Genomic DNA, 72,089 nt, shown 5'->3' on the forward strand with positions numbered 1-72,089 from the left:
AAAAGATTTTATTTATTGATCTGAAAGAGAGAGACACAGCGAGAGAGGGAACACAAGCAGAGGGAGGGAGAGAGGAAGAAGCAAGCTTCCCCCGAGCAGGGAGCCCAGTGAGGGGCTCGATCCCAGGACCCTGGGATCATGATCTGAGCCAAAGGCAGTTGTTTAATGACTCAGGTACCCAGGTGCCTCAATAATAATACTTTTAATATAAGCATATACATAATCACATGAAAAACTATCTTGAAAGATATTACAGCCATATAATTTTAGTGCCTGTATTTTCATTTGTATTTATGATCATTATGAAACTTTTAATGAGTCAATTTAGTATCCCTTGCTAGTAAGAAAAAACTAAAGAGGTAGGTCTAATAATATTTAATGATTCACTTAATGAATTCCATATGAAAAGGGATTTTCAATAAATAACATGGGAAATATTTTTAAAAATCAGTTATTGAATGATGCAACATAGAATAGACAGATCAAACCTGAATGATTCTGTACAAATTCCTATTCAATACAATATTCACATTGTAAATGGTAATGTAGATACAATGAACTATTATTCGTAACATTAAATTATTGTTCTTTGATTTTTGTTGGTTTTGTAGCTCTGTTGTTAATTTATAAATTTGTTTTAAGTTTAAAGTTGCATAAGAATTAAGAACATAAGCTTAGTTTTATGTCTGTATATATTTAACAAATTTATACCAACAATAGAAGTCTACTATATTTTTTCCCTTAGGAAGAGGTGTCTATATACTCAAATGAGAAATATTGCTTTATATATGTGTGTATACATACATACACACACATATATATAACATATTATATATATATATATAATGTATTTTTCTCATCCTTAGTTCAAAACATCTTGTTTTCCATTTTTATTCATGTATCTTCTTAAGATATCTCCTAAATTGCATTTTCATACATTTAATCTGTAGGCTATAGAGACTTATTTGCAGATAAAGCAAAAAGAAAAGTAATAATTTATTGAATTCTACATCCAAGGATTCAGAATTGTGATGTGAAATCAATATATCATGAAGCTGTGGGATTTTTTCTACATCCAGTCAAACTTTCACGTGTTCCAACAACCCGTAATATAGTGGACTATTCAAGAAGCCAAAAAGCATTTTCTCGAGTCCAGCTACTGTGGGATCAGAAACATCTCAATTACCACCAAATTTGTGATTGTTTACAAAGTACAGTGGAAAGGTAATTCTTTAGAGATGAGGTTTACTGTCCTCTATTCAAAAAAAAATATCAGGAGAATATTATATTTCAATGAAAGGTGAAGGAAAGGCAAACAGTGCTTAAAATGATGTCTTTAATAGAACTTGTTATTCTCATGCCTACATTAGTCATTATACAATGTAGCTTCCGAATTCTTTATTAGAGCTTAAAGGAATGATGTTATTATGTATTTGTTTTCCATTCTTATTTGTAATTCTGTTCTTAACCTCTCTGCGGACCCCCAAAGGTCCGGTTTTAAATAAGAGGAACAATTGAGGAAGGTTCTTCTTGAATCCTAATCAAGACTTAAATGTGGCTCTGATGCAGACCTAATCCTAACGGCAAGGATTCTGCAAATGTGTCCTTTACAAGATATTTACCTTTATTGAGACCAGCTGGGAGGGGAGGGAAAGCCTAATTTTGACCAATTCAGATAGAATAATTGCAGGATTATATCCTTATAGCTTGCTCATCAAACACTGGCCCACTGAATGTTAGACTGACAGGAAGCAATATATGCTCTCTTTAAAAAATACTTTTGAGTGGTTGCCATAACTGAGTTGAAAATGGAATTCCTAAAAACAACAGCAAAGAAATCATCTCAAAGGAGCACATCGGAGCTGTCACTCCAGCTCTCAAAAGCTTGATTCTCTGTTGACAACATTAACTCAGGCCATCTGTAACTTGTTCCTATCTCTTCCCAGTTTCATCTGGCCACTTAATATGTCTTGGGTCTGATGCTCCGAGAGTCTTCGGTGTGCATAAAAAAATTGATACATCTTGATTCAGCTGATGGAGCATAAGATTGCTCTTACAGATATATTGCAAGTTTTCAAAAAAAAAATTTATGGGACTTCAACAGAACGGAAGACACTATAAATTTTACACAATGAATGAAACATGTTTTCTCGGCTCTTTTCATTTGGTAGAAAATTATGTATCACCCATTTCAGATGGTGCCCACACTTCACTCATCTATTTGATAGCTGGTTTCATTTAGCTAGTGGGGAAGGGAGAAAGGAAAGCAGAAACTCCACTCATTTGTTCATCTTTCAGAAGAAAATTTGAGACACTTACAAAAAGCAATTTAATACCTTTTTTTTCTTTATATGAGGTTTTGACTTATGACTTCAAATAAGAACCCCGTCAGAACCCAGCAATTCACAGAGACTTATCCTTGGGCACTTTCTGATTGCCATCTACTTAGAGTAAATAAGTGGACACTTCCAGGAAATCTATTTCCTTTCAGTGCTATAAGATTCGCACCATATTACGAGATAAAGAGGAATATTGTGGGAAATATAAACTACAGTGACAAAGAGGAATTGTTCAATTTAGTAGAGAAGAAAGATTCTTCTTCAAAAATGCAAAAGTAGACAATGTTTTGTTCCAGGGTGGTTTCAATTTCATTTACATGCAGCTTTCAAATGGAATTATTCAAACAGAATTAAAGTAGGAGGTTATTCTCTCATATCTTGAATGAGCTGGTTCTGAATTCTTTTCCTGCAAGGAATTTTTCTTATTTAATCCTAACTGACATGCCTCACTTTTATGCTCATGATACCAATCAAGATATGATCATTGGCTCTTGTTGGGTCCCTGCTGAGTGAATTCCTTGCATTCCAAGGATTTTGGCTTAATTTCCTCCACTAGATTGGCAGCTCTTTGAAGATCAGTCTGCTGTTTTCTGATTGTTACTAATCTGTTTAGCCCCTCTCTGCGTGCAGAAGAATTCAGATACTGTTAGGGCATGATCACCTGGGTTGTCTTTACAGGTAGCTTTTGTCCTGTTGTACATATTCACTGCTGCTTAAAAGCAGCTACTGGTCACTAGTCGGTCACTGTCTTTCACCTCAATTTCTGCTCGTGATGGTAGAGCATGTCCCCTTGGTTACAGGCAATAGTGCATGGCCGATTGGCATTTTCTGAAACTAATGCCTTTGTATTATCAAGTGAGGAAATTTGGTCCTTGTGAAATGTCAAGAGCACCTTAGGATCATGGTACATGAATTTCACTAGCACCCATCAGGTAATGCTGTGAAGCATTGGATGGGAAAAATGGAACAACTTGTATTTGTTCTGGGTGGGTTCCTGAAGAATAAAAAGAAAACCACCTGAAAAGTAGCTTCCAGAAGGTGTATTCTGGACTTGATACCAACTTCTTTCTTATTTAGATAAGACATTTTGGTTTGAGGGAATTTAATAGGGAAATTATCAGTTGCTACACTTTCAGGGAAATGTCTTGGGGATTGGTGTGGGAATTTTGATTTGGGTGTGGGAATTTGAAATGCTCAGGAGGAAAGCAAAGCTCTTATAGAACAGTAACTACTTAATTAGGTGGCATGAGGATCTGGAAATGAGATGGGTTACAAATGGCTGAAGGTATTTGCCCTATCTCTTCCCCTTTTTCTCATTGGATTTACTTATCAGGATTCTTAATTTTTTTTTTAAGATTTTTATTTATTTATCAGAGAGAGAGAGGGAGAGAGTGAGCACAGGCAGACAGAATGGCAGGCAGAGGCAAAGGCAGAGGGAGAAGCAGGCTCCCTGCCGAGCAAGGAGCCCGATGTGGGACTCCATCCCAGGACGCTGGGATCATGACCTGAGCCAAAGGCAGCTGCTTAACCAACTGAGCCACCGAGGCGTCCCGGGATTCTTAATTTTATATGTCAAACTGACTGGAACACAGGGTACCCACATGATTGGCTAACTGTTATTTCTGCGTGTGTCCTAGAGGCTGTTTCCAGGTGCAAATAGCATTTGACTCAGTAGACTGAATAATGCCAATTGCCTTCTCCAGGGTGGGTGGCCATCATCTAATCCCCTGAGAGTGTGAATGGAAAATAAAGGCAAAACAAGGCAGTAACCCAGTGCCTTCAGCTCAGGTCATGATCTCAGGGTCCTGGGATCGAGTCCTGCATCAGGCTCTCTGCTCAGCAGGGAGCCTGCTTCTCCCTCTCTCTGCCTGCCTCTCTGCCTACTTGTGATCTCTGTCTGTCAAATAAATAAATAAATAAATAAATAAATCTTTAAAAAAAATGTACCACCTGCTCTTCTGGGTCTCTATTTTGTAGAAAACAGAGTGTGGAATTTGAAAAACTCCATAATCACATGAGCCGAATCGGTATGTGTGTGTGTGTGTGTGTGTGTGTGTGTGTGTGTGTGTGTCTGTGTTCTATCAGTTGTGTTATACTCCAACAAGTACCCTTATGAGGCAAATATAAGACAATGTTTATCTTCTGTCAAAATTTGGAAAGCAAGAACATTTTAAAAATTTTCAATTCTTGTGATATAAATATAAAATATGCTTAAACCAGAGAGAATATATGGGAGCAAAATCATTCTCAAGGACATAAGGAATGAATACTTGACTGAGAATTGGGAGAAACTATGATATACTCCTGACTCTGTTTCTAACTAGATGTGTAAATGTGGTGATGTCTCCTCCTCTTTCTGGGTTTTAGATAGCTTATCTTCAGACGAGGAGGCTGGACTATATCAGTCATTCTCAACTTGGGGCAGTTTTGCTCTCAGGAGACTGTTGGCAATGTCTCCAGCCACTTTGGTTGTCACAAATAAGAGTGATGGTGGTGTTACCAGATGATCTATCATAGTTGCTAACTCAGGAAACAAACAGGTGAGCCCTGGGGCTTTTTGGCCAACTGCTCCATCCTGGAGAATCCTGAGAGGGCTGAACAAATCCAGAGCACGGCTTCTGGGTAGGTTGGCAACCACTGTTGCCAAACAAACTTGGATAGACTCATTGCAAGAGAAGCCAGTAACTCAAGAGATGAGGGTTTGGAAAAGAGAAAGGGAGAAATATATTTTGGGTGTTGGCAGCTGGGGAGGTGGCAGGCTCAAGCCATAACAACCACTCTCTCGCCTATAAGATGGAAAACTAGAATTGTATATAGATAGATTGAAGAGAGGAGGCATGGAATACATGATCATGGGTGTGGGTACTGATGTATGTTCAGCCCAAGATCATGGACAGGGTAGGGGATGTAGGTATTCCATTCCTATCAGAGATCTCCTGGTCTGGCAGTTGGAATGTTCCAGTCATTATCAATACCTCAAGAAAGTGCAATAAGAAGTAATTATTGGTGTCTATCATTGAGCAAGAGGGCTTGCTAGCATCTCCTGGGTAAAGCCTAGAGATGCTGCTAAACATCGATCAGTGCACAAGACATCTTCCCACAATACAGAATTATCCAGCTCCAAATGTCCATAGAGTTAAGGTTGAAAACCCCTGGTTTAGATTCTTCCTCTTGTCCTGATCTTTATGAATCGATCACTCACTCTCATTGTATCAGTTAAAGTATTTGAACTCTGAAGGTGCTTTTCTGTTTTTGTTGTTGTTTGTTTATTTGTTTTTTTTAATAAAAAGTGCAAGTCAGAGGCACCTGGGTGGCTCAGTTGTTAAGCATCTGCCTTTGGCTCAGGTCCTGATCCCAGGCTCCTGGATCGAACAGGGAGCCTGCTTCTACCTCTCCCACTCCCCCTGCTTGTGTTCCCTCTCACTGCATCTCTCTCTGTCAAATAAATAAAAACCTTTAAAAAAAAAAAAAAGGCAACTCATGGTACATAATTAATATGAAAGAAAATTTTACTAGTAAGAAATAGAGTCTCATTTGTGAAATATTCCCCTAGATTTATTAATTTAAAGGGTAGTTTCAATACCAGCTACCTTCTCACAAGAAATACCTTTATTCATGGATCTTGATATATACAACTGTGTAGTAAAACTATGTTAAAGAGGGGACTGAATTCTCTTTGTCTTACAAAACTATTTTTGTATTTGTTACAGGTAACAAACACTATCAGGGAAAAGTTGAAGAGGAGTAGAGAGGCTCAAAATGACAATAAGTCTGAAAATCTCCTTGCTTGAAAATCTTTTCCACACTCCCTCTAATTGAGATATCCAGTTTGATTAGCAAACTCTTCCTTGAAAATACAGATGACCCCTGAGAATGAACGAATGCCACTCTTTGTTAGTATGGATCTCTTTAATCAGAATGATGCCTATGGACTCAGTTTTTTTTTTGTTTGTTTGTTTGGTTTTTTTTAGAAAAAATAACCTATTACTTTTATTGCCAAAAAACTTAATTTATAAATTTAAAGAGGAAAATATAAGGGGTAAAACAAAAACATAACATTTTGGTAATTTTTGTGAAATATGGATTAAAGGAAAAAGAGATAAGAGACAGAGAGGCCCATTGCTTCCTAAGTTTTGTTTGGAAATAAGGAAATTTGGAGATGGTGCCTGCATGGGTGAGGCTGTTTGAGAATGTGACACTCTGGTGCAGGAAAGAGAAGGTGTTGGAATAGAGGGTGATGGGAGAAGGGAGAGTAGAAGAACACCTGGTCTTTGTGTTTCTGCTTTTGGCAATTGCTCACTAGGGTGTGAGAGCATTAGGAAAGATAAAGAGGAAGAAACCCACGTATTCTCAGTGTGGACAACCCTTCTTCACAGCAATTTTCTCTAATTCTGTCCACCAAATACTCCAGACAAGAAAAGGGGAAAGAAATGTACCGTGAATTCTTCATTTCTTTCCTTTGCTTTTTTTTGTTTTTATCAGTAGTAGAATTTTCATTTTCAGAGGGCCTTTGGAAAGGTTATCCAGGAATGAAGGATGTTTATATTTATAAATTTGTGTAACAATCAAATGACTTACTTGTCCTTTGGTCGGATTAGTGAGTCACTTCCTTGAGTTTATGGTCATTATCTTCAGCTCATGGGAATACAACAGTACTGTTTCTATCTCCAGGATTCACCTGTGAATATGTATTTTTCTTAAAATATAATATTAATGTTAATGATTTTAAATATTATATATAATTTATTTATAACTATTAATAACTGTTATAATTATATTATAATTATATATATACATATATATATAATTATAGACATGTACGTACATTAACAGGTAAAATTCTGATCAGAACACGGTCAGGTGGGTGTTGCTTTGGCTGCCTGGAGCAGATCTACTGGTGCCCAGCTGGTAGGATGAGCTGGCCTCCCATTCCAGCAGTTTCTAGTTTCTGTCTTCCACAGAGGCACATCCTCTATTCTCTCAGGCGGTGGATAGATTTCTGAACTCCTCTCCTTTTTGAAACTTACAGTAAAGTGTCAGTGACCTATGAGCTTTCAGTTTCCTTTCTATGGCATCTAAAGTCTATTTAATAGCAGACGAAATTTAAAGAAATTTGGCCATGAGTTAAAATTGTTGAATTTCAGATATTAAGAATGGATAGTTGAGATATAAGGGGTTTTTCAAGGCTTCCACTGATGACTTTTTTTCCTAAATTTAGCTAACTAGGAAGTCTTTCTTTTCCCTTTCTGTTCCAGAGACTTCTAGCTCTGTATCCCAAAGAAAATACAGATCTACTATACAATCTGAAACCTCAGAGCCTGATGTTTTTAGAATTCCATTCTTTGGGGGCATCTGGGTGGCTCAGTGGGTTAAAGCCTCTACCTTCAGCTCAGGTCATGATCTCAGGGTCCTGGGATCGAGCCCTGCATTGGGCTCTCTGCTCAGTGGGGAGCCTGCTTCCTCCTCTCTCTCTGTCTGACTCTCTGCCTACTTGTGATCTCTGTCTAATAAATACATAAAATCTTAAAAAAAAAAGAATTCATTTTTTTGAAAGATAATACCATGATTAGGAGGAACACAGAGGATTCTGAGGGCAGTGAAGCTACTCTGTATGATATGTTCACGGTGGATACCTGTTACTATATGTTTGTCCAAACAAATAGAACGTACAACACCAGGAGCGAACCCTAATGAAACTATGGACTTTGGGCAATGAAGAAGTGTCAATGTAAGTTCATTGACTGTATTAAATGTACCACTCTGATGCTAGATGTTGATAATAGGAGAGGCTACATTTGTGAGGGGACAGGGAATATATGGAAAATCTCTACCTTCTCAATTTTGCCATGAACCTAAAACTACTCTAGAAAATAAAGTTTATTGTTTAAAAAAGTAATACAATATATAAGCCATATATATTATAAAACCACTAATAGAGTCTGAAGCAATACCCAGTAATCAAAGTAATATCTTTACAGTGAAAATTATGCTCATTTATGCTAAGTGGGATAAACATAGTATCTAAAGCATATATAAATAGCCTCATGTCAGTGTAGGTCAGATTTTGCCTCCAAGTGAGTTTGCATTAAACTTGTAAAAAAAATTGTTTTTCTGAGATCTTTGGATTTTGAAATTATGGATAAGAGCATTCTCCACCCACTCCTCCATTTATATTGTCCTCATATAATCAGCCAATTCTTAATAGCAGCTGGCCCAGGCTTCCTTATTTAGTGACAAGACTCACAATTGCCATCTTGGGAAAATCATCCCTCATACCAGCTTCCCTATGTCAAGGTTCCCCATAGCCCTGTACCCTGGGGTATGCAGAGTTGCAGAAAGTGCCAGGTGGCAGTAGTTGTAACAGGACAGGATGATCTTTTCCTGTCCAGACCCTATCTGTTATAAATCATCATTAAGCTGCCACTAGATTTTGGAGACAGGAGTTCACTGCTACTATTCCTCTGTCTCTGCTCTCAGAAAAGGGCAACTTTACCCACACATTTCTGGGTAAATAAATGTGCTTTGCTCTTGGGCAATCCTGAACTTATCAAAAAGATCAAAATCACAGTTGAGTTTTTGCTGATCCAAAATAACCCAGAAAGTAAAACACCAACTTCCCGTGTTTTTATACTCTTACTTAAAGCCCTGATCTATTTCTTGTGAAAGTGAAGGCCTACAAGGGTCCCTTCTTTCATGAATTAGTTAGCTTATTCCACTAAAAATAAGTTTTTAAAATGTAAACATATCTGAGAAGTATCCTACTCATGTAAATCCCTCAATGATTTTTTTTATTTTTAATAATGGGTCTCAATTTAACATTTATGTTCATTGTAGAGGAAAAATTTTGGACTGAAAATCCAGAGGCAGGTTTGATTTCTAGTCCAATTTCTGCTAGTAATTATCCATTTCACCTTGGACAGGTGCCTCTGATTCCTCATGCATAAAATGAGGATGTGCAGGGTCATCTCTAAAGTTTGTGTCCATAGGCTGGGTCCTTATTCAGATGGGCTTCAGGGGTCTGAGAAACCATTGTTAAGTAAAAGTGTGTGTGTATGTGTGTGTGTGTGTGTGTGTGTGTGTGTGCTCATGCATATGAGCCTTGGGTGAAAGCAGCAGAGCTTTCATGAAATTCTAAAATGGATGCATTCATTTTGCCTTAAAACTTTTATGATTTGACAAGTATAAATTTTCCTTTATCAGATTTGCTTAAAACAAGTTATACTTGGAAATATATGGCAGCCTTGGGTGGACGTTTATTAAGTCAGTAGGGCCCCAGGAAGAAATAGGTGGCATACTCAAAGAAGTCTGAGGAATGTTTAACAAAGAAGTATTTACAAATGTACAGATAGAGTTGAGGAAAGCAAGATGAATAATGCCAATACCCAGGGAGTAGTAGAGGGACAGGAGGAGTCGTTACCACCTTTAAGCCTGAAGGGGCAAGGGGAGAAAGCCATTACTACAATCCCAAGAAGAAAGTCATGACCTTGAAAGAAGTGACTTTTGGTCTGGGTTTGCTGCTATTCTTATGTACCCCTAGAAAGAGAACTGGGAAAATAAATGCTTCAACCATCATTTTCTCCATCCCTTGGATTTCTCTCCATTGTTCTGCAGTAGCCAAATTCAAATGTAAAACAGGTAAAGGAATCTATTGATGTAGGTGAGCAACCCCAGACAGAGGAGAATGGATCTAGACAGGCAGATAGAGGCTACCCAGCCAGGCAATGCAGAGAAGATAAGATGGAAGCAGCTAAAGCCTGAAGATAGAATGAGTCTTGTCCCTGCACTGTGACCCAGACCTTCCATGTGGTTCTGTTTCTTCATCTGTCATCTAAGGTGATGACATGAATGTACCTTGGAGAGTTGTTTTCAGAAATGACCAATAAAAATGAATATAAAACATTGTACAGATATAAAGTGCCATATGGATGTTCACAGCTTGTGGCTATAGGTTTTAAATTCCATAGAAGGCATGCCAAAAGGAGGCGTGGCATGTGCCCTGGTCAGAATGACCCTGCGGCTCCATCTGGGACTGAACCAGCTGTGGAGAAGGACACGTTGGCAAATGCATGGACATTTCTGCAAGGTAAAATATGTCCTTTATATAGCTCAGTCAATACATACTATATACTAGAACAACTAATGGACTCAATGACAATATCAATAAAAGACTGGTCAAATCAGATATTTGCTTCTCCCAATTTAAAAAAATGATATTTTTAACTAGTTGATGGTATGTGGTACTAGTGATTGCCAAACCTGAAGACAGATTTCCCGTCCCCAGCCCTGAAGATTCTGACTTTGCTTGTGAGGCATAGACCTTGGTAACCCTACAATGAGTTTGCCCAAGTGATTCTTATCAGTGGGCTGGTTCAGGGACACACGATGCAGACAAACTTGGGAGGCCTTACTGTGTCCATTCCTTTGTCACAAAAGGGAATGATCAGGAAAGAAGAAGGAAGAAGAAGGGAGTTAATTTATTCTGTGTTAAGGTAGCTTGCCTTCCTAATCCAGACTACTGGCAGAGTCAGGAGATGCTGGGTATTATCTGAAGGTGCTAAACGGCTGCTCAAAAATGCTTCTCTCACTTCTCTTCCCCCTAATCTCACATGACTCATTCTTCTGCATGAGGCCATGAAAGCCTCATGTTTAAACTCAATCATCACCTATGAGCCAACATGGCGGATTGGAAAGGTCATTGGACTGGGAGTCAGAAAACCTGGTTCTGTGATTTATTGTATTTCTCACTGTCATTAGAGACAGATATGTCTCTAAGACTCCTGGAGCCTCCGGTTGCTTCTTTATAAAAAGGAAACACATGAGATTATAGATTTTCTAGGATATTTATTTGTTCATGGAACTTTTTTGTCAAGTTAAAGCTTGCAAAAAGTTGAGTCATTTTAATGAGAAAGAGGGCAGAGGACTTAGGAAAAAGCCTGTTCTCCTTTTTCTCTTGGCCCCTTCATTGTCTCCATTGTGATGCTTCCCCAGGACCCTAGGATTCTACCACCTACATTTAGAAAATCACTGCAAAAAATGAAATCTAGACTCTCTTCATATCTAAAATACTTTATTCCGTTTGGATACATATTAAACTATTAATAACAATTATATTTTGAGCCATTAATTCAAAGTACTTTCCCAGAAAACTTAACTATCTAAAAATATCCAGAGAAAGTAGAACATTTAATAAGTATATTTTGATGAGGCACAGAAATTAGGAAAGGAGAGCCAGGCTCTAAAGAGAAGGACCTGAGCAGGGAGCTGGATCGAAGAGACTTGAAACATTCCCAGATGGGTGAAGTATGAAGACAGTGCACCCTTCGTCAGGAGGAAGGAATTATAAGGGGGAATGGGAATAAATAATATAATAATAACACCATCAATTATATAATTTTATGGATTCCTAAAATATTCACATCCTTTTCCCTTCTATCTTCTAGTAAATCCTCAATACAAGCAGGGCTGGTTGAACCTCTCCATCCTCCATATCAGGGTTTCTCAGTCTTAGTACAATAGAAATGTTGGGCTAGATAATTCTTTGTTGTAGAGACTGTCCAGTTCATTGTAGGATGTTCAGCAATATCCCTAGTCTCTATCCTCTAGATGTCAGCAGTAATTTATCTCCAGTGTTGTGAAAACCAAGAATGTCTCCAAAAATTGCCAGTGTCCTAGTGAGGCCGAACTATTCCCAAATGAAAATGAAAAAATGCTCTACATAAAATAACTGAGATGCAGAGAAACCATGAAACAGGACTCCAGGGGCACAGCTGTTGAGCTAGGACATTTGTTCCCAACCAGGTTCTTTACCTTTGTAGTATTGCTTGAAAAGGATCATTTCTTTTCTTTCTATTTGGCTTAATTTATATCTGATCCTGGCAACAATTCTATCTTTCATCCTTCCATACCTCTTCTAGAAAATACACTTCTTAAGACCTGTTTTTTTGTTTTTCTAAACAGAGAAATTACTGACTGTGAGGGCAAATTTAGGGCAAGGATAGAATCAGGCATGTACAAATTGAGCACTCCTAGCTTGAAAGAATATTTGCTTTAGAATTGAGCCCAGGGCTTTTGGGGGATGCTGGTTTTGACAGCTGATATGTTTATAAAAGACATCTTTTGGTCCATTATTAATTTAGTTGTCTATAAGACTTGGTGCCTCCTGTGTGTTCCCTCTTTAATATTTTCTGTTGAATCTTTAACAGCCATTTAGAGAAATTAGCCTTGAGTTTCAAAAAGCTCATCATGGTAATGAATTTCTATACCCAGAAACTGATATCATGGTCTATAATTTTGAACCTTGATTGGACTGGTATTAGAAAAGGAATTTATTGTTTGAAGAGTTATAGGATCAATACACTTGGAATAATGGGTTGAGTAACCATGCCAACAGAACTTACATACAAGGCTGGAGGGCAAAGTGGTTTTAAAATAATTGACAGAAAGATAATTAAGTCTAGTTGTGACAAGACATAAGATAAATGATGATTCACTTGAAGCCCTCTGGTATTCCTTTAGCTGAAGCTGGATAGCAAACATTAAATCTAATAAATGATTCTCTAAAGATTTCCCAGAGTATTTCCCTAAAAGGTGAATTTTCCCTTATTTTATGTTTCCTCTTTCATATTTGGGTTTATTTCATTTAATCTCTTCTCAAGGACTTCAAGAAACTCATTTGTTTCCTGCTTAAGAGTACAAAATGGAGGGGTGCCTGGGTGGCTCAGTTGGTTAAGTGACTGGCTTCAGCTTGGGTCATGATCCTAGGGTCCTGGGGTTGCATCCCACACTGGGCTTCCTGCTCAGCAAGGGAGTCTGCTTCTCCCTCTCCCCCACTCTCTGCCTGTGCTCTCTCTCTCTTGCGCTCTCTCTCAAGTAAATAAATAACATCTTTGGTAAACATGCAGGGAAGTTGTGGCAATTGGGGTCAAATGTGGTAAAATTATGGTATTGTTGACTTCTTCATTGGTGGACCTTCCTCCTCTTCAGCACCACTCTCCTTACTTGATCTTTCTGTATTTAACATACTCTTCAATTGATATTAACCACACATAGCAAAAAACCTCCAGAATGCTTTCCTACATTGGACCCTCCGCCAACAGTTCAAGCTGAGGTGCTCTTATCTCTGAGAGTGCATGAAAACTCCCTTAGAGGTCCCCTGACATGAATAATATTAAGTGAATCAAGTTCCAGAATTTCAGTTTCCATATGATTTTCCCAGAATATCTATAATTGGGGTATAAATTTCTCTTCATATTCCATCTTATTTTTCCCCCTTTCATCTTACTCATCCAGATTCTTACTATGGTCCATTGCCCAAAGATACATTAAAAAAAAAAAAAAAAAGGCACCAGGGGAACATGGGTGGCTCACTTGGTTAAGTGGCTGCCTTCCCCTCAGGTCATGATCCCAGGACCCTGGGATGGAGTCCTGTGTTGGCCAACCTGCTCAGCAGCGAGCCTCCTTCTCTCTCTCCCTCTTCCACTGCCTCTCTCCATCCCATGCTTGCACAAACACACACTCTCTGTCTCAAATAAATAAATAAAAGTCTAAAAAGCACCAAATAAAAGGATGATTTAAAATCCCTTCTAATCAAGAGACCATAATTTCCCCTTCCACCCTTATCATTAAGAAAAACATTTTCAATTTTATTTTTAGGTTAAAAAGTATTTTGCATTTATTTGTTTTGAATAATTGTATAATAATAATAATTATAATAAAACTCAATCCAAATGAATTTTTTGTAACACCATAGAGCCTTAGGATCACAGGAAAAAAGTACATATGATATTATAGGTGCCCATTAACACTTTCAAATATAAACATTAGAGTGGCATTTTGTGGAAGAAGTAAATTGGAAATATGACTGAAGTACACAAATAAAACATAAAATTGTTCATGAATTTATTTAAAATTGTTGTTGGTGAGTGTCAAATTACTATGCTATTTATATCCTATTGAATACATTTAAAGAAGTCATACAATTACTTCAAAGCATTAATACTTACAATACACAGGAAGTTTTATCTTCAAGATGATGTATATGAGCAAAATGTTTCAAGCTTATTATTGCATGCCATGGACCACTTCTTTCAAAGCCTGCCAGTTTTGTGACCTCATACTACATAAGATAGACACAACTGTTTTCTTAATTAATGTCAACTAATACATTAATTATAGGTGAAATATGACATACATTTGCCTTGTAATAGTGCTTTAACCTGAACCTTTGAAATCTTATGACACTTCTTCATTGGTAGGAAGGGTGGGCATTTTCTTACTCTTCACATCATGTATAATTAGCTCACTACACTGCCAATCCTTGGAATTTTCTGACTCTTCAGAAAATGTGTCTACCCCCTTTTCCTTACACCATGCATAAAAATAGACTCAAAATGGATGAAAGACCTCAATGTGAAACAGGAATCCATCAAAATCCTTGAGGAGAACACAGGCAGAAACCTCTTTGATCTCAGCCACAGCAACTTCTTCCTAGAAACATCACCAAGGTCAAGGGAAGCAAGGATAAAAATGAACTATTGGGACTTCATCAAGATCAAAAGCTTTTGCACAGCAAAGGAAACAGTCAACAAAATCAAAAGACAACTTACAGAATGGGAGAAGATATTTGCAAATGACATATTAGATAATGGGCTAGTATCCAAAATCTATAAAGAACTTATCAAACTCAACACCCAAAGAACAAATAATCCAATCAAGAAATGGGCAAAAGACATGACCAGACATTTTTGCAAAGAAGACATCCAAATGGCCAACAGACACATGAAAAAGTGCTCCACATTCCTCTTCGTCAGGGAAATACAAATCAAAACCACAGTAAGATATCACCTCACACCAGTCAGAATGGCTAAAATTAACAAGCCAGGAAGCGACAGATGTTGGTGAGGATGTGGAGAAAGGGGAACCCTCTTACACTGTTGGTGGGAAAGCAAACTGGTGCAACCACTCTGGAAAACAATATGGAGGTTCCTCAAAATGTTGAAAATAGAGCTACCAAATGCCGCAGCAAACACACTACTGCGTATTTAGCCTAAAGATAAAAATGAGTGATCTAAAGGGGCATGTGCACCCAAATGATTATAGCAGTGATGTCCACAATAGCCAAACTATGGAAAGAGTCTAGATGTCCATTGACAGGTGAATGGATAAAGAAGATACATGGTACACACACACACACACACACACACACACACACACACAGAGAGAGAGAGAGAGAGAGAGAGGGGAATGTTATGCAACCATCAAAAAACCCCCAAAATCTTATCATTTGAAACATCATGGATGGAACTAGAGGGTATTATGCTAAGTGAAATAAGTCAATCAGAGAAGGACAATTATCATATGATCTCACTGATTTGAGGATTTGAGAAACAAGACAGAAGATCATAGGGGGAGGAAGGGAAAAATGAAACAAGATGAAACTAATGAGGGAGACAAACCATAAGAGACTCTTAATCTCAGGAAACAAACTGAGGGTTGCTGGAGTGGGGTGGGGGTAGGATGGGGTGGCTGGGTGATGGACACTGGGGAGGGTATGTGTTATGGTGAGTGCTGTGAATTGTGTAAGACTGATGAATCACAGACCTGTACCCCTGAAACAAATAATACATTATATGTTAATTTTTAAAAAGCTATTTAAAAAAAGAAAGAAAGAAAGAAAGAAAATGTGTCCCCCCTAATTTTTTACTTTTAATTTTAGGTGATAATTTTTTTTTATGATTTTATTTATTTATTTGACAGACAGAGATCACAAGTAGGCAGAGAGGCAGGCAGAGAGAGAGGAAGGGAAGCAGGCTCCCCGCCGAACAGAGAGCCCAATGCAGGGCTCGATTCCAGGACCCTGGGATCATGACCTGAGCGGAAGGCAGAGACTTTAACCCACTGAGCCACCCAGGTGCCCCTAGGTGTTAATTTTTAAACTTTAAAATATTACATTTGTTTTAATTTTTAGAATTTCCAGTATCTGTAGACTGCATTACTTGATTAAAGTAAGATAAAAAGAAATCCTCCAATACTGTGTTTTCTGTTTCTTTGATTCTTGAAGGAACTCTAGAATTAATAGGACTTCTAAAGTAAAGTAAAGCCAGTGGGAGATTATGAATTAAAATGTTTTTGGGAAATGTATATCGAATTTCAGTGGTCTGATATATGTCTAGGTAACATGGAAGACACTGATCCTATTCAAACATAACTAGTGATTCTAAGTCATTTCTTAAGTAGATCCAGGGCTTTATTTATTTAATGACATATTCAAGTAGCTCATATAATGAAGATGGCAATAAACTTTTTTTCTGGGGTGCTTGGGTGGCTTAGTTGGTGAAGCATCTGCCTTCAGCTCAAGTCATGATCCAAGGGTCCTGGGATCGAGTCCTGCCTTGGGCTCCATGCTCAGTGGGGAGCCTGCTTCTCCCTCTGCCTGTGGCTCCCCTGCTTGTGCTCATGTTCTCTCTTTCCCACAAATAAATAAAAACTTAAAAAATACATTTTTCTCTCTTCAAGATGTTTCACCTCTGTATAGGAAGGAATAGAAGACAGGAATGTCTTTAATTTTTTGCACAGCAGTACGTTTTCCCTCTTCTCTTTAATCCTTGTCATTGAACAATCAAGATGGCTACTGTCTTTAAATCACATGCTTCTATGACTTCTCTAAATATTTACTCTTGGGGATGGTCAAATGGTCGACTGTTAGTCAGATGCTCCCTGACTTACGATGGTTCAATTTATGATTTTTCAACTTCACTATGGTGCAAAAGTGTTGTATATTCAGTAGGAACCATGTTTTGAATTTGGGATGTGGCTCTTTTCCTGGGCTAGTGATGTGAAGTGGGATTCTCTCCTGTGATGCTGGGCGGGGGCCGTGGCTGCAGCTCCCAGGCAGCCAGGAGTCAATACATTACATGAGAGAGTCAGTGCACTATTAAAAAAACAGGTTTTGTGTTAGGTGATTTTGTCCAATGACAGGTTAATGTAAGTGCTCAGAGCTTGTTTAAGGTCAGCTCTGCTAAGCTGAGATGTTTGCAAGGTTAGCTGTATTAGATGCACTTTCAGCTTACAGTGCTGTCAACCTATGATGGGTTTATCAGGCTTAACCCCATGGTAGGTCACGGAGGATCTGCATATGAAATGTGGAGTGGAGGACTTGCACAAATAACCCAATAGACACTGCATCACTTAGAGAAAGGTGGCATCTTATATACTTTTGTGTTCCTTCTGCTTCACTCAGTAGCAATATTATAGTAGGTAATAAATAAGATTGTGTTCAATTTCCTAAAGCAACATTTTCACTCCAGACTAGTTTTTAATATACTGAATACATGTCCACCAATATATGAACTACCCAAATAATTGATGAAAACTATCAGAATCATTCATATAATTGCTCTAGGATCCATTTCCAGTTTTATTATATAGCCTCCCCTAAGTTCAAGATTATTGCAAATACAATTTACAGCTTCTTTAAAAAAATACTTACTGACATGTACAGCTCAGTTGCCTAAATATATTCTATTTATCCAAACTGACAAATAATTCATAGTCAAGGACAATGGGAAATAATCAAGCTTTTAATCCTCATCATTTTCCCTGACAGCATTTAAAATGAGGCTGTGGTTCCCAGAAAGATAGAAGAATATATATATATATGTGTATATATATATATACACATATATATATAATAATTATAAGTAATTATTTATATAAAGATTATTTATGTATATAAAGATATGTACATATAAAGATCTATTTACCTATCATCTATCCATCTATAAAGATTATACATATATATGTATATGTGTGTGTGTATGTGAGGGGATATATATATATATATATATATGACTTTTATATGTCTAAGTCCTGCTGTTCCCAGTAAAGAAAACCATTCTCTACTCTAATCAAATCTAAGCTGAGCTGGTTGGGAGAGGAGAGAAAACACTGTAGAATGTTTGCACTCTACTGAGAAGAGAGATCTTTGCACCTGCTTATTTTTTTAATAAGACCTTTGTTTGTCAGAACATATTTTCTTGAGTTGTCAAAAATTATACTATGTAACAGTTTTGGTCCCAAATTCAATCTGTAAACAGTATGCTCACAGCTGGCAAATCTGTTACATTTTGCTTCTGGCTTGTAGTGTTTCCTTTTATTTAAGAATAACATCAGCTCAGAGCTGGCACTGGGGCACAGACTTGAGAAACTTGGTACATTTGAGTCAATAAACCTACAACCTGAACTTGCTAACTAGACATGTTGAGTTCTGAGTTTTACTATACACCCTGGTCACCAGCCCCAGGCATGTGTATGTGCCCCCCCCCCACAACTTTTTCTTCCACCAAATGGGCATATTATGGGTAGAGTTGGCTATTACAACTGAATGGTTGTAATAACACTATTACAGTATAGGTTGTCAATAACACTATAATACTATAAAATCTGAGCTTGATTTATGTGCTTCTTATTTAAGGACAACACAGTGCATTCTGAACAAAACTTACTTTGTAAATAATAACTGCAACCACCACAAAAAAAATCGTGTCTAAGGAAATTCTCTTTGACTGTCTGGGAGCCAAAGTAAGAGGTGTGCAGGACGAGAGTTTCTGTCCTCTAGAACTGGCACCTGGAAGCTCAAAACCATTTTCAGGATCCAGGATAAACCAGTGTCCTGAAAAGAGTGGGGTTGTGAGTTAGTTCTCAAATGACATCAAAAGTCAGGCCCAAAAGTGAAGCAACTCCCTTCAGTGGTTTCAAAAAGAAAATGTGTGGGGCACCTGTGTGGCTCAATGGGTTAAGGCTTTGCCTTCAGCTCAGGTCATGATCTCAGGGTCCTGGGATCAAGCCCCGCATCAGCCCCTCTGCTCCCCACTTTTCTCTCTCTGTCAAATAAATAAATAAAATCTTTAAAAAATGTGCTGCTAAATAACTCTCACCCTGTTGATTTTGCAGAAACTCTCAGACTGTCTCTTCAGAGAGCATCTCCATCTCGGCCTCACACGTCACACGTCCTGAAGTGCAAAACTGCAAAGGGGATGGACTCAGTCTAATACGAAGACATTGGAGGCTAGGTGAGTACCAGGTTTCCAAGCTTTTTCTGATTCTATTCAAACTAGGGGAAAAAAAGAAGAACAAACAAATGCAATTTACTAAACACCTACAAGTATGTGGCATTTCACCCCTGCTGGAGGGACTGTAAACAAGTTTGAAGTGTCTCTGACCTCACTGGGTTTATTTTCTAGGTGCAGAAAATAGATAGACATATATGAAATGGTAGCAGAAATACACACATTAAAAAAAAAAAAAAGATGAGAAAAGACAGTAAAGTGTGTTATTCGATTCTAGACCACATACAACAAATTCTGAGAGTCGACGTTGCAGGACCGGGAGATCAATGAGGGCACTGGGATGCTGGAAAGTGTCGTGGGTCTTGAGCAAAGTCTGCAAACAAACACAGAGTAGAACTGGGTAGAAGAAAGACAGGAGGACTTTCTGGTTGGGGAAAAAAGAGCCAGGGGCTGGCAAGTTTAACTTCAATTATGAGACAATGCTGACCTTAGCCGAGGGTACTTGTAACGTTCTTTATTTTTCTGCTTTGTTTTACAACTTTCCCTTAGCAGGGCACAGCAGGATTTGAGGGGATGTGGATTCCTGGACCATGAAACCAAAGATGAAAGTGAGTTTAATGTTGAGTTGGCCTCCTGGTAAACTGAATGGACTCTAAGAATGATGGCAGCAACCCCTGATTGTTTATTAGGACCAGTTATGCTCCTGAGAGTTCTGCACTAACTCTCCATTCCTCCACCTCAGGCAAACCCTATTCTTTTACTGGTTTACAGATTAGGAAACTCAGGCACAGAGACTTTTAAGTAATTTGCCTGGTCCAACTGGGTGAAACTTACAGAAACGGTAGGGTTCTTTTCTCATGGAGTTGAAGAATGAATCTCGCGGACAAAGAAGAGTGAACAAACTGATAGAGTTTTATTAAGTCTGGAGACAGAAAAAAGCTCTCTGGAGCGAGAGGGGTCCTGAGTGGGTTGCCACTGAGGGCTTTTAGTGGCAGTCTTTTATTGAAAACTAATTGGGAAACTTATGGCCTTCAGTTTCTTGTGCCGTCTTGGTTTGAGCACAGACTATTGTTAACACCCTTCATGCCTTGACTCTGTGAGGTTTAGTTGTTTCCTATGGTACACTGTAGCCACCAAAGAATAACACTCTGGGCCATCTGAGGACAGGTGGTCTGTTTCCTCATCTCTTGGTCACTCAGGCTTAACCCATCTGTCTGCAAGGAACAGTTTCCAAGCCCAGCCAGGGCCCCCCTGCCTCATTCTGTCTTTACCTTAACCCTTTCCTTTTTCAAAACTACAACTCTAGAGAGAGCTGCTCTCAGTGCTAACCTTCTCACTCTGATATGGTTTCCAATGGAAAATGTCACATGGGCCTCACAAAACTATCTGCAATCTCAAAAGACCACCTGGGTCCACAGGCTTCTCTGATTGTTAATTATCTTTATATTTTATCTTCTTTAGTTCGTTAAAATTTTATTCTGTCTGTTCTTTTTCCCTGGCTTAGACTTTTAGTATCATCATTTTAAACTTGAGCTTTTAATTTATATCTCTGCTTAAAGAATATTAGCCATATCATCTTATAGTACCTTTGTACCCAAATCATTAAAGGTAGCTTTTTAAAAGATTTTATTTATTCATTTGAGAGAGAGAGAAAGACAGAATACAAGCTGGGGGAGAGGCAGAGGGAGAGGGAGAAGCTGACTCCCCACTGAGCTGGGAACCTGATGTGGGGCTTGATCCCAGGACCCTGAGATCATGACCTGAGCCAAGGGCAGATGCTTAACCATCTGAGCCACCCAGGCACCCCTAAAGATAATTTTTTTAAAACTTCTACTAATACACAAGTGATCTTGAAAGTTTGTTTGCTTAAGTCCGTTTGGTATATGTCTGTTATATCCTTCCCCTCTCAGCACATATACATATCCTAAAAAGTGATTTGTAATCCTTGTATAACAAAGAGAATATTATGAAGAGGTAGTACATGTCAGTGGCTAAGTTGGGAAGAGTTAGAAAACCACAATGCCTAAAATTAAACCTTGCCCCATTCCTCCCATTTAACTTCCTATATAACCTTGCACAATTTTCTTAACTTTTTTTGTGCTTCAGCTTTTTAAAAAATTTATTAAGTGATGTAATGGAACTTATTTGATAGAGGTGTTAGGAATATGTAAAGCAGCTGGATAGGCTTCGCACTAACAATAGTTACTACTACCACCTCCACCACCAAGAACAATGAAACATAACAATAAATGTTAACTATTATTATTATTAAGACGCTGCTACCAAAATTATCTCATGAAGAGAACTGACTCTTCTCAGGATTTATAATATATTTATAATAAGCCCATTTATGCAAAAGTTGAGATCCCAGGACATAACTATAAATGAGACCATAGCCAAAAAAGTGTTAAGCTTCTCTGTATAAAGAAGTGAAGGAATTATTTTTTGCTACTAGCAGACTATAAGGGAGAAGGTGTGAAGCTATTAATACAGTGATATAAAGGGCCCTAAGAAATTTTCTTATTGTGATTCAGAAAAAAGCCAAACAAAACAATTAAAAGAATCAGATCATTCCATAAAGTATTTGCTTTCTTCATGACAGCTGCTCTGGTTTCTTCAACAGCTAAGTGTTGTTTCAAAAAAAAATAGAGAGTTTGAGCTACACTAAAAGAGACTCTGGAGTATGGATTCATGAGTATGATGGCAGAAGACTAAATTATAATCTCTCCCTATAATTTCAATAAAGCCATATCCCATGACTACACTCTAACTAAGAGAAAAGAATAGAGGGAAATTAAATTCACATTGTAAGAAGAAGACTGAATGGCCTAAACCATCAGAGTGATTTCTGGAGCCCGTTTGGAAAAAAGCATCAATTGTGTGGAAGATAGGAGAGTTTGGTGAGGTTCTACTAATAGAACAGAGATAACACCAACCAGAGTTCATTCCTGAAAGGAAAGGGTCATATCCTGAGTCTGAAAATCTTCAAGAACAATTCTGCAATCTGGTAACTGGCTCCTAGGGAGTGAAATGGGAAAAAATTTGGAATTATTGAACAGATTGAGTGGTCCTAAAAGATAATATTTCTGTAGAAAAAGGAGCTGCCTTGGAAAGGAGAAGTACCTTTTAAAGGGATGGTGGTAAAGAAAGAGGGAAAGGTCATTAAGATCCAAAGTAAAACAATACACTAAGAAGAATACAGAAATAAATCAACAAAAAGATGGGATTTTTAATTAAAAGAAATTGTACTTTATTATAACAAGAGAAGAAGATGCTCTAAAACTAAGAAACCAAATAAGTCATACCAACCTCTCCCATTGGAATGCCTACCATTCCAATAAAAACTCATTATGAATTTAAATAGAGAATTTAATATCCATGTAGAATTTATGTAAGAAGAAAACACAACATGAGACAAAAACACTAGTACTAGCTACAACCAAAAGAAGGCATTTAAAAAAAGCTATAATGCAACACTGTAAATTAAATGTATTGGATAAATCAAAATGGAAATAAAAAACAGGAAGATATAAACAAGGAGATCGTCAAACTCAAGAAAAACATGAAGAAAAGGATAAGAATGTATTATAATATACACCAAACATATTAAATTAATTATTAATGTATCAATTAGACAAACAGGGGAGAATAGCCTAAGATTAAATTCCAATAAGTGGCACAGAAAATAGCAATGCAATCAAGGAGCTAAGAGTCCAGTAAAAAGGGCTGAAATGTAACATAAGAGAAAAGATAACAGGGATCACATAAAAAGTTACTAATTGAGAAAATAGGTAAAGAAGATCCAAGGTATTTAAATTGGAGGGGCCAAAGGCTAGAACGATGACAGAACAAATATTTAAAAGGATTTTTAAAGAAACTCTCTCAATATAATTAAAGAAATGAAATAAGATTTGAATAGATGTAGTCAAATAGGTAAGACCTATTGGTCAGTTCTGAGATATATCCCAGTAAAATCAAAAGATAAGTAAATTTAAATAAGTGTTCTCTGTGCATCCAAACCAAAAACAAACAAGCAAAAAATCCAAATAATCTTCAAAAGAAATAATCCATTTGGCATAAGACTTTTCAACAGCAATATACGAAGTAAACATAGGAGCAACATTTTAAATCCAGGAAAGAAAATAAAGAGCCAAGAATTTTATGTCCAGGCAGATTCAACTCACAGTATCAAGGCTATAGAAAATTTGGTTTAAAATTGGCAAGAATATTCTAATCATAAGGCTTCGCCAATGAATTAACTGGAGGATGAGCTTGGTTCAACTAAATGATCCCTGGGGAAATTCGCAAGAGAACTGTGCGGTATCGAATAAATATAAACCTAAAACAAAAGTGGTTTTGAGGGTGGAATAAATGCCATATGCTTTTGAAGAAAGGAAATAACACAACTTAAAACTGGGATAAGAAAGGAAAGAGGCAAAGGGAAAGTATAAGAAACTCCATGAATGGTGCTTGGGCAGTGCAAGAGAATAAAGATATGAATGGAGTAATATCAGACTAAGTAATAAAAAAGATGAATTAAAAAAAGGATATTATACAAAGTGATTAGTTAAAGTCATTTAAACAAATATATGTATGTTTTAAAACACCAAGCAAAGCAAATTCTAAAAAAAAAAAGAAATGATAGTGAAAAACACAAATATAACACACTCAAAATATTCAAATAAAATAATAGAATAGAAACGAGGCTACATTCATGAATTCTATCAATAATGCAAATGAGCTTAATTCACTTAATACAATAACAAGGCTTTTAGAGAGTTCCCCAAACAAAACTCAACTTCATATCACTTACATGAGGGATATCTAACATACATTGGTTCAGAATGATTAAAAATTTCCCAAATTCCCCTTTACAGGGGTTGCATACCTTGCATTCTTACTATCAAGACATGAGAGTCTTTTTTTTTACAGCTTCTCCAAAGAGTGTATTGTCAAACTTATACATTTTAATCTCCATTTCTTTTATCATAAGGGAAACTGAATATTTTAAAATATGTTTAAGGTCATTTGTCTTTCTTTCCTTATGAATTACTTATTCATATTTTTGTCCACTTCTTTTCATCAATTTTGGGGGGGAGTTACTTTTAATTTTCAGCTTTTAAGAGGTCTATTTTTATATATCAGAGGCTAAAATTATATGCATAATGTACACTGCAATTGTTATCTCCCAAGTTGTCAGTCATCTTTTAACTTTGCTTAAAGTTATTGCTGCTGACCCTGAAAATACACCACCAGATATATGCATTATATATCTATCACAAGCATTACTTTTAGGAGCTAAAGACTAGAAATAAATCGAATGTTAATTACTGGTTGAATAAAGCATGGAATATTCACAGAATGAAATTCTCAAAGTCCTAAAAACAGAATAAAATATTCTTATGAACTAGTTTTGAGTGATCTCTAGAACACAGGTTTTTAAAAAAATTAATTAATTTATTTGAGAGAGAGAGAAAGAGAAGGGGAATGGAAAGAAGAAGAGGGAGAGAGATTTTCAAGCAGACTCTATTCTAAGTGTAGAGTCCGATGTGGGGCTTGATCTCAGGACCCTGAGGTCATGAACTGAGATGAAGCCAAGAGTTTGATGTTTAACCAACTGAGCCACTAAGGCATCCCTCTAGAACACATTTTTGAGGGAAAGGAACCAAGGTTCAGTATAATGTATACGGATGAATAAGGAATACGGAAAACAAAACAAGTTTTATATATTCAAAACTGGAATAAATTCAAAGAGGAAGCAAAATGCATTACTAAAAACAAATTTTAAAAAGTATATATAAATCTGGTAACATAATCACAGAGGAAAAAATAATTCTGAGTTCCTTTCACTCTGATAGTACTTACATATTGGGATATATTCTAAGGGGAAAAACTGAACTCATTGGTTTCATTGCTACTAGTTTTATTTGTCTAGCTAATTTGAGACTCTTTTGTAAGTATTTTAGGGAAAAAAAGTTAAACATGATAATGTTATTAGGATCCCAAATTTCCAGAACAAAATATTTGGAAGAGGATGAAAGAGATTAGAAATTTCAATATAAATTTGTAGTTTTTAATGAACCTTTCTTAGGTCTGCTCACTGAAATGGCTCATGAAGGAATAACACTCGAGTAGTGAGGACCATACTGAGTTTCCCCACCAGAAGGGACCAGGACTTCTTGGAAAAGGTGGTGATTGTCAGTCTGGAGCCACTGAACCTGGGATGTCTCATTTCAGAAAAAAAACAAAAAAACAAAAAAAACCCTCAAAAATGGAACTTGCTGGGATTCCCACTAGCCAAATTTGTGATAATTTGAATATCAAAAAGAATAATGACTCTAATTGGTTGTAAAGCATTGAACAAATTAAAATCTATGAACCCAATAGTCTCTAATCAAAAGAATAAAACTCATTTGCCACCCTTGGTGGTAAATCTTCCACTAAATCTTTACTCTGAAAATTGCTAATTAAAAGGAAGGAATTAATCATTTACTTTGTCTTTTGCAGAGGAAAGATATTTCAGTTCAAATGGATAACAGCTTTTTTTCCTTTTTTTTATACAAAAAAAAAAAAGACAGCTAATAAATTCAGAAGAAAGAATTAGAAATCAACGTTGTGCAACCCTCCATGCAATAACTGGATGAGGCAATGGATTATTGGGGTAAGCCTAAAATAGCATGGAAAAGTTGTGACAGGTAGAATACTCACATCATACAAAGGAGAAAATGTACCTTTACAGTACAGCTATCAGGAGGTTACCCCCTTAACCAAGGGATCAACCTTAAATTACTTAGAGTGAAATAACCTACCCTAATGTCCACCAAAATTGCCTGAATCTAAATAAATCTTTTACTTCTAGTTTATAAGAACCTCTGGCCTGAATAGTTCAAGAAGTCAATGTCATTAAAAAAAAAAAAAAAAAAAAAAAGTAAGGCGGGGGCCGCCATTCTAAAGTTAAAAAAAAAAAAAAAAAAAACCAAAACCCAAAAACCAACCAACCAACCAAACAAAACAAAAACAAAAACAAAAACAAAAAGAAATATGTAAACTCTGGTTGGACCCTTGGATTTTTATTTTTTTAGTGTAAAAGGTATAATTTTATGCAAAATTAGGAATGTAAAAAAGATATAAAAGGTATAAAAGGCATTTTGTGTTTGAGGAAATTTAATATGGAATATTAGGAAAAATATCATGGCATCCAAAGTTTACTTTCAAAGAGCTCATCAAAAAAGTATGGTACCTAATATATACATGATAAGCATGGCAAAATATAACAAAGTTGGAATCTGCATGGTGTGTACATTGGTGACCATTGTACTATCTTTTCAACTTTTCTGTATATCTGAACTCCACAGTGAAAAGTTGGGGGGAATGAGTTAAGAGATGTGACAACTCTGTGGCATATGGTGGAAAACGAGTCTGTACAAGTATATCCTAAAGGCCTCTGTTAATCACTATCTTGAAAATGTAAAAACCCTGCCCTCCATCTCTATTCCCATCAAGCGTAATATGAAGAAGAACATGTTGTTCAGTGTTCAAGATCAGGCTCCTCAGGTGGCCAGCCCAGAGCATCTCCCTTCTAACAGAGTGTCCAGGTGGCAGGCTTTTCTCTCCTTGGAAATGCTGGTCATTCAAGGAGAGGGAAGGGGCACTGAGAGTTACTAGGTTAAGTTGATATTAAAACTTGCTGCACTTAGATCCCAGGAGGGATGCCTTGTCTAGTCAGTTGCACCTGGAGTCCTTATATATAAACTCCCCCGATTAACCTATGTCTCCATTGCTGTCTGGGGGGGTCTTTTCTTTGGTCTCATCAACCCATCACCCAGCTGAGGCTTAGAGAGTGTGCCGGAGTGTGGGTCCACAACCACCTGCTGAAATATGTGATCCTAAAATGTATCCTGAATTAGAGAAAACATTTGTTTATTTATCATTTGGGGAAGATTGATGATGATAAAAATTAGTTTTAAATTATTATATCCATAATGAAGTTTAAATTCTCTTATAGTTCCAAAGGACCATGATAATTCAAGACCTACAGTTTGGTGTGGTCAGTTAAGCCTAAACGGACATCGGGTTAGAGAAAACACATCCAGAGTGATCTCCTCACACCTGCTGGCTGACTTGCATGAGTCTCTGCTAACAGGCTTCACCCAGGTTGGATGGTTGAAGGATATTAGGTGTGGACATCCTGAAAATAATCTGATTTTATTTTCATAAATTATATAGAGTAAGAAAGCTGTCAATTCTATAGAACCAACCAGTTCACAACATACTTTTATATACAGTGAAGAAGGCAATGAAATAGTTTTTAATCTCACTTATACGTGAAGTGAAAGGCTCCTGGAGACTAAATTATTCATCTAAAGCCACATGGCTAATAAAGCTAAAACTTGGGTAAGGCCTGCAAGCACCCCTCCCTTCCTTCTCTTCCAGGCTGCTTTTTTCTAAACAAGTGAATCCTGTCAATCTCATTTGTACTTGTCCATCCAGGCTGGGGCTCAGCCTGACTGGTGACGCTGTGGAGAACTGGCAGACCACAATAATGAATTCTCTTTGCCTGCTGTGCTTTGCAGCATAAGACATGGTCAAGTGTGTGTTTCAGGTTGCAAGTGGCTGTTTGGTCACGGAGACCTATTTTTAGCTTCTCTTTATTTTAATGATGCTTGATCACTCACATTCTTTTCATTTCGCAGGAGAAGAGTGGTAGTATTTTCCTGTTGACTTCACTTGAATATAAAACCCGTTAATGAGCTGTGGCCCTGGGTGGGCAAGTCTGCCTTTGGTTGCTTCTGAACCTCCTCGGAATCCTTGGCCCCATTTGAGGTTTCTCAGTTCATCGCTCTTTTTAAGGAACTGTTCCAAGAGCTTGAGGGCTCTTCAACTTTTGGTGCCAATGGGTAGTGAGACACTCTCTGGGCTTAATCATTTCTTTGCGGAATTGCTAGACTGTATTTGTTTTTCAATACCAGCAGGTGGGGAGATCCGGAGGGGATCTTTGCATGTAATGCAGAAGACAGTTTTTTACTGTTTGCTTTACTCCTGTTGTTTTGGAAGTTTTATTGTTTTGTTTTGTTTCTGTTTTTTGTTTTGTTTTGTTTTTCATCTCAATTTATAGCTATCTGTGCATAAAACACTTGGTGTGTTTAGCTAATGTCTTAGAATGGAAGCTGAATGAGTGTTTTTAATTTTTTTTTCTTTCCTTAACAGACTGTGATTTTCCAGACCAAGAATTCTACAATGGAGGAAGTCAGGGGTTCATCTTCATATCCGCATCCCTGAAAGGAATAGAACACATTCACTGCATTGTAATATCCACCTACGACTCGCCTCTTCTTTGTGTGTGCATGTATGTGCCTCTGGTTAACTTCACAGACTGAGATCTTTGATTCATTTATGGTTTTCAGTTTTAAAACAGTAGCTGCTCAAATATAATTTCTTTTTAAAAATTAAATTCAAGTTTAAAAAAAAGTAAATTTTAAGTTTAAACATGTATCAGTATATGTAATATTTTTACTTGCTTTTGGCAAAAGAGATGATTTCTTCTCTATATAGAGAAGAAATATGTATATATTTTCTATATATATATATATACTATATATACACTAAATATATATATTCTCTGTATATATACTATAAAGAATAGAGTACTCCTTAAAGGAAGTAGTTGACAAAAATTGCATGTTTGTGTGTGAAAAGAGCCATTTTTTGGATAATAGGGTTTTAAAATATTTATTTATTTATTTAAAAGATTTTATTTATTTATTTGACAGAGACACAGCAAGAGGGAGAGAATACGCAGGGGGAGTGGGAGAGGGAGAAGCAGGCTTCCGGCCGAGCAGGGAGCCCAATGCAGGGCTCGATCCCAGGACCCTGGGATCAGGACCTGAGCCGAACGCAGATGCTTAACAACTGAGTCACCGAGGTATCCCACTTTTTGTTTGTTTGTCTGTTGAATCAGTGCATAGTGACAAAAGTGAAATGTCAAGGATAGGCAGTAGAAGGAGGATGGAGAATGGGGTGGAGAAAGTGTCTTAAAATATAATGTATTGGTGGGATGCCTGGGTGGCTCAGTTGGTTAAGCAGCTGCCTTCGGCTCAGGTCACGATCCCAGCGTCCTGGGATCAAGTCCCACATCGGGCTCCTTGCTCAGCGGGGAGCCTGCTTCTCCCTCTGCCTCTGCCTGCCATTCTGTCTGCCTGTGCTCGCTCTCTCCCCCTCTCTCTCTCTGATAAATAAATAAAATCTTAAAAAAATATATAATGTATTGGTAGAAAATAAGATATAGTAGGACCAATAGATTAGAAAATTACTGTCATAGTTTGCTGTTCTCAGTTCCCAAGGGGTAAGAACACACCACACCACGGGGGCGCCCACACAGGGAAGTACCACCATGAGGTAGGAGATGGAAGGAGATGGAAAACTGGGGGAAAGAGCCTTTATTGTGGTTTTTTTCAGAAGGATGTGCACGGCAGGATAGGCAGGTTTAGGAGTGGCTAGTTTGAATAATTGCAGTGTGGAGGGGCTGTCCTTCATTGTCTGGAACCCAGCCTGGGAGCATGAACATGAGCCCAAATATACATGTTTAAGATGTAGGAATCATGATATTTAGGATTGAAAATAAGGATGAAAATCATAATTGCGTGTTGAGTTGCTGTGCAATACTGTGAAGAAAGAGCGGGGACGCCTGGGTGGCTCAGTTGGTTAAGCATCTGCCTTGAGCTCAGGTTATGATCTAAGGGTCCTGGAATTGAGCCCCATGTTGGGCTCCCTGCTCAGGGGGGAGCCTGCTTTTCCCTCTTCCTCTGCCCCTTCCCCTTGTTTATGCTTTCTTTTTCTCTCTCAAACAAGAAAATCAATCTTTAACAAAAAAAGAAAGAGGCATTCAAAAAGGGGTGTCAATGAATCAGCATAGATATGCATGTTTCTCATGGTATGAGCGATAAGCCCGTGTGATGTGACGCCCCATGATTCAGGCAGAATTTAGCTGCAGAGTGGTACTATGAGGCTGACTTAACGTGGCAATATTGGCCAACATCAGACAGAGTCTGACTGCAGTTTGGAAGAAAAATATGTATGAAGGGAAACTACTAAATCTGAAATTCAGTGGTTTTAGAGGAGGTGGACTCCCATTGTGAGAAGCTAAATATAGATGTTGACCGATTAGGCATTGTCAGATTTACTCACTTACCATCACATGAGTTCTTGCTATTTCAAGTTTCCTAGGAAACTCCTCCAAGACCCCTGCAGGAGCTTCTGTGGGATCAGTAATAATTGTTAGAACACCAAATGGACCTTAAACCAAAGGCAATGTGAAACCAATAAAAAGCTGTTTGTGAAAACATAGAAAGTAGAACTCATATTCTTTCCCAGTCAGGTGTTAGATTTACGGGCTCTTCTAGCTTCTGTTCTCTGTGGTATATAATCAATTATTGATAATCTCAGTCAGTAGTGGCAAATAGGTTTAAACTTGCCCACCAACTCCAACAGCTTAGTAGTAGAAGCTGACTGGAGCCTTGTATTAAATAAATAACTCTGAAAACACATCTCAGTTGAATAGTAAAGAATGCTGAGCTCAATTAGCAATGCTTGCAGTGGACAGAGCCACTTGTGATAAGTATTTATCATCCCATTCCAGAAACCCTTCCCTATTCACTGGGTAGTTTAAAATTGTATTTGCAGGACAAGAAATGGGTGTAATGGTTTCTCATATAATTCCTATGAGAGGTATAACTCCATCTAATAAGAGTAAAACATGTTAAATTTGCCCAGAACTCTTTTCTTTTTTTAAAGATTTTATTCATTTATTGGACAGAGAGAGAGAGAGATCACAAGTAGGCAGAGAGGCAGGCTGAGAGAAAGGAAGGGAAGCAGGCTCCCTGCTGAGCAGAGAGCCCAATGCGGGGCTTGATCCCAGCACCCTGGGATCATGACCCGAGCCGAAGGCAGAGGCTTTAACCCACTGAGCCACCCAGGCACCCCTGCCCAGAACTCTTTATATGTATTTTAAATAACAGATTTAAAGATCTATGAGTTACATGAAAAATATAAAAAGTTCACGGTAGCCCCAATTAAGACCTGAAAATCCACCTGGGCAACCACATAATCTCTAATCATGATTTTGTTGCCCCTCACCCTTCTGCCTTCTTCCACTGACACAAAATGTTCAAATCAATTCTATACTAATCCAAACCAGCCATTTAAAAATGCTGACCATTTGTCATTTGTCAACATAATCTATGTATGTTTTTCTGTATAAAATAAGATTTCAAAATATACTTTGGTCTTTTTCTAAATCACTTAAGCTCCCATTCGGTTTCATTTCTTTAGCTTTTATTTTTGAAGGTATCTGGTAAAGTAGGAGTCTCTGTAGTCAGTAAAAGTAGAACAAAACAAACATCTAATCAACCAACCAGCTCAACCAATACATAGCCCAAACCAGTCTAGTGTTACTTAATATTGAGTTCCTTTATAGCTCATGATGGTCAATTTGCAATGGATCACTGACCCCCAATAACACTCTATTTGATTTAATTTCTGCCATTTTCTTTTTGTAGTTAGTAAAGACTATTTTAGATAAAGCTTATTTCCCCAAAGTAGAATATCTTGAGTGCAGAACACATTCATAACTGTGTGTGTTTTTATTCTTTTCTTATTGCTATGTATTTACTCTTTTTTATTTTACACCAAATTGCCTGTTGTTCCTTTAGTTTTCCTTTGCATATATTATAGAGAAAGAAGTAATTACAACAAATTGGGAACATGGGAGAAGTGATAAAACTAAAACAAGGCGTATATCAATAAAACATTACTTTTTTTTAGTGTTCTTTGCAAATATTAGAATAAAAGTAACATCGAGTACAATATAACCCCTTTTAGTAATGATTGGGTATCACAGCTCCTTTTCATACCTTGTCTCTACATTTACAGTGATAGACAATCACAGTAGAATATTTTGTTTGTGTTTCAATAGAAAACTACACAATCTACAGCAAATTCTTCCAGGTTATTAATTCTTACTCTGATCATTGTCTTTGAATTAGTTTTCAATTATTAATAGTTATAGGTAACTAATGAATAGATAACTAATGTCCTGTTTGGTAGTGATTTTAATTATTTCCTCCCTTCTGGAAAATCTAGTTTTGTTCCCATTTGCAATTCATCTCGACATTCCTTAACATCATATAATTTTTTTGCTCTTTTGACTTTTCTTTTGAACCAATAATAACATCTGCTTGGTTCCCTCATATCAAATAAGTAAAGTAAAACCTTTTAATACATGAGTATTTTTGTATCTGCATGAATCATGTTTTACAGTTTTCTTAAACTAAGAGTAATAATTAAAGACAAGTCATTTTTGAAGAAGTTTAAAAATTTTCAAATAGACGATTGCTCCTTTTTGTCTTTCTCTTGCTTTTCTTGCTCTTCATTAACAGAATCAGGTGGTACAGATGCTTTCTTAATGTAGTGAGGATATTTGAATCAAAGAGAATATTTTGTTTGAAGTGATAGAACTATAAATATTCAAAAAATGTTAAGTCTCTGCAGATTTACTTCAGTAAACAAGGGATTTTTACATCATAAAGTTAACCATAATCTCCGTGATAGAGCAAAGCCTTAAATTACCCTGACAGGCAAATTGTCTGCCAGCTTTGCATCTTGGGTTCCTTTCCAGACTTCCAGGGCCTGCTCATCTCTCTTGGGAGAAACAAAACAAATTTCTCTATGAGGAACCCCCCCCCAAAAAAAAACAAACCCCAAAAAACCTGGGTTTAAATTTAAAATATTACTAGGGAAAAAAAAAGTAAAATGGAATATCTCTACAGAAGTTGAGAATGGACAGAGAGACATTTAACTTAATCAAAATACCCAAACAAGTAAAGGGCCTTGCCATCTTGTTCTTCTCAAATTTCTTCACAGGAGAAATACAGGATCCTTCTTTCTGTTTGAAGTTCACAGTTCTGCTTCAATGGCGAGAAAACACCAGCAAGGTTTGTTTCCTTTTTGTTTTTTTAAATAAGCTTTGTCTCTCTCCCTCTCCAATCCCTCCCCTTTTAAATGTTAGGGAATTAGGTAGTTCTGACTTTTCTCAACGTTTGGTTGTTCTTTTTAAGTTAATGTTGTTTTATGTAGCTATCTTTCATTGAAGCACTGTATTTATTTTTCTTTATCCCTCCCCCATATCATTTTAATACAGTAAAAATTAGGCTTGAACATTCTGATTTAACTGACCAATTCCTTTTTCGAAGTTATGTGTAGAAGAAACTACTTTTAAAGTTTATATTCACAATTATATTACCAAACATAATTGAACACATGTTATGAATTGTTCAAGGCCTGAGAACATATCAGTGAAAGTTGTAAGCCCCTTAGAATGCATAAATCACTAGCAACAATTTCCACAAAAGATTGCAGCCACAAGGGTATTTGAATTTTTTCAGGTTTTTTTTTTTTTAAGATTTTATTAATTTATTTGACAGACAGAAATCACAAGTAGGCAGAGAGACAGGCAGAGACAGAGGGGGAAGCAGAGAGCTGAGCAGAGAGCCTGATGTGGGCTCAATCCCAGGACCCTGAGAATATGACCTGAGCCAAAGGCAGAGAGGCTTTAACCCCCTGAGCCACCCAGACATCCTGAATTTTCTTTTTCAGTTCTAATTGTATTCAAGATTTCTTGATTTTTGACCCATGTCCTCACAAAGTAGTATCTTCTTTAAGATTAAGAAGCTTCTGATAAATAAGAATGCTGGGGTTACTGTAAGTCTGACCCAGCAAAAAGAGACCTCAGAAAAGTGATATTGGTGACAGAGGGTAATCAGGAAAAGACAAAATCATGCGTCATACAGATATGAAATATTGAACTCCTGTGACATGATATTTTACTTACGGCATTAGGATAATGTTTAAGCTATTCAATGGAGAAATCAAAGGAGCACACATTTATGTAGGAATAAAGGAATGTTGCAATAAACTGAAAATGAAGACAAAACTAGATTTTCCACAGGGTGGAGGGAGTCAATTAAAAGTTACTATCTGTTACCTACAATTTACAAAGATTTAACAAATGAACAGTGAACAAAGACCGTCAACACGGCTAGAACAGGATAACTGAGAAGGGTGTGCTATAGATGAGACATAGTTTTCCACTGAAACACAATTTTTTGTTTGTTTGTTTGTTTATACACGGAAAAAGAAATAACACCAAATAAGCCCATTAAACCTAGTTGGTTTCATCAACTCAGTTCTCCTACAAGCTCATGCAGGAGTGGATACAAAGATACATGGTCAAAGGCAACACAAAGTAACTTGAAGAAGAGAGTTAGACTAGTATCAATTTTCTGAGACTTCAAAGTAATTTGTATATTCAGAAACTGTCCTGTACCCATTTTTGTTCTGATAAAAAAGCAAATTTATGACCAAGTAAACTATTGGTAGTAAGGTAATGTTAGGTTTAACATCAGGTTAAAATCAAGGTTTTAAGTAAGGTTGAACTTGGCTAAGCTGTGTCACTGTAATTACAAATTACTATGATAGTTTCCTTTTTTCTTTGTGAGGAAACAAAAGATGTTCTTGCTGACAAATTGATTTACTCAGATTGTTTTGACCCATATAGGTAGTAAATCTGCAAGAAGTGAGACATTCTTAGATAATCGTGAAATATCACAAAATGTGGATTGTGTGAGGGGTAGTGATAGTTCATAAATTATTTTTAATCTCAATCACATCAGATTGAACTGAACTTAAATTCAACTGCAGTACATTTTGATGATGTTTTAAATTTTTCCATTCCATTTATCATGACTCTTAGCCATATCCCCAAGGAATTGATTCTGGCTGATAAAGCAGAAAAGAGATGTATTAAGAGCATGCCGACATCTCTGGCTTCCACCTAAGGTGTAGAAAGCTGAAAAGAGCATGGCCTCCAGCTAATCACAAGAAAAACCAGATAATGTAAAAAATCATAATTTTTTTTGAACCCACGAAAGAGCTGAGGTTGTGGCACAGCCAACAAGCCTGAATTTTTAAGATGTGCACCGCCAAGGACAAGCAGAAAGTGGAAAGCATTTCTCCTGTGACAGTGAGAGGAAGACAAGGCCTCCACACAAGTTGTAAGAAGGTAAAAGTATTTTCAGATAGATAATGGCAAAGTGTGGGCTAGCATAAGGGTATAGAACCATTGGGACGTTAGCTCCTGAGGAAAATTCACACTTGCCTTCAGACTTTTCTGGAAGTCACTGGTACTCAGAAGTAAGATGGAAGACAAGCAGGAGAGGACAAAGTCTCTGAGCAGAAGTCCACTTGGCACCTTTGCCCTCAAAGATCAAAGACCTTATGCTGCTAGGGGAAGGGAAATATACCTGTGCCACCACCCCTATCCATGGAGGCACAGGGGACATTTCATTGCACCTGGGGCCAGAGTGTAAGGAAGTCATCCTACACTACTTGGGGGAGCTTGAAAATGGCTTTGGATGCAGACTAATGTCTTAAAACACTAGAGAAGGGGCTGGATCTCTGAGAAAGCCCCGTCCTCTAAGACACAGGGTTCAGTACTAACAAAGACTGGGGTGGGCTTTGGCTGCATTATGCTCTGAGAAAGAATGCAGACTCAAAGGGCTAAATAAGCCTTCAGGGCAGATAATAGGTCAGTGGTTGCAAAATGGCTACATATCTGTACGTTTGTCAAAAATTATAGACTGGTATACTGTAGAAATTGCATGTGAATTATACCTCAATAAACTTACTTAAAAAGACTCATGTAGGATTCTTGGATTATAACAAGATAATAACAGCAGTATCGATTTTGAATCTGCTCAGATTCCTCTCCTTATCAAAACACACAGGTGAACTTGATTAGCAGATCGAAAATCCACAGAGACCATACATATCCTCATCAATTTCCAAATTTGACTAGAGGGAGACAAATCAATGACAGCCCCAAGGCATGCCTGTTGTTGGCATCTGTGTCAGCAGAAGCCCGGGACAGCTATGGCCCCGAGAACCCTTGAATAGCCATCAGATTCTCACTGAAGTGCTAAGAGAGTCCATTTGATAAAACTGTGAGCTAAAATTGAGAGAACTTCTGCACACTCAATAGGGTATAAATAACAAGGAGTCTTTGGAATTGTCGGGAGGGGTTTGCGTCGTTTCTGCCCTTCCAGGACACAGCCCCACACTAAGATAAACTCATGGGAATCAAATTTAAATTGAGTTGCACAGGGAAAATGTAGACAAAGTGGGAGAGAACATCCAGGTCAAAGTTGGGGAAGTGAAACAAGTCAACACGGAGGCTGCCGTATTTTGTGACACTTTGGGAAAACATCACCAAAGGGAATTTTTTTTGCAGGGAAACAGTGGACTAACATCTGAAAGACTGTCTTCCAAATGCCAAAAATACTTGTAGGTTTATAGAAGGAAAATGTGGGACAAAGGTCAGTGGGTATGTGCAGGTGGGCAGTAAAGGTCAGATTGACCATTGTTTTGGGGTCAGTCCTGCAGGGTCTGGCTGGTCTCAGGGAAGTCTTTATTTCTTGAAAGGTTAGCTTTGGTTTCTATCTGGGATGATTTACCCTCAGGATCTTTTGCTTGAGTTAAGAGAGAAACTGTAAAGAAGAACTTAATTGGAAAGCACAGACTTGGGGCGGGGGGGCACCTGGGTGGCTCAGTCTGTTAAGAATGTGCCTTCAGCTCAAGACTTGATCTCAGGATCCTGGTATCCAGCCCCATACCAGGCTCCCAGCTCAATGGGGAGCCTGCTTCTCCCTCTCTCTCTGTCTGACCCCCTTACTTGTGCTCTCTTTCTCTCTCTCTCAAATAATTAAAATAAAATCTTTAAAAAAGGAAAAGAAAAACGAAAGTACAGACTGAGGTCAAAATGGAGGTAGTTGACATCCTTTTCAAGGAGAAGGCTAGCATCCCCAGCCAATGTAAAGCATGCCATAAAGACATGCCCACAAAAAGATGTCTGACTTTGGCTTAGGTCATGATCTCAGGTTCCTGGGATCGAGTGGTGCCTAGGGTTCCACATTCAGTGGGGAGTCTGCTTGTCCTTCTCTCTTTGCCCCAACCCCTGCTCATGCTCTCATGCAGGTGTGCTTCCTCTCTCTCAAATAAATAAAATCTTAAAAAAAAAAAAAGTAGGAAGTGAAAATAAAGATTTCAAAAAGCAAAGTAATAAAGATATTTGAGAGGAAAAAGGCCAAAAATATCCCTAAGCTTGTATTATAGTAGTCCCCCAACTCACACTCTCCCCAGAATGGAAGAAAACAGAAGAGTTACCTTTAGTAACTGTTACAGTAACTATAACTAAAAAAAAATTCCTAAAATTAAAAAGAAAAAATTTAAAATTACAGTTTATAAGGATACATTACTTCTTGAGAAAACTGACCTAGAACAACCAATATCTAGTTATATTATGGTAAAATTATAGCACGTTAAAGAAAAATGAAAATTAATTATTAAATATCCAGAAAGAATGCCCAGTTACTTACAAGGGAAAGGAACTCATGTTGTTGTCAGCTTTTAAATAGCAAAACTTTTTATCAAGGTAATTGGAATATCACATTCAAGATACTCAGGTTAAAAAAAAAAAAAATGTGAAAGCTGACCTTCCGGTATAAAGGCCACAGGCAAACCTTTACGTATATGCAAGAGTTCAGGAAATACTGTTCCTCTAAGCTCTTCCTATGGAATATACTGGACTGTGAGCTGTCAACAAAACGGCCAGGGACTTTGATGTAAAGACTGGGAGTAAATGTTAATTGTGTATTTGTTCATACAACGAATACTAAATTGGGACTATAAAGGAAAGAATAGAATGTGTACTGTCTCTATGCTCTGACAATGTAAATAAGCAGAAATTGAGAGAGAATGGGGGAAATATAAGCAAAAATATTCAATTGTTTTCAATAATCATCTCGGTTATGTTAATATTGGTATTGTTATTTTGAAGTTGTTGTGAATGGAACATGAGATTGAGCAAATACCTTTGTCCCTTGGACAACACTGGTCTGAACTGCTCTGATTCACTTACACGCACATTTTTTACAGTCCTGTAAATGTATTTTCCTTATGATGTTCTTGGTAACATTTTTCTTTTCTCTAGTTTCCTTTATTGTAAGAACCTGGTATCCAATACATATAACGTACAAAATATGTGTTAACTGACTATTTATGTCATTGACAAGGCTTCTGGTCAACAGTAGGCTATTAGTCGTTAAGTTTTAGGGGATTAGACATTTATACTAGGATTTTCAACTGTGAGGGGGATTGGTGCCCCGACCCCTGCACTGTTCAAGAGTCAACTGTATATAATTATGTGACATTTTAATTTCCTTTCTTAGAGATCATGAAAACCAGCTTCTCAGGGAGGAGACGTGAAATACAGATATATGATAGACAAGGGTAAGTCAAAATCCTGATATTCTGAAACTGAATTGAAAGAATTATAGTGAAATCATAAGATGCTTTCTCTTTAAAATATATGTGTGTGTGTGTGTTCTAGTTCTAACCTCTAAAAATATCAAAATAATGACTAGCTTAACAGCAGTGTGCATCCCTGGAGCTCAGTAAATATGATTTCCTTCCTAAAAGAAAGAAACAAACAGAAAGGTTTTGGGAGTGATGTCTGAATCTAGTGGCCTGGGTCAAAAGTGTTGCAGATAATTGTGAGATATCTTGTCACTGCAGACAGGAAAGGAGCTATCAGAGACCACAAACCTCAGAGCTAAAGGATTTAGAGCCAACTCGAAGAGGCTCCTTGTGTCTAAAGATGTGCACATTTGTATGTCAATAAGTGTTCTAACTATAATGGTTTGAAGACATCAAATATGTTTAAATATATGAGGTCAGAATGCAACATTATAGAGAAATTATCAGTTTTGGAAGATAAGAAAACAACTCTATATTTTGAAGCCTGGTAAACAAAGGAAAAGGTCTAAGTGTTACTATTTATGAGTTGTTTTACTGGGTAATTCCATAGTAGATGCAGAGAAATGTCTCTTACAGATGCATTCCAGCTAATAATTACAGAAGCAATGGGTGAATTAGAGCATCACCATTCGCAAAGCCTAACAGGTTTTGAGAATCAATTGCTGGTAAACTCGTAAATGAAAGACAACTCTTTGGGTCCCCTGATAGAAGAACACAGCATCAACTCTGAGGAAATTCCCTAAAAAATCACCAAATCAGAATATGACCAATTCTTTATATGTAATTTGAATTTATAGGAGCTGCAGGAAACGGTGCAGCATGTGAATCTACACCATGAAGATAAAGTCAGCAAAGCACATACTGTGTTTTGTGAAACTCAACAGTCTTAAATAAACTAGCTATATAACACATTCAGTGTAGGGAGGGGGGTGGGGAGATGGAGAAAGGGGGTTAGGAAGATTTAAAAGATATATTTGTAAAAATGAGTAAACTGTATTATTTTGGGAATCCATATTCCAGTAATAAAACTATAAGGAATCCAAGGAAATAATTATTTTAAAAGTCAGATTAGTAGTTTCTTTTGAGGAGGAAAGAGGGTTGGTGATTAGCCTCTAGAGTACACGCAAAGTTCTACTTCTTTGTGATTACAAAGGTTATCCTTGTAATAAGTCATTAAATTGTATTTTAATATGCATTCTTATGAATCTACATTATATTTTGTAACAGAAAAGTTTAACAAAAAAGATTCTGAATGGCTCCCGAAATTTTGAGAGAAGTAGAGTACTAACTTGAAGTGAAACTTCCAAATATATGTCTATATCTATATAAATATAGATATAGATATATATACCACCCCAAAGAACTGTCTGATAGGGAAACTGGCTTTGCTACTGCTTTTTACCCAATCACAGGCTGGATGCAGTAGTTGGTTCTGTTGCCTGCAAGTCTTCTTTATGGCAATTGTAAATCCTGTCTGCACCACTGCTACTTCTGCCTCATGAACCTGGCCTTGACAGACCACTTCTTGCTTCCCAAACTTTAGCATTCTGTACAGATTCTCCTTCATCATGTCGCTCACTTCCATGTTGCAGGTCTCAGGGGATAAGAATAGTGGAGCCCAAGGTTGGAGAGGTGGACACAATCCTTGGGGAATGATTGGCAGTTTACATGAGAAAAGACTTTTTTCTCTAACTGTTAAAAGGCATTGTTTATTTTCCTATTTGTTTTTATTATAAAGCTGACAAAATACAGAAATATATAGGGAATATATTAATGATCTTGTGCTCTCTGCCCAGAGTTAAGAAATGTTATTATTTTATGATTTTATCTTCAAATATGTTACATATAAAAAATGTAAAATGTAATTGTTGATGGTCTCCCTGGTTACTTTCTCAAGTTCCAAAGTTCTCTCTTCTGTCAAGAGGCATCACTATGACATTTTATATGTATTCTTCTAGTTCATGTGTACGATACCCTGAGCAAGAGTTTGCTAAAGGACTGTAATCGGCAGTATTTCGAAATTGTACTAAAGCATAGTGCCTACTTTTATAGATATAGCCAAATTTTCCACTGCTGTGGGTGGACCAGAATTTAAGATTTCTATTTTCCCATCTCTCTGCCTGCTTGATATTTTTAGACTTCTCAATTTTTACCAATTGGATGACTGTTAATTAGAGTTTCACTTAAATTGCATTTTTTTCTGATGTTCATTACAGCATCATTTGTGACAGTGAGTCATCGGATTTTTTATTTTATTTTTTAAGTGCAAACCGTATTGTGATCTAAAGTGAGACACAGATGCTGAAGTAGGCTGATACCACAGAAAGCATGCCCATTTTTTTTCACTTGCAAAAATGATCATTCACTCTGATCCTTATAGTGGATACACATAAAATCAGTGGTGGAGTGTTGACCTGAGCTGATTCTCTGGATTTCCATCCCCTCCATTTCACTGTCTTAGAAATTGAGAATTTGAACACCTGGGTCCCCTATTTGAGAACACTAGATTTGTTTGGTGTTGGGACTGCAGTTGCATATTTGGGCTGCCATTTCAGGATCTGGGGAGTGTAGAACGTGGTGGTAGGGACAGAATTAGGAAAACTGAACAGCTGTGGCCTCAGAAGCAGAGTCAGGACAGGCAACTTCAAGGTTCCCTCATGCTTTCCAATTTCAGATCCAGGTCAAAGCTAGACCCAGTTGCAATGCTGGTCTTGGTAAGCGCTGGAAAATTTCCCCTGAGTGCTTATAATAAATCACCTTCTGTTCGTGGAATGTCAAGTGAGCACTTACCTGGATCCAGCAAATGCCACATTAGGTCTAGCAATCATTTTATCGGTTTAGATATAACGATCACTTTTGTCAGTGGAGACATTTTTCCGTTATGGCAAATAAATGACTAACACTAAAGATCAGACACTTTTGCACCTGTTGGGAAAAGTTAAACAAAGACTACATCAGCAGCTGTTACTCGAGGCAGAGTGCAAAGTAAAGTGCATTTAGAGTTAAAAGACAAGAGAAAGAGTCCATGCCACTTTCTAGCTGTTTGAATTCAGGCAAGGAGCTCTTCTGAGTTTAAAATACTTACCTATGAGATAAAGACAACATCTATCTCAGAATTGTGGTAGAGACTTTTTGAGATAATAGAGGTGAGTGGGTTTCATAAAACATGTCACCACAAAATAAAGGGATTAGAACTTGAGAAAAATCAGAGTAAGATGGTCAACAAAAGAGTTTAATTTTCCTATCTATTTGTGTTTCTTCTATCTTCTCTGGGTTGGAAACACACAGCTCAGTTTCCTAGGGCAGTTTAAACTCTGTGGGAGAGGTAAATTTTTTAGTGAGGCTTCGGTCTTTAGTCTTTACAGTCTTCTGTCTTTAGTCTTTAGTCTTCTGTCTTTAGAAGCCTTTAGTGGGGCTTCTGTAAGCCTAAACTCAGGAAGGAAAGAAGGAAGTCTGAAGCACTAGCCACCTTCTCCAGCAGTTCATACACTCTCTTTTCTCCCACTCTCTCTTTTTCTTTCTCAATAATAACCCACCAACATCACACAAAACAGTAAGAATTTCTTAAAGAAAGAGAGACTCTTAACTGATCTAGATGAAAGGTAGCTTCGTCCCTGATTGCCGGGCAACCTGAAAATGTCAGGGCGATAGAGTTCATGTGATGGGAGTTTGGGAATGAGTTTTAAAGATGATATTCACGGTCAACGCAAGGTAAGACTGGTGATAGACTTGGATTTGAGGGACTCACATGACCAATTGTGCACCTGGAGGGAGAGGGGCATATTTAGGTATTTATTAAGCCAGTAGTTGTTAAAGAACTCATTCTATTTTTTAAAATATGTAATTATGGTAAAATATATAAAATATGAAATTTGCCATCTTAAGCATTTTTACACATATAGTTCAGTTGCATTAGGTACATTCATATTGTGGTGCAGCCACCAGTCTCGAGAGCACTTCCCATCTCGTGGAAGTGAGACTCCATACTCGTGAAACAATTACCATCCTCGTTATTTCAGAACTTCATTTCCTTGAATTGCTTGGTCGTGTACATACTGGATCAGAAATGATACACACTGTGCTTTGTGTTCATGTAAATTTGTCGTTCTTAGATGACAAAGGCATAGAGAACTGGCACAGGTCCAGAGCATTTGTACACAATTTAACACAGCATGGTTAATAACTAAAAGGACTGTGCCAGCAGGGATGTACCTCCACATATCAAAATCTGACCTCAGATTTGACCTAAGGACCAAATTTGAGCTGATTTAGTTCATTTTGCTGGTTGATGAATCTGTTTCTTAAAATGATAAAAAATGTTAATCATCATCAGGATTTTGATTTCGTAAAACAACTGATTTGGAGGAGGGATGCCTTACTTGGCTAAGGCTAATGATGAACACTGGCCTCCCCAACTTTTTTTTTTAATCTTTTTTTAAGATTTTATTTATTTATTTGACAGACAGAGATCACAAGTAGTCAGAGGGGCAGGCAGAGAGAGAGGAAGGGAAGCAGGCTCTCTGCTGAGCAGAGAGCCGGATGCAGGGGCAAGGCTCCATCCCAGGACCCTGGGATCATGACCTGAGTTAAAGGCAGAGGCTTTCAGGCACTGAGCCACCCAGGCGCCCTTTGCCGACTTATTTTTGAGTGGTAAATGTGGACTCTCCAACTGTCTAGAGATGCGCGTTACTGATTTTTCTCTATAGGAGACTTTAACTGATAGTTCCTCCATGACATATGCTTATATGGCAATAGAGAACTGTCCAAATCCTTTTTCATGCCTATTTCAAGCAATTGTCCAAAAATGTCTCTTTGACACTCCAACCCTTAACACTCCAAACAAGTTGGCGTTAAATCAGTTTCATAAAAGAGCAGCCTGTTGGGAAGGAAATCAACTGGAAGTGCAAACAGCAATGGCTTTTCGTTGTCATTTTTCTTAGATCTAGGAAAACAACTGAAATTTTAAAAATTAAATATAATTGATGACATAATATTTTTTATCCATAATGAACTCATTAGATTTTAAAGTCTTTATAGAGGTAAACAAAGTCCTGCATTCCTTGAAAGATGAAAATGAGCCCATGATAACTGATGTATATGTTCCTCTCATGCCAGAGCAGCAGAAGAGCTGGAGGGGTTTTAACAGGTGCTGCTTCTTCTGGCGTGCCATGGATTGTTATGCTTATCATCATTTACTCTTCCATCTGAAGATAAAGGCAGACCTGTCACAGTAGGAGCAAAAGAAGAAAGCAATAAAAATGAATGTTCTTCCCCAGACGATAAGAATTTATCTTGCAAAGTTTGAAATACTGTTTAGGTAGAGTAATAAACAAAATAGGTCTGACTGTTCAACAAAGACCCTTGCTGGAGATTACCATAGATTAGTTAAGTTGTTCCGTAGACACCTTAATGGAGAAGAGTTGAATGCAAAATACTTGGAGGTTTGGTAGGAATGATTTAAATGTATGTGTTTTTTTCTTTTAAATCATATTAATCTGAAGAAAATAAGATGGCATGATGTGCTGTCAATTTCCCTGAAAAATGTACTGTTAAAAGTAAGAAAAGAGCTCCTCCGAAACATTTATTGAAAACAAAAAGTTATTTGCAATGGCATAGATGGAGCTAGAGAGTATTATGCGAAGTGAAAGAAGTCAGAGAATGAAAAATACTAGGGGTGCCTGGGTGGCTGAGTGGGTTAAGCCTCTGCCTTCGGCTCAGGTCATGATCTCAGGGTCCTGGGATGGAGCCCCGCTTTGAGCTCTCTGCTCAGCGGGGAGCCTGCTTTCCCCTCTCTCTCTGTCTGCCTCTCTGCCTACTTGCAATTTCTCTCTCTGTGTCAAATAAATAAAATCTTAAAAAAAAAGAAAAAGAAAAATACCATATGATTTCACTCATATGTGCAATGTAAGAAACAAAACAAATGAGCAAAGGGTGAAAAAAGAAAGAGAAAGAGAGAAGAAAACCAAGAAACAGACTCTTAATTGTAGAGAACAAACCAATGGTTGCGAGAGGGGAGGTGGTTGGAGGTTTGGGATGGGAAATAGGGGAAATAGGTGATGGGGGTTCAAAGAGTGCCCTTGACCTGATGAGCACTGGGTGACGTACAGAATTTTGTTGAATCACTATAGTGTACACCTGAAATTAATATAACACTCTGTGTTAAACAACTGAAATTAAAACAACATTTTTTTTTTAAAAGATTTTATTTATTTATTTGACAGAGAGAGAAATCACAAGTAGGCAGAGAGGCAGGCAGAGAGAGAGAGAGGAGGAAGCAGGCTCCCGCTGAGCAAAGAGCCCGATGCGGGGCTCGATCCCAGGACACTGAGATCATGACCTGAGCCGAAGGCAGCGGCTTAATCCACTGAGCCACCCAGGCGCCCCAACAACATTTTTTTTAAAAAGAGGGGCACCTGGGTGGCTCAGTGGGTTAAGCCGCTGCCTTCGGCTCAGGTCATGATCTCAGGGTCCTGGGATTGAGTCCCGCATCAGGCTCTCAGCTCAGCAGGGAGCCTGCTTCCCTCTCCCTCTCTCTTTGACTGCCTCTCTGCCTACTTGTGATCTCTGTCAAATAAATAAATAAAAGCTTTAAAAAGAAAGTAAAAAATTATATGGTAGTAAATATTTGAAATAAGAGAATCAAAGAAATTAGCTACCCGTCCTATTTATTAATCTGCTCATTTTATATCCTTAAAGGCAATGCATTAAAATAAAGTTAGTTGAAAAACATATACACAAAAGAGCAGGAACACATGTTTGACCGTTTATGGAAGGTTGTAGTGAAATAATTTTGATATCACTCATGTTTGTGACATTATTATTCAGGCAAAGAGATTTAGAAATTTACTGGTATAATTCTGTCAAGCTAGGGAAACAAACGAAAACTAACCACATGAGAAGAACAAGCAAAGGCTATTTATTCAGAAAGAGTCAGCCACAATCACTTGACTTTTGGCAGAGATTCAAAGGCAGGCAGGGGAGTGGGAAAGCTTTATAGTGGAAAAAGGGAAAGCTTCAAGTATGTCCTGGTTGAAGGCTGTGGACATGAGGAAGGTGGGCCACCTAGAGGCAAGGTGTCCCGTGAGATTAGCTAGGGATGCGTATTTGGGTTGCTGTTGGTTCTAAACTGGAAGCAGGGATGAGAAACTGACATGAGAGCTGTGCGTTATTAATCAAGTGTTAGCCATTTGGACCTGGTTGTTGCAGGGGATGTGGTCTGGCTTCTGGAATTGTTGCTCACAACAACAACCTCACTTCTTACAAGTCTGCCTTCTCTCAGGCTGGCTTCCTAGGCAAGTTGCTGCAGGTTGTGGGTCAGAGGTCTGTTTTTAGGTAGGGTCTGATGGTTGTCCTTTTGTATATTCAATCTCAAAACAAACCAGTGTGAAAGACAGAAATGCACAGGACAAATAAAGAGATTATTTTATTTAGGCTATTACAATAGGGGGAACATTCATTAGTGAGAAAAGACTCAAAGAAGAGAGAGCAAACCCAGAATTTTATCAAGGCAAGTAGAGTCATAAGGACGTGTGGAGCTGGGTCTCATTTGGGTCACTGAGAAAGAATGGAGATTGGATTTAGCTTTGGAATATGCTAGGGTACCTCTAATATAAGGGAGTTAGGGCTATTCCTCAACTTTTTTTGCCTTCCGGAAACATAGGGCTGTTCAACATCATCACAGGACATTGAAATAAGTCAAATGCTTAGAAATAATTAGTTGCTTGATTAATGTTCCCTCTTGCCACTGTCTGTCTGTCTACTGACTTGAGCCTGGACAACTTCCACAATGTGTGTGAGAACTCTGAGTGAATGCCGTCACTTCTGACAGGAGGAATTTAGGAAGGCTTCATGGAGATACGTGCACATCTGAACTTCACTTTGAAGGATGGCTGGGACATGACTAGTCATTGCAGGAGGACCAAAAGGAACACCACATGGTCCAAGCATGGCAGCAGGAAAGCCCCAAAACTTTTTGGGTGGATTGGCAAGCTGTTCTGGTCTCATAAGGGCTTCACTTAAGGACATCTGGTCCTGTGAACCTGGAAAAGTGAACAGGAAGACAGAACACCAGAGGACAGAGGGATTTGGATATCAGTTTGCAGACAATGGGATGAACTAGGGAAGATCTGGAGGCAAGGGAATAATGTGTCAAAACGATTCTTCAGGAAGAGCCATGTCTTCCTGAATGTGGTTTCCTTGTGAGGCGACGTAAAGGCAGTATTCTTAGAAAGATACTGACGAGAAATTGAGGAAATATAAAAAACTAAGGATGGAACAAGAGGGTAACAGTGGTTTTTAAGAGGAACATGAGGACAACTCCTTGTCCCGTTCATACTTCATCGTCCCAGCACATCCGACTTCCTTTCTCTTTCGATGAATCTTCCTCCCACACTCTCCTGTGAAGCTTAGACTTCTTTATTCTGAGGTGCCAGGGGGATCACCACATGGGAATGTCCAGAAGATAGCTCGATATAAATATGGAAAAGTTAACTCATATTTTTGGCGCTAAACTTCCTGTCCTTCTGGCTTGTCCTGTCGGTGGAAGGAGCCAACTTCCATCAAGGTAGCCTGAGAATCCTGGGAAGGTTTCTTGACTCTTCTCTCCCCCCCTCACAAATTCAATCAACAATGAAGTCTTATCTATGATACTTAGTAAATAAGATCCGAGTCCATCTTCTTTGCTCTTGTTCCCCACTACCACACTCTCTTAGCCTGACCTTCTCATCACTTTTGAATGGGTTTCTGAATATTGCCCCAAATTCTCCACACTCTTCCCTTGCTTCCTTGATCTAATCCCTCTATTACTATTGAGATTTTTCTTAAAAAAAAAAAAAAAAAGGCAAACATGGTCATGTAATGCCTTTGATTGCTCCTATTTCCTATTACCTTTAAAATGAAGTTCCAAAGTCTTTTACATGGATTGCAAAGCCTCACGTGACCCAGCTTTTCTAGCATCATCATCCCGGTTTCTCAGATCTACCCTTTCTTTATCTATACTTCGGGGAGATGGATCTTCATTTAATTCTTTGGATATGTCATTTCTTTTTCTGCCTCTGGTTTTTAAAATATGCTTTTCTATCTTGTGGTTTTCTTTCTTCCCCAGATATCCTTCCAGCCACGTCCCTTCACTAATTATTACTTGTCCTGTAGATAACATCTCATATTTCATTCCCTTCGTGGGGGCAAATGAGCCTGAAGCTTGTGGGGCATGTCAGGGCTAGATGTATGCAGGCAATTAGTGAAATCTCAAAATAGATGGAATTTCTCTGGGAGAATACATGAAGCAAATGAAAAAATTGCCAAAGGCGGTTCCTGGTAAAGTACCAACACTTAATGGAGAGGCAGAACAAAATGAAAAGTTGAGGGTAGACAGAAGAGTCACAAAGGGATGGGGTTTAAAACAAAGCTAGCAATCAGATGCATTAGGCATATCTCTGAGCTCTACGAAGGTTAAGATCTTAAAAATGTTCTTGGGATTTGCCATTTAGTAATTGGCTGATGATTTGAAGAGTAGTGGTAGCACAGTAGGAAGGATAAAAGTCAGGTGGCAGTGAGTTAGGGTAAAAGCATGGCGATGAAGTAGAAATAGCAAGATTAAAATAGTCTTTGGAGAATTAAAAGGATGACAAAGAATGGAAAGAAGCTTAAGCCTTGCCGTTTTAGGGGGATAGAGATGGATCAAGGGCTCGTGCGTGCATTATGAACTGGGGGTACCTAGTAGGGACCAGGGAAAAAAGAGGTATTAATTTCTTGCTACATGCTCATGCTTTGTTTTAGGGGTGATAGCTTAAGGCCTATAAAAAATGGCAGTATGAGACTATAATATGACTAATCACAGGTAGTCTGTAATAATCTTTAGTTAGTTTTGGAAAAGAAGTTCCATTACTATTGGTATATGGTTGTTTATGACATGGTGAACGTTTTATTTATTCTGTGGTTGTTGGAAGGCTCGAGTCTCTCTTTGTCAAAACAATCTGAGTAGGAAACCATGTATTTTGTTCCTTAAATGCTCTCATCTAATTCCTGCAACCCACTATAGGCTAGGAAAGAGTTTGTGAATCACACTGGCATGAAAATGTAGCTTAAACACAACTATCATTTTCCTTCTTCCTAAGAGCACAGATTTGGTCCAAAGATAGAATAGATTGCCTCAGGGAGTAGTGAATTCCACATCACTGGGATTGTTTAAACTTCTAGGAGTCATTCAGATTGATGATAGGCCTAGATGATTTTTAAAGCCCCTTCCATCCACAATAGTCTATGAATTTCACATTTCTAAATGACTTTAAAGGTTGAATGCAAGCTACACGCCAAGTTAAGAATAAATAGATGTGAGCTGTTAACAAAATAAGCAGTGAAGTGGAATATTGTTTTTGCTGGCAAGATTTGCCAAGGATAATCTGCTTTAAGAGACCTGAAAGTTGATTCTATTAATGTTCACTGTTGCTCTTTTTAGAAAGACTTCCGTCTGGTTTTAACTTCCAAGCTGTATTTTCAAGAAGACTGTGAAGGTAGGATGAGAGCCTGGTGATAGGTATCTGTCTAGAAACGGAGACGGGAACAAAGCTTTGCCTTCATGGAGTGCTCTGAGGAAAGTGCTCAGGTCACTTCTCCCCCATGTGAAGGTGGTTATCTTTTCACATCATTTCCTTGTCCCTTTTATCATCCATCCCCTCCAGATGGAGAAACTGACTGAGAGCCATTGCGCCTGGTCCAAGGTCAGGGAGGGAAGTGATGGAGAGAAATCACCATGTACATCAAGAGAAAACATCAATAGCAGAACAATCAATGATGATTCATCAAGATCCCATCTTGATGCTGACATTTGGCCTTATGCTTCACATTTCTGCATGCCCAGCTCTCTGGACATATTTTCCACCCAGTACAAATTGAATTACTGTTGATGCCTACACATTATTACCTATAGAATATCTCAACAAATACTAGAAATAATGAGAGTCAAATTTGTATTAGAGGGCTCATTTCTCCTGCCAAAACATCTGACCGTTGGTTTTTCTAATAATGAATTCCTTAATATTTTTGTTAGTCAGGAAAAAAAAATAATAACAGACAGAAACGTGAATTTGAAAAAGAAATTACCTCAAATATTTTCTAAGATTTGTGTTTCATTAAAGTCGAAAAAAGAAGAGGCCACAACAGAGACACAACCTTTCTGTGAGTTTTATATATTTGACAGGAAAAAAGAATAACAAAACTATTCAACAATTTAGTTCATGAATGTAAGTGGTGGAAAAAAAAACTACACTAATTTGATGTAGATTTTATGCAGATAATTCTACTTCCTTTTCTGAAGGAAGAGTAGTTAAAAAAATTTTTTTTAGAGATTTTATTTATTATTTTGACAGACAGGTGAGAAGCAGGCAGAGAGGCAGGTAGAGAGAGAGGGAGGAAGCAGGCTCCCTGCTGAGCAGAGAGCCCGATGCGGGGCTCGATCCCAGGACCCTGAGATCGTGACCTGAGCCAAAGGCAGAGGCTTAACCCACTGAACCACCCAGACACCCCTAGTTTTAAATTTTTATTCTAGGCAACTTTCATTTTAAAATGAGATACTTGAAGCATGCCTGTGTACCTCAGTCAGTTAAGCATCTAACTTGTCGTTTCAAGTCAGGTCATGATCTCATGGCTTGTGAGATGGAGCCCACCATCTTGGGCTCTGTGCTCAGAGAAGGGGTCTGCTTGCAATTCTCTTCCTTTACCCCTGCCCCAACTCTTGCTCCTTCTCCCTCTCTCTCTCAAATAAATAAATAAATCTTTAAAAAAATGAAATAAGATGAGATACTTGAACATAATCATATGCTCAGTTAGATTTGACCTGTTTGTCTCAGGTAAACAGGCAGATAGAATAGAAACTCCTTTTCTCTTTGCCATCCTTCACCTGAGGAGAATTCAATGGAATTTAATCTAACAAGTATTTATTGAATGTCTCTGTTTCAAACACTAGTATAGTCATTCGACATACAGAAATGGAAGATACAGTCACTATCTTCAAGGGCAAGGCCATGGCTCATAGAGGAATTCATAGCCATGTGAGACAGTGTTTCTTAAAACACGAAGTCTCATAGATACTCATTGTTGAAGCCATTTCTGTTCTCAAAATTACACTAATTCTTGTCATTTTGTTGAAGGATCTCGCCAGTGCTGCCCTCTCAGTTTTCATAGAATGACATGAAGGGCTGGATCTGAAAATCTCTTGAGGAGGAACCCCGGCGATATCCTTAAATATACAATGTCTGTGTTGCTAGAGGAATGGACATTTTCCCAGGCTCCAGACTTTCTCAGCTTGCTTAACATATTTGCATGCATTTTGACAGGAGCCTTATTTTTTAATTACTCTATATCTTGAAAATAACATGAAGCAGAATATCAGAAGAATCAATAGTAACATGAGAACAAAGACTCCAAATTTAGAGTTTCTAGGTACTTTCTCAATAGTCCTTACAAAAATTGGCTGTGGAGTGGGAACAAAAAGAGAAAGAAGAAGGAGGAGGAGGAGGAGGAGGAGGAAGAGGAGGAAGAAGGGGAGGAGGAGGAGAAAAGAAAAAGAGCTGATTAATTTATAGGAAACAAAATAGTTTCTCGAAATCCAGGGTGGTATGCTTTTCCTACTATTAGAACAGGTAATTAGAAGTAACTGGGTGTGGTGCATAAACAATGAATCTTGGAACACTGAAAAAATTAAAGTAAATTAAAAAATAAAAGTAATTGAATATGCCTTTTCCATAAGACTCAGACATCAGTATTTCACTATACTGAAAATCAGTTCAGTGTTTTATACCACATGACTTGTGAAACCAAAGACAGATCATAAGTGAGGCAGTGCCTTTCAAATTTTTCAAATTCTGAATTTACAGCTTACCTGGAGGATTTTGTTAAAATGCAAATTGTGATTCAGGGTCTAGGGTGAGAGCTCTTTGGTATCTGCTTTGTTCAGTACCATAGCCCCCAACCACATGGGGCTATGGAGTGCTTGGATATGTGGCTGGTAGGACGAAATGTTTAATTTAATTTGAACTCTGTCATTGGCTAGTGGCCTCCGTATGGCACAGTGTGTGATTCATCAATCAGGAAAAGTCAGACTATTGACAGATCATTGACAGTCTTCAAGTTCCTTCTGACATTCTTTCTATTTCTTGTTTCTTTTTCCTATTTTCAAGATAGTGGCCTGTTCCGATTATTTTTGATTATCTTGAATTTCCTGGTAGAATCTTTGAAAAGCATGTGGCCCCTTTTTAGTTAAACCTATATAGCTCTGGCTGAGGAGAGAAAAGTTAGTTAAGTTTGACACTTTGTTGGCTTTTTCATAGAGGTTATATCCCCGCAAAGCATAGGATCCTGAACACAGTAAAATGCTCAATGAAAGCTGATTCCCTATATCGACTCATGAAAAAATCACTTCAGCTGACAGATATTAGAATGAGCTTTATTTTTTAATGTATTTTTTTCTCCATTTAAATTAAAAGATTCTTATGCCTCTTTGTCTTCAGAGAGTGTAAGATACTTTGAAAAATACTGAAGTTAGCAAATGCAATCAGTGGGTAAATCATCTAATTAATGTTTACTCTGAATAAACATAAAGGCCATTCCTTTCAGTGATTTATCCTGAAAAAATAAATCTTCCCTAGGGGCGTAAACAAAATCTGTCAACTTAGTACATTACATAGGCTCTGGCTGAACTGACCACATTCCCATAAAATTTTCAGATGATTATTTTTAATACATATTTACATAGAATTTGTTATGTGACAGGTACTTTTCTAAGTGATTTTAACCAATACTTGTTGAACCCTCTTGACAACTCTATTAGGTATTAGTATCTTTCCCATTTTATAGATGAGGAAATGAGCACAGAGGAGTAATTTGTTGAAGATCAGTTCGCTAAAAAGTAGGAGGCAGGTTTGAGACTTGGCCAAACCCATGCTCTAAATCCCAGTGCCAGGCTGGGTGACTAGCTCATTATTGGCTTAGAATTAAAGGACAGGCTTACTCCTGATAGGCTTTGTATTTTCAGAATATTTCAAGAAGCACTAATTGTTTAGCAGCCTTTAAACGATAAAAGCATTGTCACCGTTTTTATTTCTGTTTTCCTTAGGGTCAAGCAGTTGAATTATCTATTTGAATATGGAAAGGCTCTGGAATTTGATTCCCAGCTCTTCCTTATAGAACTTGTGTCATTTAGGACAAAATTCTTCATCTCTAAACTCTGATCTTCTTACCCTTCAATGTGGCCAACTTCACAATGTTTTTGTTAGAGTAAAATGAGAAATATATAATCCACACCAAACACCTTGATTAAATTGTTAATCAGGGGGCGCCTGGGTGGCTCAGTGGGTTAAGCCGCTGCCTTCGGCTCGGGTCATGATCTCAGGGTGCTGGGATCGAGTCCCGCATCAGGCTCTCTGCTCAGCGGGGAGCCTGCTTCCCTCTGTCTCTCTCTGCCTGCCTCTTCATCTACTTGTAATTTCTCTCTGTCGAATAAATAAATAAATAAAATCTTAAAAAAAAAAATTGTTAATCAGGTCCCCAGAAAATGTTAAAGTCAGTAGAAATTTGAAGAAAACTTATGTCGTTAAGAGGTCTTGGTTGAGCCTGGCTCCGTATAATAAAATTAAATATAAAAATTGCTTATAAATTTGATGAAATATAAACATTTTAATCACCCCTGTGCACTAAGGTGGAACACTTTACAAAACCTGTCTATTTGGAAAATAGAAAGTAATTAAATGTGGGTGCCTGGGTGGCTCAGTCAGTTAAGCATCTGACTTTCGGTTTCAGCTCAGGTCATGATCTCAGGGTTGTGAGATCAAGTCTGGCATCACTCCATGGGGAGCCTGCTTGAGAGTCTGTCTTTCCTTCACCCTCTCTCCCCCGACTCTCAAAAAGTAAATGAAAAAAAATAATAATGGATGGGGCACCTGGGTAGCTCAGTGGGTTAAAGCCTCTGCCTCTGGCTCAGGTCATGATCCCAGGGTCCTCGGATCAAGCCCCACGTCAGGCTCTCTGCTCGGCAGGGAGCCTGCTTCCTCCTCTCTCTCTCTCTGCCTGCCTCTCTGCCTACTTGTGATCTCTGTCAAGTGGATAGATAAAATCTTTAAAAAAAAATAATGGATAAATTGCTTAGTTTCTGCATTCCACATATGGATGTTGTATAATGTATAAGATGTAGTCCTAATTTTTATTTGTGTTTAAATGATACATTTTAATGGCGATTCAGACAAAAATGGGTTCAGTATAATATAGTTTCATCATATTCATTCCTTTTTAAAAACATTTAGTACCTTTGTAATCAAAATGTTATATGAATAATTGTGCCTGCAAAATTAATTGTGTGTTTGAGGGATATTTGGGAAAAATATCTCAGTTGACTATATATAGTTAATTTTCAAAGTAAGCTTTTTTTTTTTTTTTCCCCTTTGGATGCCTAAGGTAAAGGTTGAGGTATGGTTATAAGGTATTGGGATTTATTCTATTTTTTAAAATATTATATCACACGTGAATTACCTTTAGCTTTTAAAAGAGATCACTTGGAAATTTTATATTTATAACAGAAATGCTGCTAGGACCACAAATATTTTTGAACTCTTGTCTTGAAACTTTCTTCATATTCTTTGAAACATTCATGAAAGTTTAGCTACTGTAGTAGAGAGCACTCAAAGTCATTCAGAACCAAATCTATAGAATAATGTGGATGGTTAAAAATTCTTATTTTGATGATAAAAAGTAGAGTTGACATACAATTTTACACTCAATTACTAAGAAATGAGATGTTGCCAACACACCCAGGCTAATAATCTTAGTATCAATAAGAACTTGCTAAGGTTCTAGGATTTTCCAGCCACTGTTTTATGTACTTAATTCATACCTTTTTATTTAATCTTCACAGCAACTCACTATTATGTTTTGCATAATTCAGAATCAAATAATGAGACTCAAAGGCTTTCCTAACATTCTCAAGGTCACATTGCAAGAAGTAATATAAGACTTCAAATTTAGAATTGTATAAATAGAAAACTCATGCTTTCTCTACTCCTTATGTATTTCTGAAGTAATACTTTGAGAATGATTTAATCATCATGGGCAAAGGCAACACAAAAGAGGAAGTACATAATCTGTCTAGATGGTGAAATTAAGGGCAATATTTATTTGGATGATATATTTGTAAAAACAAATTCTCTTACTTTTAGGACACACTTCAATATTATGGTAATTTTATACATTCAAGTGCAAATCATAAAGTACTGATTTTATCTAATATATTGAGTCAAGTATTTGTTCATCTAAGCAGAACTGGACTATGAGCTATTCAATTGGATAAAATGTAATATATTTAAAATATGTAGGTTGTGTGATGATTAAGTTAATGAAAATCTTTGTTGAAACTTTAATATTTACTCTTTCACTTACAATTGCAATGACTAAAGAATGACTTCTTTTAAAAATGCTTTAAGGATCTATTTATTTTTACCTTGCCTTTTTCTCTAAAATTCTTAACTACCTTTCTTTATAATACTAAAACCTACTTATTTCCCTTCTGCTTTTCTTAATGCTTATTCTCTAACTTTTTTTTTCCCTCCCAATTTGGCTTTTTAAAATGGATAATGCTTAGTTCTGGTATTGAACCATTTTCCTTTCTTATTCTTCTTGTCAGATTCACCTAGGTACCCACATGCGGCTTCTGCAGGTACCTCAAAGCAGCTCGGCTTGCCCTAAACTTTAGCTCCTTCTTCTCCAAATCTGCTCCAGCCCCAAAACCTGCTTTCTCAGTGAATGGTATTATCATGCAGCAAATCATTCAGAATAAAAACAAACAGTCAAACAGAACAAACGTGAAAAGCTAAAACTCAGAGTGGTCTTTGATTTCTGATTTGGAAATCCCTGTGCAGCTCTCCCCAGACCCAGCTCCCTGTCCATCATTTATTTACTGGGGCAACATTTCCTTTCCGTGTTGCACAGGTGGGGCCGCTTTCTCTAGGTATCGTGTTTCAGTGGTCCACTACGCAAGCAATAAGGGGAACATGTTATCCACTGTATGGATAAAATAGAAAAGTATCTCCTTTCAATACTTTATTCTCACCTACCTAAATGTCCCTGCCTACTGTTTTCTCTTCTCTGTGTTCTCTGTCATCTTAGCAAGCAGCCTGATCAACCAATCCTTGCTATGGTATAATAATAATAATAGTAATAGTGCAATTAATAATAATGACTTATAGCTAGCATGTTTGAAGTGGCTAACATATATACTAGTCATTTTCCAAGCACACTGTGTATATGATCTTTAGCTTTATCAAGTTCTCTGCAAAGCCAGTATCAATTCTTCATTGACTGAGATGTGGAGACCGAGGCTTAGAGAGGCACAGTGACATGTCCAAGTCCACACAGATAATAAGAGGCAAGGCAGATTTTAGTCCATCTTAAGAATATTCCAAAGCTGGTGTTCTTTTCCCTGTTCCATGTCGGCTATGGCTAAATGATTTATCTCTTCCAGACTTATTTCCATGTAAACAGACAGCTAATGGAAGCAGTGTCTTCGAGCAAATGAGAATCTCTCTAAGGCCAGGACTTTTAGACTACAGATTTAATTCACTTTGTCCATTCTGCCAGCAACATGTCACTTTTTTGCTTTCCTCTTTTCCAAGCAGTCCCAGATTTGACCTGGCAGACAGGGGACCTAATGACTGGACTCTTTACAAACTTCCAGATCTCCACTACAATAAGCATCGTCATAGTCTGCATGATCTCACTTGCCACCACATCAACTTGCTATGAAGTTTTTTTTTTTTTTTTTAAGATGCAATTATCAGAAAAATTTATTTGCAAATAGTTTAAAACAAATAGGAGTTTATTTTCAGAGAATGTTTAGGTGTAGACAGCGACGTGGCTGATTTGAGGCTCACTGCTTTCCTGAAGGGCCCAGGCTGTTTTCTGGTTCTTGATTCCCTTGATCCTTAGGGACCTGAATTTTCACCTCCTGGTTGAAATAAACTTTTGCTGCTTCAGACAGCAAAACTTCACTCAGCTTAGGAAGAAGGGGGAAGGTAGGGCTCTAGCCACATCTATTTTTTTTTTTTTTTAATCAAAAACACAAAAGTCTTCTTAGAAAAAGCCCGTAGACTTCCATTCCCATTTCTTTGGTTAGAACCGTGTCACGTGTCCGCCTCCTGCTGCTAAGAGATGCCAGGTAAGCAGCGCTGTTCTTCCGGGCTGTTGGGCTCAACTCACCGGTGGAAGGGGACAGTGGACCTGAGACGGGCAGCTCGAGGCACCTGCCACACCTTGCCAGGTGGTCACATTATCCTCGGATAACCCCCAGGCATGAATAGTTACCCTCCACTCCCTCTCATCCCAGCAGAATGTCTGGTCTTTGTCATCTTCCTATTTTTATTAACTCTCACAAAACCTGGCCTTTCCTAAGTGCTTCATAATTTCTTGCTTATTGAATACAAATGTGAACCTAAAGATGCTTTCATGTATTCTTCCCAAGTCATCCTTGGAAAAAAAAAAAAAAAAAGCTTTGACTAGGAATTGGAAAAGAGAATTAAAAAATGAAAGGAAGCAGGAGAGTGAGAGAAAATGAGGAGAAGAAATGAAGTACTTTAAGTCGCTAGCCATCCTGGAAAGAAAGAAATGAAAACTCCAGGCCGAACAACTCTAGTTCAAAGAGAAAAAGGTCCTCTTGACTTTGCCGCCCTCAGCTCTCTGCCGTGACTGTGGGAGCAGGGGTCGTCCTCCGTGTCCTTCACGGGAGCGCTCGGGACACACTCAGTGTTGGGAGGAGCACTGCGGGTCCTGTCAGGGTTCGTTCTTCAGCTTCGTTCTGGAAGCAGGCGCGAGATGGGAAGCTCTACGATCAATCGTAACTTTTCCAGTGAGGAAGTATGCCGGTAAACTGCTCTGTTTCTTCCCCCCACCACAAAACAAAACAAAACAAAACAAAACAAAACAAAACAAAACAACCACAAAACGTTTTCCCATTTCCCTGTCAATTTAATTTGGTCCATACCTTTCAGGGAAGAATGACCTAACGTAATGCCCCTAAGGAAAGATAAATTTCTGGATGGAACCAGCATAAATATCCGAAGTGAAGATTATTTTGGCCTTGCCGCTCAAATTCTCTCCCCCTTTGTTTTCTTGCTTTGTTCACCGGTGGTGATCAAGGCACTCTGTATGACCCAGTGGAATGTTGGAAAGAGTGAGATGCCCAGCGACAGGGTGGCCAAGGACAGGCTTGTGTTTGTGCGTCATCAGAGTGAGGCTGCTGCCCGCATTTTAGGAGAGGTTGGTCTCCTGGCCTGGCTGGTCCCTTGACGGTTCTGCCACGGTTTCAACAACCACGAAGCCTATTAAAGTGTAAATACAATATGACAAGTCTCTATTCAATTTATAGGGTTTTTATTGCAGGTGGTGGCAGCAAGGGATTTATCAAAGGCGGAATTCCCTAATGACCACGACCAGCCCCATTGTACAGGCCAATTTAAAGCCAGTGCTTACAAATTACAAAATACTTGGAAACAAAATCAAGAAAGATTGATTCTTTGGTTATAAATTTAGTTAGTTCCTAGATTCTAAATATATGTATTTTTTAAATAGCCATATGGCTTAAACAAAATCAAGCAAGAAAATCCTCTCCCAGTAAATCACATAGTAGAGAAATGTCTTGGCTTGAATTATCTTCCTTAGGGCTTGATCAAATAGTAAGTTTCCAAGCCTATTGTTTTTCAATAACAGTCTTTTCCTGCGAACTTCTATTTGAAATATTTATGCCAATGCTCCAGTGGTTTCTTTAATGGGGTTTCAACACTGAAAAGTGGAGAGTGAGTACTGCAGATGGTGCCTGTGTTTTGAGCTATGGTCTCTAAATAAAACCAGCGAATTCACTCTATACTCATCCTGCCTTGAGAATTTCCGGCTTCTCTCATTACCAGCTTTGGCAGAACACACCTGTGGCCAGGCAATAGTTGTTCCACGTTCACTCTGGGGAAAGAGTTTCCATGAAGCCATGGCCCAGAAAAATGAAAAGTAGTTACTATTGAATCACAGTTAAGCTTTTTGCATAGCTACATACCTACCCTAGAGTTAGGGGATCTCAGAATTTCAGGGCTGGGAAAAAAACCACGAGGCACACAAAATCACAAAGTTGCCTCTTGAAAGAAACTCCTATTGAGAGCTTGGGAGTAATTTGCATTATGGGAAAAATTATATCCATGGGTCTGGGATACCTAAATTCAAGGGCAAAAGAACTGTTCAACTTGACTAGGCAGAATTATCTTGCAATTGGATTCTAGCTTGTGTCTTTCATAGGTCAACTGCTACCTGGAGGCCACATGGGGCATTTATATTTTAAAGTTAAGAAAAACTAAATGGGTAGAAACATCAGAATATTACTCTCTAGAAATGCCATTGTCTCCTTGGGAACAAAGGGGTTTTTTAGATTTCACTTATATTAAACTTCTTACAGGCACGGAAAAAACCCGACTTGAGTTTTAGCTCGAGTGTCTCACATGTTCATTTTTTAACAAATATTATTCAGTACAATGCCTGTTACATGTTAAGCCTGTCTATTCACTGGGAACATGGCAGTGAACAAAAGAGACAACAATCCCTGTTCCATGGAACTTCTAGTCCAGTGAGAGAAGACAGATAAGAAATAAAATACACAGTAAATCATGTAATGTATTAGCAGGTGAAGGGTACCAGGTTAAAAAAATACAGGAATGATAGAAGGGTAATTGTGGTTTTTAAAAAGGTGGTTCAGGGACACCTGGGTGGCTCAGTGGGTTAAAGCCTCTGCCTTTGGCTCAGGTCATGATCTCAGGGTCCTGGGATCAAGTCCCACATCAGGCTCTCTGCTCAGCCGGAAGCCTGCTTCCTCCTCTCTCTCTGCCTGCCTCTCTGACTACTTGTGATCTCTATCAAATAAATAAATAAAATCTTAAAAAAAAAAAAAAAGCGGTTCAGAAAGGCCTCCCTGAAAAGCTGACATCTGACGTTAAAGGAAGTGTGGGAGGTGCTAGCTGAGGGAAGGCCATTCCCGGCACAAGATGTACAGATGGCAGAAGGCCTGAGGTGGGAGCATGCCCCAGCCATTGAAGGAACAGCAAGGACACTAATGTCTGTGGGCTGTGGTTGGAAGGGTGAGTAGGAGAGGGGTCTGGAAGGCTAAGGAGTCTGGAGCACAGACAGCCTTGTGGGCCACTGTAAGTTCGTGAATGTTTGCTCTTAGTGAGGAACCACAGGAAGGTTCTGAGCATAGGTATGTTTAAGAGTCACCCTGATTCGGTGAAAATAGGCCATAGGTAGACAAGAATGAAAGCAAGGAGACCAGGCAGGAAGCCATTGCAATAATATAGGGAAGTGGAGGTGATAGCTTGGAAAATGATGAGAAATTGTGCAATTTGGATATATTTTAAGGCGGACATAGGGAACTTTGTGGAGGCATTGAATGGTGAGGACAGTTGAAGAGAAAAGTCAAAGATGATTCTACGATTTTTCTGTAACAGCCGATGCAGAGATGGGAAAGAGTACAGGTAAACCAGGTTTGCGGGGGAACCATGAACATTTCTCTTGCATATGTTCAGATTGAAATTAGACATCCAATTGAAAATGTTTGAGAGGAACTTGGATGTATAAGTTCAAGACCAAAATGAGTGCTGGAGATGAAGATTTGAGGTCCAATTTTATGTCTCAAATGTTGATTTTAAAAAGTGAATTTTGGTAGTTTAAGTACTTGCGAGATTTTTTTTCTCTTTTGGAAAACAAATCTGTTCCTACCTTCATATCTATTTTAATGAGCTTTTGCTGATTAAATAATAATTAATCCTTGTTTGTGTACCTGACAGTGTCCTTGTATGTAGGTTTAATAATGTTGTAAGCTCGTTTGTGCTCTCAGGAGGCTCTCGGGCAAGAGAAGAGTCAGGGAAGAGCAAGGTCATCACAGGACTTGCTGGCAAAGCATGTTATGGGCCATGGAACGCTATATTGGAGTAGAGTGGCACCTCACACAGGTAATGCCTGAGGGAAAGCTTCTTGGAAGAAATTACATATCAAGTGATATTTTAAGGAAACAGAAATATAAAGACACAGGGGAAAACTATTCTAGAAAGATCAAAACAATCTATGGAAGGGCTTAGAATTGCACATTGTATTTGTAAATGGTAATATGTTTGGTTTGTTTGGACACAGGGTACAAGTTTGGAGTGGGGGAGATAAGAAGGACTGAAAATGTAGAGGGCCTTTTAAAGGAATTTGGGTTTTACCCTAAGAGCACAGAAAAGAATAAAAACAGTAAAAATTTCAAAGCAACAAGTGTTTGTTTTACCCATTCAGTGTGCAACAATCAAAGATTTCTTTTCTCACTGAAATTGGGTCCACTGTGTTTCTCATTTGGAAAGAATTTTCCTATCAGATTAATACCATTTACTATTTTATTATTCTTTTTGTTTTAATTTTTTAATTTTTTATAAACATATAATATATTTTTATCCCCAGGGGTACAGGTCTGTGAATTGCCCGGTTTACACACTTCATAGCACTCACCAAAGCACATACCCTCCCCAATGTCCATAATCCCAACCCCCTTCTCACAATCCCCCTCCCCCCAGCAACCCTCAGTTTGTTTTGTGAGATTAAGAGTCACTTATGGGGCGCCTGGGTGGCTCAGTGGTTTAAGCCGCTGCCTTCGGCTCAGGTCATGATCTCAGGGTCCTGGGATCGAGTCCCGCATCGGGCTCTCTGCTCAGCCAGGAGCCTGCTTCCCTCTCTCTCTCTCTGCCTGCCTCTCCATCTACTGTCAAATAAATAAATAAAATCTTAAAAAAAAAAAAAAAAAAAAAAAAAGAGTCACTTATGGTTTGTCTCCCTCCTAGTCCCATCTTATTTCATTTATTCTTCTCCTACCCCCTTAAGCCCCCATGTTGCATCACCACTTCCTCATATCAGGGAGATCATATGATAGTTGTCTTTCTCCGATCGACTTATTTCGCTAAGCATGACACGCTCTAGTTCCATCCACGTTGTCGCAAATGGCAAGATTTCATTTCTTTTGATGGCTGCATAGTATTCCATTGTGTATATATACCACATCTTCTTTATCCATTCATCTGTTGATGGACATCTAGGTTCTTTCCATAGTTTGGCTATTGTGGATATTGCTGCTATAAACATTCGGGTGCACGTGCCCCTTCGGATCACTACGTTTGTATCTTTAGGGTAAATACCCAGTAGTGCTATTGCTGGGTCATAGGGTAGTTCTATTTTCAACATTTTGAGGAACCTCCATGTTGTTTTCCAGAGAGGTTGCACCAGCTTGCATTCCCACCAACAGTGTAGGAGGGTTCCCCTTTCTCCGCATCCTTGCCAGCATCTGTCATTTCCTGACTTGTTAAATTTTAGCCATTCTGGCTGGTGTGAGGTGATATCTCATTGTGGTTTTGATTTGTATTTCCCTGATGCCGAGTGATATGGAGCACTTTTTCATATGTCTGTTGGCCATCTGGATGTCTTCTTTGCAGAAATGTCTGTTCATGTCCTCTGCCCATTTCTTGATTGGATTATTTGTTCTTTGGGTGTTGAGTTTGCTAAGCTCTTTATAGATTTTGGACACTAGCCCTTTCTCTGATATGTCATTTTCAAATGTCTTCTCCCATTCTGTCAGTTGTCTTTTGGTTTTGTTAATTGTTTCCTTTGCTGTGCAAAAGCTTTTGATCTTGATAAAATCCCAATAGTTCATTTTTGCCCTTGCTTCCCTTGCCTTTGATGATGTTCCTAGGAAGATGTTGCTGTGGCTGAGGTCGAAGAGGTTGCTGCCTGTGTTCTCCTCAAGGATTTTGATGGAGTCCTTTCTCACATTGAGGTCCTTCATCCATTTTGAGTCTATTTTCGTGTGTGGATTAAGGAAATGGTCCAATTTCATTTTTCTGCATGTGGCTGTCCAATTTTCCCAACACCATTTATTGAAGAGGCTGTCTTTTTTCCATTGGACATTCTTTCCTGCTTTGTCGAAGATTAGTTGACCATAGAGTTGAGGGTCTATTTCTGGGCTTTCTATCCTGTTTCATTGATCTATGTGTCTGTTTTTGTGCCAGTACCATGCTGTCTTGATGATGACGGCTTTGTAATAGAGCTTGAAGTCCGGAATTGTGATGCCACCAACTTTGGCTTCCTTTTTCAATATTCCTTTGGCTCTTCAAGGTCTTTTCTGGTTCCATATAAATTTAAGATTATTTGTTCCATTTCTTTGAAAAAGATGGATGGTACTTTGATAGGAATTGCATTAAATGTGTAGATTGCTTTAGGTAGCATAGACATTTTCACAATATTTATTCTTCCAATCCAGGAGCATGGAACATTTTTCCATTTCTTTGTGTCTTCCTCAATTTCTTTCATGAGTACTTTATAGTTTTCTGAGTATAGATTCTGTGCCTCTTTGGTTAGGTTTATTCCTAGGTATCTTATGGTTTTGGGTGCAATTGTAAATGGGATTGATTCCTTAATTTCTCTTTCTTCTGTCTGGTTGTTGGTGTAGAGAAATGCAATTGATTTCTGTGCATTGATTTTATATCCTGACACTTTACTGAATTCCTGTACAAGTTCTAGAAGTTTTGGAGTGGAGTCTTTTGGGTTTTCCACATATAGTATCATATCATCTGTGAAGAGTAATAGTTTGACTTCTTCTTTGCCAATTTGGATGCCTTTAATTTCTTTTTGTTGTCTGATTGCTGAGGCTAGAACTTCTAGTACTATGTTGAATAGCAGTGGCGATAATGGACATCCCTGCCGTGTTCCTGACCTTAGCGGAAAAGCTTTCAGTTTTTCTCCATTGAGAATGATATTTGTGGAGGGTTTTTCATAAATGGCTTTGATAATATTGAGGTATGTGCCCTCTATCCCTACACTTTGAAGAGTTTTGATCAGGAAGGGATGCTGTACTTTGTCAAATGCTTTTTCAGCATCTATTGAGAGTATCATCTGGTTCTTGTTCTTTCTTTTATTGATGTGTTGTATCACATTGATTGATTTGTGGATGTTGAACCAACCTTGCAGCCCTGGAATAAATCCCACTTGGTCGTGGTGAATAATCCTTTTAATGTACTGTTGAATCCTATTGGCTAGTATTTTGGTGAGAATTTTCTCATCTGTGTTCATCAAGGATATTGGTCTATAGCTCTCTTTTTTGATTGGATCCTTATCTGGTTTTGGGATCAAGGTGATGCTGGCCTCATAAAATGAGTCTGGAAATTTTCCTTCCATTTCTATTTTTTGGAACAGTTTCAGGAGAATAGTAATTAGTTCTTCTTTAAATGTTTGGTAGAATTCTCTCAGGAAGCCGTCTGGCCCTGGGATTTTGTTTGTTTGGAGATTTTTAATGACTGTTTCAATCTCCTTACTGGTTATGGGTCTGTTCAAGCTTTATATTTCTTCCTGGTTCAGTTGTGGTAGTTTATATGTTTCTAGGAATGCATCCATTTCTTCCAGATTGTCAAATTTGTTGACGTAGAGTTGCTCATAGTATGTTCTTATAATTGTTTGTATTTCTTTGGTGTTAGTTGTGATTTCTCCTCTTTCATTCATGATTTTATTTATTTGAGTCCTTTCTCTTTTCTTCTTGATAAGTCTGGCCAGGGGCTTATCAATTTTATTAATTCTTTCAAAGAACCAGCTCCTAGTTTTGTTGATTTGTTCTATTGTTTTTTTGGTTTCTATTTCATTGATTTCTGCTTTGATCTTTATGATTTCTCTTCTCCGGCTGGGTTTAGGGTTTCTTTCTTGTTCTTTCTCCAGCTCCTTTAGGTGTAGGGTTAGATTGTGTACCTGAGACCTTTCTTGTTTCTTGAGAAAGGCTTGTACTGCTATATATTTTCTTCTCAGGACTGTCTTTGTTGTGTCCCACAGATTTTGATTTTGAACCGTTGTGTTTTCATTATCATTTGTTTCCATGATTTTTTTCAATTCTTCTATAATTTCCCGGTTGACCCATTCATTCTTTAGAAGAATGTTGTTTAGTCTCCATGTATTTGGGTTCTTTCCAAACTTCCTCTTGTGGTTGAGTTCTAGCTTCAGAGCATTGTGGTCTGAAAATATGCAGGGAATGATCCCAATCTTTTGATACCGGTTGAGTCCTGATTTAGGACCGAGGATGTGATCTATTCTGGAGAATGTTCCATGTGCACTAGAGAAGAATGTGTATTCTGTTGCTTTGGGATGAGATGTTCTGAATATATCTGTGATGTCCATCTGGTCCAATGTGTCGTTTAAGGCCTTTATTTCCTTGTTGATCTTTTGCTTGGATGATCTGTCCATATCAGTGAGGGGAGTGTTAAAGTCCCCTAGTATTATTGTATTATTTTTGATGTGTTTCTTTGATTTTGTTATTAATTGGGTTATATAGTTGGCTGCTCCCACGTTGGGGGCATAGACATTTAAAATTGTTAGATCTTCTTGTTGGACAGACCCTTTGAGTATGATATAGTGTCCTTCCTCATCTCTTATTATAGTCTTTGGCTTAAAATCTAATTGATCTGATATAAGGATTGCCACTCCTGCTTTCTTCTGATGTCCATTAGCATGGTAAATTCTTTTCCACCCCCTCACTTTTGATCTGGAGGTGTCTTCGGGCTTAAAATGTGTTTCTTAGAGGCAACATATAGATGGGTTTTGTTTTTTTATCCATTCTGATACCCTGTGTCTTTTGATTGGGGCATTTAGCCCATTAACATTCAGGGTAACTATTGAGAGATATGAATTTAGTGCCATTGTATTGCCTGTAAGGTGACTGTTACTGTATATGGTCTCTGTTCCTTTCTGATCTACCACTTGTAGGCTCTCTCTTTGCTTAGAGGACCCCTTTCAATATTTCCTGTAGAGCTGGTTTGGTGTTTGCAAATTCTTTCAGTTTTTGTTTGTCCTGGAAGCTTTTAATCTCTCCTTTTATTTTCAATGATACCCTAGCTGGATATAGTATTCTTGGCTGCATGTTTTTCTCGTTTAGTGCTCTGAATATATCATGCCAGCTCTTTCTGGCCTGCCAGGTCTCTGTGGATAAGTCTGCTGCCAATCTAATATTTTTACCATTGTATGTTACAGACTTCTTTTCCCGGGCTGCTTTCAGGATTTTCTCTTTGTCACTGAGACTTGTAAATTTTACTATTAGGTGACGGGTTGTGGGCCTATTCTTATTGATTTTGAGGGGCGTTCTCTGAACCTTCTGAATTTTGATGCTTGTTCCCTTTGCCATATTGGGAAAATTCTCCCCAATAATTCTCTCCAGTATACCTTCTGCTCCCCTCTCTCTTTCTTCTTCTTCTGGAATCCCAATTATTCTAATGTTGTTTCGTCTTATGGTGTCACTTATCTCTCGAATTCTCCCCTCATGGTCCAGTAGCTGTTTGTCCCTCTTTTGCTCAGCTTCTTTATTCTCTGTCATTTGGTCTTCTATATCGCTAATTCTTCTTCTGCCTCATTTATCCTAGCAGTGAGAGCCTCCATTTTTTATTGCACCTCATTAATAGCTTTTTTGATTTCAACTTGATTAGATTTTAGTTCTTTTATTTCTTCAGAAAAGGCTTTTATATCTCCCAAGAGGGTTTCTCTAATATCTTCCATGCCTTTTTCGAGCCCGGCTAGAACCTTGAGAATTGTCATTCTGAACTCTAGATCTGACATATTACAAATGTCTATATTGATTAGGTCCCCAGCCTTCGGTACTGCCTCTTGTTCTTTTTTTTTTGTCGTGAATTTTTCCGCCTTGTCATTTTGTCCAGATAAGAGTATATGAAGGAGCAAGTAAAATACTAAAAGGGTGGCAACAACCCCTGGAAAATATGCTTTAACCAAATCAGAAGAGATCCCAAATCGTGAGGGGGGAGAAAGGGGATAAAAAGAGGTTCAGAAAGAAAGAAAGAAAAAAAAAAACAAAAAAAGGAAAGAAAGAAAAGAATTAAGAAAAGAAAATGAATAAAGAAAATTATAAAAAAGAAAATATATATATATATTAGATAAACTAGTTAAAAAACGTTAAAAAAGAAAAGGGTAAAAGTTAAAAAAAATTTTTTTTCCCAGAAGAAGAGAAAAAAAATGAAAAGGAAAAAAAAATTAAATTAACTGCAAGACTAAATAATCATAGGGAGAAAGCCATGAGTTCCGTGCTTTGCTTTCTTCTCCTCTGGAATTCTGCTGCTCTCCTTGATATTGAAACTGCACTCCTTGCTAAGTGAACTTGGTCTTGGCTGGATTTCTTGTTGATCTTCTGGGGGAGGGGCCTGTTGTAGTGATTCTCAAGTGTCTTTGCCCCAGGTGGAATTGTTCCGCCCTTACCAGGGGCCGGGTTGAGTAATCTCCTCGGGTTTGCTTTCGGGAGCTTTTGTCCCCTGAGCGCTTTCCGTAGAGTTCCGGAGGACGGGAATACAAATGGCGGCCTCCTGGTCTCCGGCCTGGAGGAGCCGAGAGCCCAGGGCCCCTCTCCTCAGTGCGCCCTCAGAGAACAGCATCCAGTAACTCCCGTCTGCCTGACCTCTGGCCGTGCTCTGAGCTCCAGCCTGTGACCAGTTCAAGGTAAACCCTAGCTGTGAGCTCACTGTTGGCTCTGTCTCTGTAGCCAGTTTTCCCATTCTAATACCAGTAAGCTCTGTGACACTCAGACACCCCCGATCCTTCTGTGACCCTGCGGGACCTGAGGCCACGCTGACCCTGCGTGGGCTTCGCCCCGGTTTAGCCTCTGGAGCGATGACCCTCAGCGGAACAGACTTTTAAAAGTCCTGATTTTGTGCTCCGTTGCTCCGCCGCTTGCCGGGAGCCAGCCCTCCCCCCAGGGTCTATCTTCCCGTCGCTTTGGATTCACTTCTCCACCAGTCCTACCTTTCAGAAAGTGGTTGTTTTTCTGTTTCTAGAATTGCTGTTCTTCTCTTTGATCTGCCGATGGATTTGTAGGTGTTTGCAATCTTTAGATAAGCTATCTAGCTGATCTCCTGCTAGCTGAAGTAGTCTCAGCCTGCTACTTATCCGCCATCTTGACTCCCTCCACTATTTTATTATTCTTAATGTACATATTCATTTTTGTTAAAGTATCCCACTGTTTCACTCAGTTGCTAATTTGTAATTCAGGTTTTGTTGCACATGCAGAGATAATTCTGAATGTCAAACTCATGCTTGTTCATATTGCTGAGAAATTAATCCTCTGGGTTTCAGATAGTTGCAAATATTGAAAAAACAGAGAGAGCCAAGAACTGAATGGTGGATATATAGGTATCGTTCATATGGAGTTTGAACATGCGATAGGGTTTAAAGAGTCAAGACAGTGCAATTTCCTACCGTTTGTTGGTGGCAATTATTGGAATACATAGCCAAAATTGAGTTTCCAGTAACTTAATGACCATCCATGGCACCTCAGGAAGTCATTTCCGGAAATAGTTTGAATGGAGTCACTTGAGAGAACAAGTGAGATGAATGAGAAGGCATGACAGAGAAAAAAGCCATGAGTGGAGGCAAATGTAGATATTAATGCCACATACCTGTTTTAGAAAGCGGGGCTAGAAGAGAGGTTGGGAGACAGCCTTTAATCTAAGGTCCAAATAGTGAAATTTGCTCTCAGAAAGAATGTGGTCCCAGAAGTGTGGTTGCCAAAGTGAAATTAAATAGTTCAGACTACCTCTCAAAGCAAATTTATCAGGACCCCTTCACACTCAGCCATGTACATAGGGAAATGCCACATGCAGTGACAAGCTACTAATGTCCTTCTAGATAACCCAAAAGTTTCAGGTAATTTTTAGGTAGTGAAATTTAGTGAATAAAATTCTATTCTTCCTGAATTCACTATTACTGCAAGGTCAAAGCTGGCTATGAGTGAAAAATGGCATGATCTCATTCAACTTAAGAGTCAACTTTCTTTCCAATATGAAAGATAGATAGTATCAACATATAACTCATGTTATTGCATTAAAGTGGATAAATGTTATTACAGGGCAATTAAGCAGTTTACTTATTTGATGTAGTCTACTTGTTTTGTCTTTTAAGTTTCAACACCCTATCTTTAAATGGGTTTCTACTGCACAGTTCAACAAGGGAGTTTTAGGGGAATATGAGGAAGTAATAGGGTAAAGCGATGGATTCTTTCTGTGGGTCAAAGTGGCAAGAAGTTTGTAATTTCCCATGAGAACTATGAAGTTTCTTATGAAGACCAAAGAGGCCCCAAACACCCGTTTACTTAAGAAAGTCAAAATGGGCATCTAATAAGGAAACAGCACATAAAATTTGGGCATCCTTACATTTTAAACAAAATATTGTATCTGTGTGTGTTTTTATTCTTTGGATTCCCAAACTAGCAAAGAGGATTGGAGTATAGTCAGCACAGCCATAGGAAGGAGAAATGTCAGACCAATCTAATTTTCTTTTATGATGGAGTGACCAGCTTTGTAGATGGAAAAAGCAATAGGTATAATATATCTTTCCTTCAGGAAGGCTTTGACTTTGCTCCCCAAGATATGCTCATAAACAAGCCAGAAAAAATACTGTTGTTTATTTATGTCAGATGTCAGATGTTTGGAGGTCCAAGAGACTACTTATCTATGATTCAGAGTCAATATACCAGAGCCCCTTGAGAAGCTCTCTGGGTGTAGCTAAAGTTCAAAATGTAGAACAACGTCACATAATATTCCCTTAGAATTTAGGATAATTTGCTGATGACTCAGCAAAATGATTGACCTGAAACTCAATTGATGAAGTTGAGTAAGAAGGAGACAGTTATTTTTGGAATAATAGTTTTACAAAGTTACAGGGCAACAGTTTTTTTTAGGGAGGAAAATAGAGAGGAATCTAGATTACCCTAATGAGTTGAATTGTGTTACCCAAGAAGATGAGCTTCTGTCCTAAACCTCAGTATCTGGGAATATGATCTTATTTAGAGATAGATAGTCTTTGCAGATGCAATCAAGTTAAGATCATATCTTGAGAGTGGGCCTTAATCCAATAGGAATATTGTCTTTATAAGAAGAAAAAAATGTCCCGTGAAGGCAGAGACCCACAAGGGAAATGCCATATATGGACAGAGGGAGAGATTGGAGTGAGGCCAAGGAATGTCAAGGACTGATGGCCACCACCAGAAATTAAGAGGAGCAAGGAAGGATTCTACCAAAAGTCTCAGAGGAAATATGACCCTGTTATCACCTTGATTTCAGACTTCTGGGCTCCAGAACTGTCGAAAAACAATTCTCATGTTTTTGTTTTGTTTTGTTTTGTTTTTTTAATTCTCGTGTTTTAACTGACCAAGCTTGTGGTACTTTGTATAACAGTCCTGAGAAACGAATAAAATGACCAACTGCTGTTGTTCCACCAAAGGAAGTTGTGAATATGAGGATATAGAGAACCGATTAGACCACAGGACTCTAGGAATTATCTAGGAATAGTTACTATGATAATGGGCATATGATTTCTATAACTGGGGGCTTAGCTTCCTAAACTTTATAAAGGAGAGATGCTGTGTACAATGGAATTAGATAAGACCTTCCTGAATAGTATTCTGTTATACACATCTTACCCTGGGTGGGGAGAGAGGTTACTTTTATAAATTTCTGCACAGTAATTTCGGGATTTCATAGATCACTTGCAGCCCAGCACATGGCGCTCAGTTTAACTCCCTGCCTTTACAACGTTGCCTGTCTAAAAACAAGCCACTGGAAGATGATAATTCTTCATTGCCTTATCAAGGCAATAGGGCAATTTCAATCAACTAGCTATCTAAAGGGGAGAAACAAGGTCCTTAAAGTATTCAATCTTCTGCCCTCCGCCATCCATCTTCCCACTCCTTTTCCAAGTACCTGCACCATGTCCATCTCCTCCACAAAGTTTCTACATTCCTTCTTTGCCCTCTGACCAATAGTCATCATCTGAGCTTCATGGCATAACACTTGATCACTTGTATATTCATGATTGATTAATGTTTTCCATGCCTTTTCAAATAGATTATAAAATAGTGCTGGTATGGAAAGGATTAAAACAACAACAACAACAATAACAAAGGACAAGTATCCTCACTACCCATAGCCATTCACCATGGGAACCACAGTGAAGATTTAATTCCAGCCTCGGTGTTCCTAAAAGACACCCCTGGCAGTGGGTGATGAATCAAGTAAAGTGTAGTGAGAGAGATGGAGAAAAGAAAGGAGAAGAAAGAGAAGAGGAAACTTGTATATTGTGATGAGTTGTTATCTGTAACCTTCAAAACCAGTAAGAGGACATGCAGTAAAATTTTATTTGGGAAGTACGAAGGTTATAAATATCAGCCTCACCATTGTTGGCTTAACATTTTTAAGTAGATTTCTGGATGGACGTCACACCTGAGCTTTAACCACAGGCTTGATCACTATCAGTGTGGATGAGAAGGGCACAGGCTTCACCCCTGAAGTCCTTCCAAACCAGCACTGCCTGAGAAAAATCATTATGCCCTCAAAAGTCACAAAGCCAAAACAAAAGTCTCAAAGATTGAGCAGATAATTCCATGGAGGCCTATTTCGAGCACCTTCCTCAGTTACAGTCAATTTCCTTCCACATGATGTTTATTCCGTTGTCAGATATTTATAGTTCTAATACCAAAAGTCCATTGAACATCAACCACTGATATAGTAACATAAAGCAGATTTATATATTCAGCTTGTCTAATACCCCATTGGGAAGAGAAGGCATTGCTCAACCTAATAGCCTCCTTTCTTAAGAGATACTCATTTTAAAATGTTGTCTTATAAATACAAGATGGGTTGAGACTTGTGTGCTCTAAATATTTTAAGGGATTTATGTTTGCATTAACTGTCCTTTTAATCAAACTTCAATACATTGCTGGCACTGCAGAGGTTTCAGGGAGAAAAATACTACTTGCTTTTTCAAAGTTAAAAGTTTCCTAGTAAAAAGGAAATCCAAAAAGTTCTTAAAAGAAGATAGAAGGAATATACTGTCAGACTCATTATTATTTAGAGAAAATATTCCTACATAAATCATAATTGGGGATTTTAAAAAACTCCAAACTTTTCTACTCTTTTCTTCTCGAGCAATACCTTATGAAAATGCTCTAGACTTGTATGTCTGCATTTTTGTGGTGTTAAAAATACGGAATATCTCTATCTACTCAGTCTCTATATGCATGAATTCCTTTTTAACATATTTCAGTTTCTAAAATATCAGCATGTCTTTAAGACTGTGTCTTCAATGACTAGAAGATCTGGAATTCATTGAAGTTGGACCTTGCTCCATTAACTATTTCCTT

This window comes from Mustela erminea, chromosome 13 (assembly GCF_009829155.1).
Source record: "Mustela erminea isolate mMusErm1 chromosome 13, mMusErm1.Pri, whole genome shotgun sequence".
Taxonomy (NCBI): Eukaryota; Metazoa; Chordata; class Mammalia; order Carnivora; family Mustelidae; genus Mustela; species Mustela erminea.